The 59,306-nt window shown below is 37.7% G+C and overlaps 6 protein-coding genes, 4 long non-coding RNA genes and 3 pseudogenes across 23 annotated transcripts; 10 read left to right on the top strand and 3 right to left on the bottom strand.

Moving 5' to 3' along the window:
* Positions 1–333: 333 nt before the first annotated feature.
* On the top strand, positions 334–2,160 carry LOC123476853. The gene is made up of 2 exons (XR_006651827.1): positions 334–554; positions 645–2,160. It is a non-coding gene; the product is annotated as an uncharacterized LOC123476853 (long non-coding RNA).
* A 6,405-nt stretch (positions 2,161–8,565) lies between these two features.
* LOC116935302 lies at positions 8,566–10,333 on the top strand. Its single transcript, XM_032942634.2, has one exon. The coding sequence runs from the start codon at positions 8,591–8,593 to the stop codon at positions 10,259–10,261; it is 1,671 nt and encodes a 556-aa protein (XP_032798525.2). The 5' UTR covers positions 8,566–8,590; the 3' UTR covers positions 10,262–10,333.
* A 636-nt stretch (positions 10,334–10,969) lies between these two features.
* LOC116931782 lies at positions 10,970–12,521 on the top strand. Of its 2 annotated transcripts, none has more exons than XM_045179804.1 (5): positions 10,970–11,394; positions 11,451–11,621; positions 11,686–11,818; positions 11,880–11,986; positions 12,067–12,521. In XM_045179804.1, exons 1-5 carry the CDS (start codon positions 11,092–11,094, stop codon positions 12,160–12,162), a joined length of 810 nt encoding a protein of 269 aa, XP_045035739.1. In that variant the 5' UTR covers positions 10,970–11,091; the 3' UTR covers positions 12,163–12,521. The 2 variants fall into 2 exon arrangements, with proteins under 2 accessions (XP_045035739.1, XP_045035738.1); XM_045179803.1 differs by having other exon boundaries at positions 12,048–12,521.
* A 1,579-nt stretch (positions 12,522–14,100) lies between these two features.
* On the bottom strand, positions 14,101–18,972 carry LOC116922309 (splicing factor 3B subunit 1-like). Of its 8 annotated transcripts, XM_045179817.1 has the most exons (11): positions 18,704–18,971; positions 18,370–18,645; positions 18,164–18,201; positions 18,017–18,067; positions 17,716–17,948; positions 17,548–17,648; positions 17,356–17,484; positions 16,690–17,289; positions 16,025–16,514; positions 14,351–15,960; positions 14,101–14,291 (listed from the first exon to the last, which is right to left on the bottom strand). In XM_045179817.1, the coding sequence occupies exon 10, from the start codon at positions 15,501–15,503 to the stop codon at positions 14,352–14,354; it is 1,152 nt and encodes a 383-aa protein (XP_045035752.1). In that variant the 5' UTR covers positions 15,504–15,960; positions 16,025–16,514; positions 16,690–17,289; positions 17,356–17,484; positions 17,548–17,648; positions 17,716–17,948; positions 18,017–18,067; positions 18,164–18,201; positions 18,370–18,645; positions 18,704–18,971; the 3' UTR covers positions 14,101–14,291; position 14,351. The 8 variants fall into 8 exon arrangements, with proteins under 8 accessions (XP_045035752.1, XP_045035753.1, XP_045035755.1 ...); XM_045179818.1 differs by having other exon boundaries at positions 17,716–17,780; positions 17,893–17,948; positions 18,017–18,645; positions 18,704–18,972; XM_045179820.1 differs by lacking the exons at positions 18,017–18,067; positions 18,164–18,201 and having other exon boundaries at positions 17,716–17,780; positions 17,893–17,948; positions 18,704–18,972.
* Positions 18,973–19,370: 398 nt separating this feature from the next.
* On the top strand, positions 19,371–20,417 carry LOC123476877. The gene is made up of 2 exons (XR_006651901.1): positions 19,371–20,268; positions 20,347–20,417. It is a non-coding gene; the product is annotated as an uncharacterized LOC123476877 (long non-coding RNA).
* A 10,348-nt stretch (positions 20,418–30,765) lies between these two features.
* LOC116935834 lies at positions 30,766–32,913 on the top strand. 2 transcript variants are annotated; one of them, XR_004401457.2, is made up of 4 exons: positions 30,766–32,207; positions 32,275–32,375; positions 32,429–32,502; positions 32,563–32,913. It is a non-coding gene; the product is annotated as an uncharacterized LOC116935834 (long non-coding RNA). The 2 variants fall into 2 exon arrangements; XR_004401456.2 differs by having other exon boundaries at positions 30,768–32,375.
* Positions 32,914–37,649: 4,736 nt separating this feature from the next.
* On the top strand, positions 37,650–40,318 carry LOC116935821 (annotated as a pseudogene).
* A 45-nt stretch (positions 40,319–40,363) lies between these two features.
* LOC116935830 lies at positions 40,364–42,628 on the top strand. The gene has a single exon (XM_032943060.2). It carries the CDS (start codon positions 40,364–40,366, stop codon positions 42,626–42,628), a length of 2,265 nt encoding a protein of 754 aa, XP_032798951.2.
* A 41-nt stretch (positions 42,629–42,669) lies between these two features.
* Positions 42,670–43,577, top strand: LOC123476850 (annotated as a pseudogene).
* LOC116935820 lies at positions 43,557–44,553 on the top strand. The gene has a single exon (XM_045179735.1). It carries the CDS (start codon positions 43,685–43,687, stop codon positions 44,462–44,464), a length of 780 nt encoding a protein of 259 aa, XP_045035670.1. The 5' UTR covers positions 43,557–43,684; the 3' UTR covers positions 44,465–44,553.
* Positions 44,554–45,292: 739 nt separating this feature from the next.
* Positions 45,293–46,245, bottom strand: LOC116935829 (annotated as a pseudogene).
* A 7,182-nt stretch (positions 46,246–53,427) lies between these two features.
* LOC116935833 lies at positions 53,428–57,525 on the top strand. 4 transcript variants are annotated; one of them, XR_006651830.1, is made up of 7 exons: positions 53,428–53,942; positions 54,003–54,117; positions 54,814–56,324; positions 56,383–56,501; positions 56,564–56,785; positions 56,999–57,183; positions 57,247–57,525. It is a non-coding gene; the product is annotated as an uncharacterized LOC116935833 (long non-coding RNA). The 4 variants fall into 4 exon arrangements; XR_006651828.1 differs by lacking the exon at positions 57,247–57,525 and having other exon boundaries at positions 56,999–57,217; XR_006651831.1 differs by lacking the exon at positions 57,247–57,525 and having other exon boundaries at positions 56,564–56,795; positions 56,999–57,217.
* LOC116935271 lies at positions 55,585–58,228 on the bottom strand. Of its 2 annotated transcripts, XM_045179797.1 has the most exons (5): positions 57,857–58,225; positions 57,566–57,772; positions 57,243–57,496; positions 56,865–57,188; positions 55,585–56,791 (listed from the first exon to the last, which is right to left on the bottom strand). In XM_045179797.1, the coding sequence occupies exons 1-5, from the start codon at positions 58,170–58,172 to the stop codon at positions 56,543–56,545; spliced, it is 1,350 nt and encodes a 449-aa protein (XP_045035732.1). In that variant the 5' UTR covers positions 58,173–58,225; the 3' UTR covers positions 55,585–56,542. The 2 variants fall into 2 exon arrangements, with proteins under 2 accessions (XP_045035732.1, XP_045035731.1); XM_045179796.1 differs by having other exon boundaries at positions 56,865–57,496; positions 57,857–58,228.
* Between the last annotated feature and the right edge of the window lie 1,078 nt (positions 58,229–59,306).

Here is a 59,306-nt window from a genome sequence, read left to right as displayed (position 1 = left end):
TGAAAACGACCGAAGCTATTTTATGTCATGCTGTCCAGCGGATCTTATCTTTCAGAAAAGATAAGATAAGATAACATACTTTTGGTACCTTACCTGTATTTTATGTCTTGTGTCAAAATCATGAAAAAAAACTATTTCTATCTTTAGGGTAAGCTCGTTTTAGCTTAGAGTTACCAAAAAGATACAAGATACTTTTGAGGCCATCTAGCGGCAGTATGCCCATTTACTTGGAATGAATTTTCAGATTTCAGTCCTACCTCTTTTCACCTGCTACTGCTATTCTGCTTGACTGCTCGTCTGCTTGACCACTACTCGTATTTGCAGCACATGTGACTGAAGTTATGAATTTTTAATTGTTCATTGATGTAAACATTTCTTTCTCTAACAGACTGTTGCAAATTGCGACTGTTACTAGTTCTTTTTCAATTTGTTTGTTGCAGCACTAGTGATTTTTTGCTGTCGTACGTTCTATTTGCCGAGTACATCAATTAATTAAAGTAAATGTCCATGAGAAAAGTCAAATGTGCCATGAGAATTTGTTGTGGGATAATCCTGTAAGTCTTGCAAAAATGACTGTGCTTTACAATTTTATCACTCAATGATGCTTTGCTAAAAGTTTATTCACTTTCTTTTTTTTTTAACAGGTTTTTGCGTTCGTCTTAAGTCCCTTGATAAAATAAATTAAAAGTGAGGCTGCCGATGCAATGCAACGTAAAAATCTAATGAAACTTCTATTTGGATTTGCAATTTTGTTTGCGTAAAAGTATTTTCTATCTTATCTTATCTTTAACATGTAATAAAAATTCAAAAATATCTTATCATTAACGGGTCTATTTAGATACTACCTTGTATCGAAGCAATTTTTTTTTGGTTTTGTTGAATTACCGTAACTTACCTTTACTTTTGAAAAAAATAGTTAACATTATCTGTATCTTAAGGGTAAAAAAAATCACTGATGTTGTCAATGGGATTTGATGACTACTGCAAGTAGAAAAGTGTTTGTAAGCGTGATGATAAATCGCATTAATTATAATCATAATGTTTCTTTTTCTTTTTAACAACTCAATTACTATAATACTGTCAAAATATAATAACTTTTCATTTCAAAAGATTTAATTCCTTGTATCTTTATATCTTTATTATCGTGTTTATGTACCTATAACAAGTATTGTATTTATTTTGGAATGGGTGGGGCAATCAACGAAAAAACAGTGCGTGCGCCATATGTCACAGTCTTAAAAACATTTTTCTCTGATTAGCTCTGACTGGGTAACGCTTTGACGCCATAGGAGGTATTGAAGATTACGGGCCTTAACCATTAAGTAGGCTTTGGGACTCTATCGCCTCTGTACTAATCAGATTTACCCCAAATATTCCGTATATTGAAGAAAGTTGTCGTAGTGTCCACCAACCAAATGAAAACAAAACTAATCTGTTCGTTACCTCCACGACCGACGTCTCGGATCCTAATAGAACTTACAGAAACCCACGAATACACAAAACATTACACAATGACTGCGGATATCGCCATTCTTCAACGGAACACAAACGATCACTAAGCCCAAAAACGCGATAAGTTCCTCTATTAACTCTCCATTCTCAACCTAAAATCTCACTCGTAATCCACCTAAATAACTCAGATGGCTACGGGTGTATAGCCATTCTTATCAAAAGCCACCTTAAATTTTAACCTTATTTCACATATCCAACTAGACTACAATGTAGGGTAAAAGAGCGAATTGGGACAGCGTTTGGGCAAACAGTCTTCCTTATGGAGAATGCGTGTAAAGCCGATCTGCTAATTTGGGACAAAAACCCTAATTCGTGGGACACTTTTTCTAATTTGGGACAATCATATTTTTGAAAACTAATTCATTCATTCGATTCAGTTTTTAATTCTGAATCGATTTGCTTAAGACACCAAACGGGGTGCAATAGGAAAATATTGCGAAATTTATGATTTAAAAAACCAAAACAAAGAGCTGTCAAAACGAGACTTCATCTGTACAGGCCTGTGTACTTGCAATCGAAACTCATGTCAACCACAAAATATTTATTTTTTATAAATTTATATCATACTGTTCTCTTTAAGTAGCCAATAGGCCATCATATCATGGTAAAAAACAAAAAAAATAAACGTGCCTGGAATTTTCGAGAAAATAGCATAGAAATTGCCGCAAGTATGCCGTAATGTCCCAAGTTATGAACCGAAAAAAATCACCTAAAATTTACTATGTCCTAGTCAGTATCAAAGTAACCATGTTCCTAAAGTGTATCTTTACAAGGCGGTAAAGTGTGTTACTACTGCAGTTCAAAAATATTAATCTAATTGGTGATTGATCTCGATCTCTTTTTTCCATAAGCACCCATGACGCTAAATCTGGACAGCAGACTACGTAAATATGGATAAGTTGTACATAAATTAAAGACGTATGGCAGTGGCACAGTGGTAGAGCATTGGTCTATGAATTCTGCAGTCGTTGGTTCAAATCTGAATAGTGATAGAATATAATAATATTAAATAACTTTTTATTAACCATAAGGATTTCTAATTTTTTTTTGCCACACATTGTTACTTCACCAAAATCATTTAAAACTAAAATTGTTCCAAGTAATATTGACATCGCCGGGTGCGCTTAAAAACCCTTTATCAATCGGAAGAATTCATAACCAAAGCCAGCTAACAATATTCATCTAATCTGCAATTGCAGTTCTTATAATTTTTTTACATAAACTTCCATGACGCTAATTTGGGACAGCAAACTGTACACTAAATGGCTCGTTATTATTTTAGGTTACGTTTGCTAAGCATCAGTATCTGTGGCGTAGTCGTAAGGCGTTCGCTTGCAAACTCGTTGGATTGAGGTTCAAAACTGCTTAAGGGCTATCGCTTAGGTCTTTTTCTTGTTTCTAGATTTTTTTCCCCCCATATTAAGAGATATTTTTTAATCATCAAATACTCCCTAAACTAACACAATAACAGCAAGTGTTTGTGATAAATAGATTCGTTTTAGTTTCCTATACAATATAATTGATTTTTTTACTAAAATCCTGCGAGAAAAATTATTTAACTTGTGTTTGCAATAGCAATGTTTTTTACATAAGCTCCCATGACGCTAATTTGGGACAGCAAACTGTACACTAAATGGCTCGATATTATTTTAAGTTACGTATTATTTATCAGCCACTGTGGCGTAGTCGTAAAGCATTGGCCTGCAAACTCGGTGGTTGAAGGTTCAAAACTTCTTACCGATTATCTCTTAGGTGTTTTTCTTGACTCTAGATTTGTTCCCCCACATATTTAGAGATATTTTTTAATCATCAAAGACTCCTTAAACTGACACAATAACAGCAAGTGTTTGTGATGAATAGATTCGTTTCAGTTTCCTCTACAATATTATTGATTTTTAAAATGAAATCATGCGAGAAAAATTACTTAACTTCTGTTTGCAATTGTAATGTTTTTTACATAAGCCCCCATGACACTAATTTGGGACAGCAAACTGTATACTAAATGGCTCGTTATTATTTTAAGTTACGTTTTCTAAACATCAGTAACTGTGGCGCAGTCGTAAGGCGTTTGCTTGTAAACTCGGGGGTTGAAGGTTCAAAACTGTTTCTGGACCATCTCTTAGGTTTTTTTTTGTTCTAGATTTTTTTTTACTTTTTTAGAGATTATTTTTAATCCTCAAATACTCCCTAAACTGACACAATAACAGCAAGTTTTTGTGGTAAATAGATTCGCTTAAGTTTCCTCTACAATATAATAGATTTTTTTACTAAAATCATGTGAGAAAAATTATTTAACTTGTGTTTGCAATTCTAATGTTTTTTTCATAAGCTCCCATGACGCTAATTTGGGACAGCAAACTGGAAACTAAATGGCTCGTTATTATTTTAAGTTGCGTTTGTATATTATCAGCATCTGTGGCGTAGTCGTAAGGCGTTCGCTTGTCAACTCGAAGGGTGGATGTTCGAAACTGCTTACGGGCTATCGATCATGTCTTTTACTAGATTCTAGATTTTTTTTCACATATTAAGAGATATTTTTAATCATCAAATACTCCCTAAACTGACACAATAACAGCAATTGTTTGTAATAAATAGATTCGTTTCGGTTTCCTCTACAATATTATAGATTTTTTTACTAAAATCATGCGAGAAAAATGATTTAACTTGTGTTTGCAATTGTAATGTTTTTTACATAAGCTCCCATGACGCTAATTTGGGACAGCAAACTGTACACAAAATGGTTCGCTATTGTTTTAAGTTAAGTATTGCATTTATCAGCCTCTGTGGCGTAGTCGTAAGGTGTTGGCTTGCAAACTCTGTGGTTAAAGGTTCAAAACTTCTTACGGACTTTCTCTTAGATATTTTTCTTGATTCTAGATTTTTTTTCCAAATATTAAGAGATATTTTTTAAGCATCAAATACTCCCTTAACTGACACAATAACAGCAAGTGTTTGTGATAAATAGATTCGTTTCAGTTTCCTCTACAATATAATTGATTTTTTAACTAAAACTATACGAGAGAAATTATTTAATTTGTGTTTGCAATTGCAATGTTTTTTACATAAGCTCCCATGACGCTAATTTGGGACAGCAAACTGTACACTAAATGGCTCGTTATTATTTTAAGTTACGTTTACTTCATGTCAGCAACTGTGGCTCAGTCGTAAGGCGTTGGCCTGCAAACTCGGGGGTTGAAGGTTCAAAACGGTTTCTAGAACATCTTTTTGTTTTTGTTTTTTTTTCTAGAATTTTTTTCACATGTTTAGAGATTATTTTTAATCATCAAATACTCCCTAAACTGACACAATAACTGCAAGTGTTTGTGATAAATAGATTCGCTTAAGTTTCTTCTACAACATTATTGATTTTTTTACTAAAATCATGTGAGAAAAATTATTTTACTTGTGTTTGTAATTCTAATGTTTTTTACATAAGCTCCCATGACGCTAATTTGGGACAGCAAACTGTACACTAAATGACTCTTTATTGTTTTAAGACACATTTTTAAAATACATAAGTTGTGGCGCAGTCGTAAGGCGTTGGATTGCAAACTCGTTGGTTGATGGTTCAAAACTGTATAGGGATAATCTCTGGGTGCTTTTTTTTATTCTAGATTTTTATCACATTTTTAGAGAAATTTTTTAATCATTAAGACTCCTTAATCTGACACAATAACAGCAAGTGTTTGGGATAAATAGATTCGTTTCAGTTTCCTTTACAATATTACTGATTTTTTAACTAAAATCATGTGAACAAAATTATTTAACTTGTGGTTGTAATTCTAATGTTTTTTACATAAGCTCCCATGACGCTAATTTGGGACAGTAGACCACATACTAAATGACATGTATACATGTTATAGTTTATAATTAAAGTTCGTCAACCGTGGCATAGTCATAAGACGTTTGACTGCCAACATGATGGTCGATGGTTCTATACTATTTACATGCCAGTTACGAATTATATTTTCTATATTTTTTTAAAATCACTTTTGTGAGGTATTTTTGAATCGTCAAATAACACTTAAACCAACACGATTTTTTAAAATTTTTTTTTGATTTATAGATTCGTTTCAGAATCTTTAACAGAACTGATAAATGTTTCACTTAAATTATGGGACAATACCCGTCTAACCTGCGAATGGAATTCTCATGTTTTTTACATTTGCGCTCGTGACGCTAATTTGGGACAGCAGACTACATATTACATGACACGTTACATTTTTGCAACACGTTTTGTGAATGGTGGCTCAGTCGCAAGACGACGGAGTTGCAATCCAAAGTACGATGGTTCAAAACATATTGGGGCTTTCTTATTTTTCATTTTTTACTAAAATATGGCTTACATCACATTTTTTGAGATAATATTCAATCGTCTAACACACCTAAAACTAACGCAATATAAAAAAATATTGGGAGTAATATATTCCTCATAGTTGCCTCTACAAGTTTGAGGAATTTGTCGAAAAAATTTATTTATGATGTTGGCTTCCAGGTTCGAACCACGATCCTTACGAACAAGAGGCCAGTGCTTTACCTCTGAGCTACCCGTCTCTTGCTAAAAAGATGTGTATATTTAGACCATTTTTCAATTAAAACCCCAAAATGCAGTCAAAAATTTTGTTGTACGGGATATTATCGGACTTTAGAAGACGGACTGTTGCACAACAAAGAAAACAATTAAAGAAACATTTATGTTATTAAACCAATTCGAAGGCTTGAACCAGAACCCTTTCGTCTCAAGAGCCAAGCACTTATCCACAGTGCTAACCTAGTAGCACTACAAAAAAAAATTTTGCCATCCAATGCACTCCGAAAAGTGTGTCCTAAATTAGCGCGTTTGCTTAACACGCAATCATATGGGGCAAAGACGGGATAAAAAAAGCATGTTTAATAAATATTTTTACTTAAACATTAAGACTTATATGTAAATTCCTATTACGCCGAGTTAAGGCGACATGGAAAATGTGAAAAAGGACGGAGATTTCAGAAAAATCTACAAATAAATATGTGTCCCAATAAGGGACAACATGTTCAAAAATAAATGTCGTTTACGTAGCTCATAAGATGAAAAAAATTACTAAATTGTCTTTAAAAATATGTCAAGTTTATTAGCTTTGAAGTTACGAAAAAAAATTGTAAAAGGAGATAGCTTTAAATTTTTTAAAGTTTCGAGGATGAAGCCAGATTTGAATCTAAGTCCCAAAAATATTTTTTCATTATTTTGGTCAAAAGGATGCAAAAAAACATGAAAACATTAGATATCAATCGATTTCTTTTTTAATTCTGCGTCGATTGATATAAATATATCGCAAAAAATTTTTTTTTGCGTTTTTTGAAAAAATCGGTGTCCCAAATTAGCGTCCGCTGTCCCAAATTAGCAGGAATAGGGGTTTTTTCTTTTTCCACATATTGAAATAAAAATAGTATTTTATGGGACAGACTTACACTTATTTGGTAGAACTTTTAATTCTCTTTCTTTTGATATTATTAGTAAAAAGGTTTGCTTAATATTACCTTAGATATATCTGTTGCCCTCTAAGTATCTGCTAACAGATAGTACACTCCCAGGTTTTTCGCCCGTAAGCAAAACTTACAGATTTCAATTACCGTTTTCTCGGGTTATATTATGATTTATAATTTGTCCTTTGGACGAATTGCATAACCCTCATTTTAGTTTATAATTCGCCTATTAGATATTTCAGTAGACCCTCCATCGGAATTTTATTCGTGAAATGAAAAAAATTGTATCCTTTGTCCCAAATTAGCAGGAACCGGGCCGGTGTCCCAATTCGCTCTTTTACCCTAGCTAGTAGAATACTTAAATCCGTTTTTCCAGATCCACAGCAACCAATCAGTGGGCAACATGGTTCTTCCTGTGTTGGTTTTCCCGGTTTTTTTCTTTTCTGAGAAATAGGCAACTGGATTCATCAGCTGGGTACTCGACCTAGACTAGAGTGGATCTTAAGCCGACCAGTTGAATTTTTTAATTAGTTTGTGTATTTAATGTCACACTATGAATTCTAAGCTAAAGTTTATGCAAGTGGCGAAAATTTTAAGTCAAACCAAAGCCAAAAATTTAGCTTGGACAAAAATTCTATGAAATATTTCGTCATATTAAAATTTAGTAGTTTGTTTTCAAGTTTCTTATCAAGTTTTACTCTAACTGAAAACCAAATTTATCACAGTTTAGTTAATGCTGGTTATTTACGCTGAAAACAACCTGCTCAAATGTCATTTTAAAAAAACACTTCAATCTTTGAATGATTTACAGAAAATATTATGGCAACTGGATGATGCTATTATGCAACTAGATGCTTCATCATGTTACATTTGGCAACATTCCCATTCAGGATGTGGTAATAATTGACAAGTTAGGCAGTCACAAATTTCTGGCCATTCTGTTTGATCTTTTTGCTCTGCTGGACTTGTTTCAGCATGTCATCGGTGGATGAAGGCATTACTCATATGTCATCAGCACAGCTCAAGGTTCAGCTCTCATCGTTAGGATTTGACAACCTCATCAAATCAACACTTTACGGTATCAAACTATATTTCATTCTTATTCAATGTTATAGTTAAGTAGTCTCTAGTCTCTAAGTTAAGTTCTAAGTAATATCAGTTAAGCTTAAGTTCTCTCTATTAGTCTTGTTGACATAACGGTGTAACAAAATGAGTAGACAACACAGAGGTATCACTGACCGTAAAAATTTTACATACTTTAAATGCAAGACTGTAGTCAAAGGTACTATTAGCTGTTTGTTTACACATTTTAGACACACACACAACATGAAAACTTGTAGGTCTGCACAAGGTAACATCAATCTTATTTGTGGGCAAAACAATTGTTATTTCTTTGCAAAATTTTAACGATTATCGGAATTATCTGTTAAGGTGTACATCTTTCAAAAGTTCCACAGAACAATTGTTGCCCGAGTCATCCTCATTGATTGGGGAAGACCATTCTGTAAATATTCCGGTATCAGTTTCGGATTTCAGTGAAGAACTCGGGAGGGTGGGGGGGTCTGACAAATCTGATGAGCTAAAAACAGATTTCTTTGGCAAGCTTACATTAGATATGAGAACCAAGTATAATGTTAGTAATTCTGCTTTGGATTTTTTGACTCAAGAATTGCAAGAATGGCTGAAGGGCAGGGAAGAGTCTTTAGAAGGTGGTGAAGATGGACCGCCTGCTAAAAGACAGAAATTGGAATTTGACAGTTCCGACTTTGTAAACAGTTTGTTACAATTAAATACTCAAAAAAAGAGAACTCATTATTACAAGTCCAATTTTAATTTAATAGAACCTGAGGAACTGTTTATAAATTCCAATTTGAAAACTAGAATGACTAATGGAAGCATAGGAATTCAGACCAAAAACAACACTTTTCAGTATATGTCCATCAAAAAGCGATTGACTGCCTTGTTTTCTAACGATGGCTTTAGGCGCCTTTATTTCTCAGAAAGTCGAAGTCAGGATGATTTTGTGCGTGGAACGAAAGACAGTAAATATGTACAAGTTCATCCTCTTTTTTCGAAAACCCCTACTGCCATTCGAATTCAGTTATTTTACGACGAAGTCGAAGTGACTAATCCACTCCGTTCTAAAACAAAAAAACATGAGCTAGCTATGTTCTGTTTTCGAATTTTAAATTTACCTAATTCTGAGAATTCTAAACTTGCAAATATTTTCCCTCTTGCCATTGTCAACAGTATTCACGTAAAAAATAATTCTTTTGATTTTGTTTTCTCTGAATTTCTTAATGAATTAAAAGAACTTGAATCAGAAGATGGAATGCTGCTTGGCATTCCTGATTTCACAAACTTTAGAATTAGAGGGACAATCGCTGGTGTATGTGCAGACACAAAGGGCGCTCATGAGATTGGGGGATTTCTCGGACCTTCTGCAAATAGGTTCTGTAGGCTTTGCTTAATCACTAGGGAAGAAATAAAACAAAAAAGTTGCTTTGATCAGTTAGAAATGAGGACTAGAGAAAATTATGACGAAGCGGTTGAAGCTTCTTCTAGCAATCCTGAAAAAGCGAGTGACACTGGAATCCGTTCGTGTTGTGTTCTGAATTGCTCAAAATATTTCCATTTCGGCGAAAACTTAATTTTAGATGCCATGCACGATTTCTTGGAAGGCGTAGTTCCGTTTATGATAAAACTTTTTTTAAGGCAACTCTATTCGTGTGGAACAACAAAAATTTCTGCAGCAGAATTAAACCGTAGAATAGTACTCTTTCATTTTTCATTTTACGACCTTTCTAACAAACCTTCACCAAAATTTACTGATGCCGGAATCCGGAAAGAGGGTGATTATCTAACCAAACAACGTGCATCTCAAAATTGGTGCTTGATTAGAATGTTTCCTTTATTAGTGGGTGATTTGATTAAGGAAGACAACGAGTATTATATTCATTTTTTACAACTCTTGGATATTTTAGATATTCTCTTTTCCCCCAAAATAGCACTGGAACAAATAGTTGTGTTGGAAGATCTCATTAGGCAATTTGTAGAAAGATTCCGCGAATTGTATCCAAGTGTGCAACCAATTAATAAATTTCATCACATGGTACACTACCCAGAAGTAATTAGAATGCATGGCCCTCCAACTAATTACTGGTGTATGAGGTTTGAAGCTTTCCATAATATTGTTAAGAAACTAGCAATGACTAATTGTAATTTCATTAACTTCGCAAAATCTGCAGCTTTTCATGTACAGAGTATATTTTGTGCTAATCTGTAAAATCCGGATTGTTTTGAAAGCGACAAATTAGTTGTTGGCCCAGCAGAATCGGGAACTTTGAAAGGTTTTGTAAATGACTGCAGGGGCAGCTCGCCTATCCCCGATGACGGATTGGTTAGCTTAACAATCATGATTACAGACAATTTCAATTCTCACTTTCATTCGTTTGAAGTTTGGAGCCCAGAGACTGAAGTAAAAGTAATAAAGGGTTTTAATGAATTGGCAGAGTGCGAGCCGTTGTGGCTTTTAGAGAACTTTTCTAAAGATTCGCCTTCGTTTGTGTGCCCTAGACATTTCGTTTAATCTCCCATGCCTCTTACATGTTCCTTGAGTTTTTTTTCCCATTAACTATAGATGAAGGAGTGGATGGAGAAACATTATCGAGTCTGTCGATTCAAGATTTAATTGGAATTGGACTCAAGTTGGGGCCAAGATTAAAACTTTTCAAATTCATCGAATTACTTAATAAAGCAAGATTATGTGTTCCTACAACTCCAACAGCAGAAGCCGAGGTTTTGGCCGTCGATGAAATTTTGTCCATTAAAACAGAGAAACATGAAGAAACAGTTTTAATTATTGACACTGAAAATCAAGGTGGTGCTGATGAGAACCCATGTGTTTCCAAAGAAACGGTTGGTAACCGTATGCATAATTATTTTAATATTCTGTAATACTATTTCCGTCTTTTTATTCAGGTAATGTCATCGACTATCAGTATCCCTGAAATTTTGGCGGATGGAGGAGGCTTAGATGTGTTGGAACGATATCAAAATTCCCAACCATCGCCGAGTCTCTCTGACATAGACCGACTAGAAATTGTTAGAATACTGATGGCCGACTTGACTAAAAAATGTGGAAACATGTATCCCTCATCGGATATTAAAGATGCCACAGCTAAGGCTCTCGTAGAATTTTTCCCTTGCCTTGCACTGATCAGGCCTGGAGTGTCTTCTCACTGCCACTTTTATAACAACAAAACTGGAGGTTTCTTTGACAATCGACTAAAAACAATGCGAAAGAGTATGTCGCCGTCAAAAAGAAAACGAAAACCAAGCAAGAGCCAGAAAAATACGAGAGCCGTGAACAGCAACCAGCAGCGAAATTTACTCGTGGAGGAAGATACTCTTATCAAGGTTTTTCGTTTTATATTTTTATTCAAACCATTTCACTAAAGATTTTTATTTTATAGATTCGCTGGCTCCAAACGCATCCCGCAATCCCGCAAAACAGAGGAACGATAACACAGTATATGTCGGACACGTTTGCTGCACGTCAGGCTATGATCGAAAGCGAATTGACAACTTTTACTCTTATTGTGGAGAAATTCCCCCGTTTTGTTGACTTCAACAACGGAGCTCTGGTAAAGTTTTTTATCTTCTTAATCATTTGATGTATTCTTATATGTTTTTTTTTGTTACCATCAGATATTCACCGATTTTGCAACCACTTATCCAATGGTACAAAGCTTCGAAGAAAACTTCGTCGTGAAACTAGGAAACAAAATTGAACGTTTAGCAAGACGTGACAAAGTTGAGCTCCCAGTTGAAACTTCAGATCGTAAGTTTTGAATTTTCATATACAGAAAATGTCATCCGTATTTATGCAAGTTCTTTTTTAGGTTGCCTCAATTTGCTGATGATGGCCTTCCTTCTTTTCCCCGCAATAAAAAAAATAAAGCGAGAATCCCTTACAAAGCTGATGGGCAGATTTCTTTATTTTGAAAAGGTAAATTACTTAATCATTATTTCTGTGAATACTGAAGCTAATTATTTGTTTTGCCTTTTAGAACAATTTTGACGTGGAAGAATTTGCTAAGTTCCGTGAGGAACGCTTATCGCAGCCATTTTTGCTATGTCTGTTGTCCAGGTCCGATGACGTTCCGTTGTCATTTTTTTAAATGATTGATTTCACTTACATCCCTTGCGGACACGATTGTGCGTCTGCATTTAAAGCATTGTTTGCTTCATATTTCGTGTTCAAATCCAAATATCCTCAATTCCTTGGTCCCTTTTTCAAGTTTTTTGAAGAGGCTGTTTTTTCCATTCACCCGTCCATTACCCTAACTGTAGCCTCTTTTATTGCTTCCCTTGACTCTGCCCCGAATGAATTTGTTTTTGAAACTAGCTGTTAAATGTCTTTTTTTTGTTATGCAGCATGTTTTCATTGAAGTTTTTCCCCTTACTAACAAACCCTTTCTTTACCTCTCTCCTGATTTCTGTGTGACAATGGAAGCATGCTGCAGATATTTTTTTTTCATTGTATTACTATTGAGTTTATTGGGCAAACTTAGAAATAAAATGCATTGGTCTTCTTAATTCTCATTTGTTTTTTACTGCTGTTTATATAGTGTAATTTGGGGTATATATTTGGGCGTTCCCGTTTCCTTCGAGTACCCTACTCTATCTCCATTTTACTCGAACGGTTCGAGTATGGGTAATTGAACCACAACCACTCGAGCTTCGAGCTATTGTCACTCGAATTCGAGTGGTGACGCATTTCGCATCGATTTTCGGTGCACTTCGAGTACCTTTAAAGCATGAGAGTGTACGTACAATGCCAAATCTCTAATTTTCTAAACCACTGTTCATTACAATGCAGTTAATTCAAATTTCCTGCCCACATATCAAACACGTGCCATTGAAAATCTTAGACGAAACGAGTGGATTTCAAACCAAAATAAGATATTTTTGGTCAAATTTGGCATTCCTCACACATTTGGCTGATGTCACCTACTCGCCGGTTTTCCCTTTGCTAATGGCTAGCGTTGTTCACTTATTGTCGATCCTTCAACTGCTGCTTATTCGAAGAACGGGAATCTCTGCAAAACCCATTAGTCGTTTGGACGACATTCTATTTCAACAGCTTCCGCTTGTTCAGTTGTTCTTCTGGATTCCACCGTGGAGATATCCCAGTTTTTCATCATACCCCTTTCTGAGGGAGCATTTCGCTTCAAAGCTGAGATGTTTTTTTTAGCTGTTTTCCTTTTCCCATAGTGCTTCGCGTATTGACTACGGTTGAAGATGTGTTTGATTTGATACAATCAGTGCTTTTGGTATTACCAGTGAGTTGGCACCTCCGCTGTGTACTGTTGGTTAACGAGCACGCTCACCATACGAGAGATCCCGAGTTCGAATCTCGGTGAAAGTGAGTATGAAGTCAGGAACAATGCACGTTGGTCGCTATATACGGAAGGTGGTCCTCGATGTAAAAGTCGTGACCTCCCACCCGCTTCTTTTATATAGTCCGCGTACTCTTCCCAAAAATAAAACCGAAGCCGTGTAACTCTAGTTGGTGGACAAAAGTGTATGGTGTATAGTGTATAGTGTATTACTTGAGATCTTAATATTGCTTAAAATGTCTTTCAAATAGTATCGGACAACTTCTGATCTAATTAAATAAATGCAAAATGAAAATTTGACGTTTTTATGTCTTAAGTCATGACTTTTGACGTAGGGAAATTGTTTGGTGTTCTCCGATCTCGTACTACTTTATTCTCGTACCATATATCTCGTACCGGTACGAGATCATCGGTACGAGATTGGAGCTTCTAAGCAGTCGGTACGAGATCATCGGCTCTTGACAGAAGATATTTTAAAAAATTTCTTCGTCGTAGAAGAGCCACTACTCTAACCAACCGCCCGGCATTGCTCCAAGCCGCTTAATGAAATCTGAGAGAAACTGGGCCGCCTTAAATACGGTCGCAGAGGGTGAGCGCTGCGCCACCAAGCGGGGTTCGTCCCCTTTGGGTACGAGATTTTCGGTACGAGATTGCCGGTACGAGAGACTTAAGTAAGAACGATTTAGTTTTATTAGAAACAATAGTTCTGAAAAAAACTTGCTTTATTGTAGTTATATCTGTATTTTGGCAAGAAGCAGCTGAATTTAAAAATCAAAATACACTATTGGAACATTTATACGACTTGACTGACGATTGTATAGATTCTCAATTCGTTTTCAAGAAAAGCAGTTGAACTCATCTATCAAGTAAAGACGAGATGCTTCCAGTGCTGCAGATAACGAAGAAAGCTTTCTAATAAAATAAATGATTATTTAAATGGATGTTTAGACTTTATCGAATTTGTAAATTACCTTAATCAGTTTGGTCATATTTACAGGGCATGCGATAAGTCTTGGAGCAGTACTTCAGAAGCTCATCTACGGTATATTCCTTGGTGTGTTGATATTTCTCCCAAATATCTTTAATCCTCTCGTTGGTCCTCATATACACTTTGTTCTGACTCCTGACGTCTTGACCCTGTAACAACAATCTTTTATTAATCAAATTCATCTGAGTTTCTTTATAGAGAAGTTCAATGAGATGATATAGGTTCAAATCGCCCTTCTTAGGAGCATGCATGTTTATCCGGTAATGCCACCCTTCGGCATCATTATTCGTCCGCACTTCTTGAAAAAAGACGCTCCAAGTATCTGGAGACCAAACACGACTCGTAATCCACTGTTTCTCGACATAGTCAAAGAACGTTCTCAGATCTGTAATAGGTAATGGTGGAAGATTATCGTCGGTTCTTTCTTCGTTTAATGCAATCAAATCATCAACTAATTGGACTGATCGATCCTTCAGTTTTTTTAAACAACCTTGAATTTCTTGATATGGAACGAATGGCAAAGCTAATGTTTCCCGCACTAACTCTTTGATTTTTGAATCTGTCCTGTAAGCTACTGAAAATCCAAGTCTTTTAAAATTACGATACACACTTTGCGTCCAATGAAAATTGCAACCAAAAATCTTCGTATCAGGGAAAACATCTTCAAATGCTCTTTTGGTCGCTGTTTCGAAATCCAAGACCACTTCTTCTAAGCAAGGTTCGTACTCGGGATCAAAAAGGGATTTTAATTTTTCAAGGACCGCGACATAATCGCTTAGCTCGCGACCGGACATCAACACATAGAGCAATGGAATCTGTTTTGACTTTCCATTCTTCGTGACAAACCCATGGATGGTGAACAACTGGCTAAATGGAAGTTTAGCCACATGAAAAGTCCCGTCAACATACCATCTACGCATATTTTGCAGATCCCTTAGCTGCTCTTTACTGGCGAACAAAATGTGCCGTCTATCCCCTACAGTGATGTCACCAACAAAAAAATCCTTCGGCAGAGCATGGTGTTGCAATTCAAATTGGAGGGTGGTTGGATGTAGAGGCCAGTCCTTTTGTCCGATGTAATTGCCAGCCTTAGCTAAATTATCTGGGTGCGGTAGATCTAAATCTGGATGCTGCATAGCAGCTGGGACAAGTGCTTCTTCAGCAATAGCTTTAGCAGATTAAAATTTTTTGGAGAGTGCATTTTCTTTAACTTTTTTTACTAAGGGAACTTTCAAAATCAGAGAGGGATCGGGAAGATGACTATGACCCTTTTCACCTTCCTTAAATTCTTCTCCCTTTTGCTTTACAAACACTGCACAGGATTGCTTACCTTTTAAACCACGCCTCGTACATAGCCAAGTGACTACTCCACTTTTAGTGGGTTTCTCGCTTTTTCTCCCATATCGATTACCTATTCCATCCAACAACTGATCCTTTCCCCTTATCGAAGCCCCAAATTCAATATAAAAGTGTTTCACCCGGATTGCTGGTGTGATTGGCTCCTCGTAAATCAGGCTTTTCTCTCTGATGGGGACCGGAGTAACGTGACGAGGCGAATGAACAGTATCTCCATTCTCTGATTCAAAGGATGATCTAAGTGATAAGACAAAATATTATTAGTTACTTCGTTTGCAATAAACATTTTTTAATTGTATACCTGCTAGCTGTGGAATTATCTTCTGGTCTAACTGGGCTTGGTGGGTGAAGTGAAGTGTCTAATCTAGAAAAAGAAAAATCAAAAGGATTAATTGCAGAGTCATTCAGAGACATATTGGCAACTGCCATGTCAAGTAATTCCTGTGGAATATCTGAAAAGTCCATATTTATTGACGGCATTGGAGGGACAACTTCTTCAAGGACGACTGAGTGGTTAGAGGAGCTATGAATAGTAAATGTTTCATTGACAATTATGTTTGTAGTTGAAGAAGTTGAAGCGGTAACTGAATCCGAGAAAGGAATAACTGCTGCATTTCGCCTTTTCGGAGAACTTTGGTCGTAACGAGGGTTCGGTTTTCTGTTCCGTTTTGATTGCTGGAGCGGAATAGAATTAGCTTCAACGGCGGCTGAGGGAATACTCTCCAGTTCACAAGCAAAACATGTAAACAAATTGTCCCGCTTTGCGATCTTGTAGCAATCCTTGTCAATAGCTGAAGTAAATTTAAAAAAATCAGTAAATATCATAGGAAGACATCAATTTAACAAACAAGTTTTCAGCAAACAAGAAATAATGACATAGAAAATAGTCTCTTGCAATCTCATACTTTTCAAATCTTTCAGTAATAAGTAGAATACAAAACAGTTAAGAGCAAAGACTGAACTTACATGCAAAACAGCGTCAGTGAACCGATTTCTCGCACTGATTGCACTTAATTTTCTGATCTCCCTTTTTAAACGCTATCTTACACACGAGACACTCCATTCTTGGCAAAAGATGAAACACAACTGTCGTAGTTCTCAATTTTGTCTTCTTATATAAGACGTCAAAGCAAAGCAATCCAAGGTCATTCCAGACGCAACCCTTGTAACAATCCCATGGCGCTTGTTTACTCGGAGAGAATTCTGAGAGGCTTCAACTATCATCTACCGACATGTCATGTACAGCCACCGGAAAGTCAACAGGAACTTTCTTAGAAAAAAGGTCTACTCTTTTTAACAAAAAAACTTAACATGAAAAACATTATATTTAAAAACAAACTTCAAGTAAATGGAAATATAGTAGTGGATACGATAGCTTAAGTTACTAAGTTCATCAGTTACCAAGCCAACAGTCAATGAACGGTATTTGCCCACACAACAAAGAGCGCTGATTACTTTAACACTGGCCAACATGATTCCGTGCCGTGAATCATATCTACTTTTGCTATCGGCAGATAACCTTCAAACGGAGTAGATTTGTCTAGTAATGGCTCCGAATTCTCTAGCCTATTGAAAAACATAAACGCAGTTTGAAGATACAATTAATTTAAAAACATATTTATATCAGTTTACCTTATCCGTGATTTGTCTCAATGCAGATTTACGCATAGGTGGGGTACCGTTCTTGATTTTAAGTAAAAGAGTCATGATTTTTCGTTCCTTTAACTCTTCTGGGCTCAATGAATCTTTATCAACATCAATCTGTAATATAATAGAGTAAAAACCTTTTGATTTTACTTAAAAGAAATAGTTAAATGTAATTACCAATAGCTTGTCGAAATATTGGGGGTCTTCTGGATTCACCGTTTGATGGTACTGATACAGCTTTTAATGTACCATCCTTTGTCGGTAAGCTTACGGCGGACCTAAAAATAAATACAAATGATTACACGTACAATCTCAACTACACCACAAATTATCCATTATCGTTACCTCTTGCTCTTCGGCGCGCAACTGTTTTTCACGAATAATGTGAGCGTAAGTGAGAGATCCAACGTCTGGGGTTTTACCGCCGGCACAGAATAGCAATATAAAAAAGAAAAATGGGTTTTAATTCAAAGTAAGGAAGATCTTGTAATCAAAATTTATAGAAAAATTGGCAGTCAAGACCCAAAACTCCCTGTGAGCGACGGAAAGTAGAAACAACTCTTCAACGGTTTCTTCGCCTACAAGAAGTTACAAATACATACGTGGTTATTATTATTTTTTTACTTATGTTATTTATTATGATTACGGGAGGGGAATTTGAGCAGATCAGCTCCTGGCCCACAAGTGAATAATCCACCTATAATTAAGTAGCTTGTTCTAGGTTAATATTGGCTTCTAGTATGCTTAATAGTTTCTTGTAACAATTCCCCTTTGAGAGCCTTAGATTACTCACCTCCAAGAGCTTTTAACTTAACTGGTTGCTATGGCACTCTTTTAATTTGCCATTTGGTCACGATTGAGAATATAGATAAACAAAAAGATTTTACTTCACAATCACAGATGTTCTTAATTTTAAAATAAGATTAAATTGAATAATGTGTTCCACTATTGCATTACAACACACAATTATACAAAATGAATAACAAATATTAAATTTACCTTCAGCAAATGAATCAACACGTTCTGGGGAAATAATCAACTTCCAACGCATTGCTCTGTATTCATCTTCTCTATCAGCAATAGTTGATCTCCGATGTTCAGCAAATGGGTCAAAGTCTTCTCCTGCCACATTATTGAGAATCGCAGCTGGTGCTGTGAAAGTTTGCCTGCCTCCAATGGCAACTGCTCCATCATAATCTTCTCCTTCAACTTCATCAGTTGTGGCAATTGAAGTTACATATCCATCAAATCGACTTTGAACTTCACCGTAGATTTCTGAATAAAAAAAGCCTGATTCGTCAAATCCGATGTGATCTTTTTCATATATATCTACCTTGCTCCTTGACTGGATTTCCTGAACTTGAGCTGCAATTTCTGTAAAGCATGCTGGAAACTTGGAAAGACATATCAATATCCGCAGTCGTCTGCTTTGTTTTTATTTTACCAAGTTGAAATTATGGCTGCCGTTTATTTCTTTTTTCAATTTTTAAATAATTTAATAATTCCGAAAAATGGAATGCTATGGAATGAAAACGTTAACAGAACATTTTTATCCGTAATTAGTAATCTATAAGATTCTTTCCAGAATTAGTTCTAACGTAAGTTTATTTATTCAAAGTCTAAATCCATCTATTGGCGAATTTCGTCTCCAAAGCCATCTATTGAGCTTAACAGGCGAATTTCATTCGTTTCCTCCGACCCAAAATGGAAAATGCCTCGCCCTAAATCACTCCGGGAAATTAAATTTTAACAAGAAAGTAAACAATAAGCAATATGAAATTTTACAAGAGGGGACGTAGAGCTAAACCTGATAAATTTATTTATTAAATCGTTCTTACTTAAGTCTCTGGTACCGACAATCTCGTACAAGCAATCTCGTACCGACAATCTCGTACCCAAAGGGGACGAACCCCGCTTGGTGGCGCAGCGCTCACCCCCTGCGACCGTATATAAGGCGGCCCAGTTTCCCTCAGATTTCATTAAGCGGCTTGGAGCAATGCCGGGCGGTTGGTTAGAGTAGTGGCTCTTCTACGACGAAGAAATTTTTTAAAATATCTTCTGTCAAGAGCCGATGATCTCGTACTGACTGCTTAGAAGCTCCAATCTCGTACCGATGATCTCGTACCGGTACGAGATAGATGGTACGAGATCAAAATGGTACGAGATAGGGGTAGACCTTTTTTAAACGTAAATTTTTTTGGTTGACGTACCATTCACTGGGTATTACCAGCACCAGCAACCGCTGGCGGTAAAGAAACAGTTTCCTGCAAAAAGTGTCAACAAGTGTTTAGCAGTTCAAATTTCCATTCGTTTGCATTGTTTATAGTACCTCATCATCACTATTTACCTTAAATCCATTTGTTTTAGTTTCATTCCTGATATTCCCACCATCACTGCTGCTAGTGTCTATTATGTCTACGTTGACAATTTTTTCTTCTGATGGTCCAGTCGGCTTCAGTGCTGAGTGATAGTCCTAGGTAAAAGAATTGTTATTATGTTTTATTTAACTCAAATGCTTTATTTTTAGCCTACTTACTGTAACATGTCTTGAGAAATTAGAAATTTTCCAATATCCTTTATCGTCGAACACAATCCTGATTGTGGTGGCTTTGACATGATCCTTGTGTTCGCAAACTATTTTTCTGGTTTCTTCACATACAGTAAAATCTTCTAAGGTATAGTTGAGATTATTTGTTTGTTTGAAGCGTTGGACCCAGTTACTTGCTGCTTCTAGTAGGCTACGTCCTTTGGATGTAGGAAGCTGGTTCATCCCTGCTGCGTTACTTCTTGTGAGAAACTGCTGAGCGTTGCCCTTGGTGGTGTCAATAGCCAGCTGATGTCTAGTTGCTGCTAGGGAAGATGCTACTGAAGAATGTTTTCTAAACATGGAATTCACTTGTAAGACTGGGATTTTGTTCTCCTTTAGTATGCTTGCACAAAGCTCTACTGCGGATATAATAGATGATCTTTCTTCAGGTAAGAACGTGAACTGCTTTGGGTTTTCGTAGAACAATTCTCCAAATAAATTGATTTTTTATGCTGATGAATTTTCGTGCTTTTCTAATTTATTAATCATAGATGCGCTGGCTACGTGCATCCTAATATTGTCTTCTATCTCTTGAAGTTTATCATTATCGATAGGGTGTTCTTGAGCAAAAGATCTAAGGCTACTATAGCCTAGCTTTTGAAGAAGATTTTTTATGTGAATGGGCAAATTTAATCCGCATTTTTCAAAAGTGTCATAAACATTCTCTGCTTGACTGATTTTGTCTTATTTCTATTGAGCGTCTTTATTCAAATTATTTCAGACGACAATTTTTTACGTTTCAGATCATCGATCATTCGAAATCGATATACAGGCATCACAGAGTCGGTGGGCCTAAGCAAATATGATTAGAACTTATCTCTATGAATGGAAACTACATTATTTTAATTAAGAACGCAAGTAATTTCTAATATTTTATTTTAAAGACTTAAATTTTGTTTAACATTCACAAAAGTTTAATTAAGATTCGCACTTGTTTTTGGCTTAAGATTTATAATTTGGCTTAGATTCAAAAATTTTGGCTTAGATTCAAACAGGTTGGCTTAGATTCAAACATTTTGGCTTAGATTCAAACATTTTGGCTTAGATTCAAAATTTTTGGCTTAGATTCAAAGATTTTGGCATAGATTCAAACATTTTGGCTTAGATTCAAAATTTTGGCTTAAGATTTAAACTGATTATCGACAGGGTGTACGAGATTCAAATCAGTTGCCAACCCCTCGATTCCAAATTGCTTTTAATTTTGCGTCGAGGTTCTTCTTTACTTTTAGAAAATACAATTGTAGATCTTGTTAACGTCAGTATTAGCTATGAGATTTAGAAGGCGACATGGACATCTCATGTGCCTTGGGAGTTTAATTCTGTGTTTTTCTGGATCAGCAACGGCTATGTTGTCATGGTTTGAATCTTCAGTAGTGTTACGAAATCATGGCTTTAGCGACAAGGCCAAACAACTGTATTGTCTAGTAGGTATGGACGCTACATACTGGCGTCTCCCCATCGCGCAAGCCCACCATAAAATACCATTGATACGTCCGACTGTCATCTTGCCGTTTTCTGATGAGCACTTAATGTCTTTTAATTTATCTTTTGTATCAAATAAGTAGTTTAGGGAAAGCCTTCAGACAGGGCTACGTAGCCATCTGTTTCTCGTAAATCATTTTGTTGACCCATAAATTACAGAACGTTAACCCCGGCTTTACTACAATTAAACCTATTTTAAATCCTAATTGAATAAGTAACAGTTTGACACAGTTTATATCAAATGAGTTGAAATGTGGCTTTTGTACAGAACAGCATTGTGCCGTGTTAACTATGGAAGTAGGTCAGAGCCTAGGCCGTTCCGTATATAAGACCATGACTCTCAGTTCATTTCAGTTCAGTCTCCCTTCGGGATCCTCACCTCATTTGAAGCCTCGTCCCTTCCGCATCGCTTGCTGCCAGCGCAACGATTGATATGTCCCATTTTCTTGTTTTATAACCTTAATACTTCGTAAAGAAAGATGACGAAACGGAACATTACTCTATAGTAGTTATAATTTCTTTTTAGCACATTTCTTCGATTGACTGTCAAATATTTCTCTAGTGTCTAAATTTTAAAAATGGTCATCACCGTGTTAACCTTCCTGGAAACCACCATTTTCTAGTTCTAACGCATTTGCCACTGCATTGGATCCACAAATTTAGAAAGCTTTAAAAAAATTCCTGTCACTATCGTCAGTTATTGTGCAGTTTACTTTAAACGAAATGGGAAATTACCTATGAACATTGTCAATAGCTTTTGCAATGACATCGTAGGTATGAGATCTAATCACACGACATACAGCTAAACATGCAATATACGTAATTAAATTGGAACCCGAACAGAGCACCGTAATACCGATACAACTGCTGGTTTGTGACGACCACATATCGGCCGTTGTTGAAACATATATTGCCTTTTTAAGTGCAATTTATAAGCTTGTCTTGGTGTTTGAATATTCTGTTTGTAGACGATCATTAAAAAATGCTATCTTTTTCACAACTAATTCGCCTACAATGCTACTCATCAATGCAATACCACTACTCTCAACTTTTAGTATCGGTGATACCGATGCCGTTTCTATTTTTTTCTGGTATTGACGATAGCGATATCGATTCTTTGGCCGATAGAAAAAAAATTATGAAGTATTTTATAGGTGTTTACACTAAGTTAGTATTCGGTCAAAACATTGTACGCATGGATGTCAACACAATACCACCAAGAGAAAAGAGACGCTCTTGTTTCTCTAGTAAAGCGTCTAAAGCAGTAGCAATAGGGTTCATTAGAAAAAGGAATTCCTCCTAGGAATCCGTACTAGAGTTACTGTGATATAGAATATAACCATGTCAAGGGTACTCACACAGTAAATAAGGATTGATCGGATCAGGCGATCCGATCAATCTGTAAAGATCGGATCACCGATCAAATGTTTGCTAATCGTTCTACCTGATCATTTCTGGGCGACACCTATTGCTCAAAATTCACCCTGTTTGATGAATTTTTTATTTGATATGAAGAATTCCATATGATGATATTCGTGTACTCATTTTTCCTAACTTTTTAGCACAATCGAATTCCTTAATTAATACGAATAAATTTCTTGACATCATATGTTTTCGGTTAAAAGTAAAATGAGCTAATTGACGGCAATAGCATGAAAATTTAATTATTTTTACGTACTTACTTACTTTTACGTCGTACTTAAATTTTAAGTACAACCAAGAACCAAGCACTTTTTTAAAATTCTCATTCTAGTTTTTCCAGCAATATGGTTGAAATTTTCAAAATAGCCGCAGTCTGACATTGTAAGAATGCATTACATTATTACGCAGAGCCAAATTACTATACATAACAAAATATGCTGGTACAGCGTACTACACCGTACGGTTTATTATTCTTAAGAATAAATAAAACTATAATATCAATCTACCACTAGATGGCGAAAAGTTTGATCGCTAAAAATGATTGGATCGGAAAATTTTCTCGAATGATCGGATCATCGATTAATTTTTCAATCTTGATCAAAATCGCGATTAGATTTTGATCGCGATCACGGCAAGTCTGACAATAAGTGACTTCAAAAACAGACAAATCTCGAAATAAATGATCACGATTATCAATGAAACATGGCAATAAAATTTTGCGAAAAACTTAAGATAACCTTTGGAATGGATATGTATTATATTCTGCGTGCTATACTTGTTAGTGAAAACAGGACTTACAACAAGATTTTGAGTAAACTATCGAATATTCAGGGATATTTTTACTAGGATGAGATGCACGTTCTACAGCCGTTTTTTGTGCATCCATTCAACTGTCTGTATTTGAAGCAGGCGAAAATCCATTGAAGCATAAGAAAGAAACGGGCTCTCTAACAAACTTTAGACATTAAATATGAGGTTCGACGGAAGGTATGGGCTATGTCGGGCTTAAGTGTAGTTTTCGATCCTCTAAAAAAAATTACCAAAATAATTACTTAACTGGGCTATACTGATGTTCTTCCCTAAATAATAAACTCACTATAATATACGGAGTGTAAATCAGTTTTATTTTAAATAGTAAATTTACTAATTTTACATTAGTCATAGGAATTCGAAAGGAAAACATCATCCGCAAGGCAAAGGAAGGTTGAGAATGTATTACTTAGTTTCCATAAGATTTTTCATAGTAATACTATTGGTAAAGTAAAGTAGACCATGGTATTACCATGTATGATGCAAGTAAACAATGTAATACTATATGAAAATTTTCTTTTCCATGGGTGTACTATGTTACACAATGGGATTCTCATAAGTTTCAATGGAAACTAACTAGTAATTTATTTTGCTGGGAAAGTGTCTTTTATAATGAAGTTCTCGCATCATCGACAGAATTAAATTTTTTCCCCATAAATATGACACACAAATTGTTCCAGTTTGGAGTTGAGTTGGAGAAGGTTGTAAATCGTCATTTGCAAACTCCAAAGTAACAAATTTCACTAAAGGCTTTTAGGAAATCAACATTACTTTCGAGAACTTTTAGATGGCAGATTTTCGTTTTTGATCCAAACGCCGGGTTTTAATTGCACCCCGTATAGTCGTGAAATCCAGGAATAGCCTTGCTCAGTGGTCACCAAGTTTTTTGGTCAATGCAATTACATCGACGAAACGTAAGGTATTTTTCGTGTGCTGTCTGACTTCCAGAGAAACGTGAACACCTATTGGAATTGTATGCAATACTACCAATAGTGAAAAACATTGGTGTTTGAAGTTCTAATGACGAAATTAGATGGGGGCGAAACAGACGAATTATGAGCAATCATTTTAGAACCAACTTCTTTGTGTGAACAGGAAAGACGTGGCCAAAGTGGTTTTCTGACAATCCCATCAACAACAGAAAACATAAAGCAGGAAGAGTTAATGGTAATCCGTATCTCTGTTTTGCCCCAAAATTATAGCAAAGGAGTCATCTACGAAGTCTATTGTATGCCAGCCTGATTTTTTTAGGATCTCGACATTTGATTCTGCAGCTAGAAATCACAAAAAGGGTTTTAATTTTAAAGCCACAATGCCACTGTATTAACTGACTTAGCATGAAAGGTCGTTTTTACGATATGAAGGGGGGAGTCGCTCCCCTCCCAAAATGGCCGACGTTCATGGGGGGAGAATGCTCAGGGCTAAAAAACGTCTTGAAATGCAAAAAGACCCCTTTAAAGATTGAATTAATTATCAACTATAAAGAAAAAAGGTCACGTGTTTTTTTTATATAATGATAAATGATAGTTCTTCTTTCATGTGGTAAAAATTAAAATTTCGCAATCGACAAGCATTCTGTGATACAGAATTTTGAAGTTGGCAGAAATTTTTTTTATTCTTTTAACTATATATTTAATTTTCTATTAAAAACGAAATTAATTTATGACCTATATAAAGGAAGTAATAAGGAATCGATTGAAATTTTTAAAATCGCAATCGAGTGAAAAATAGAGGCAAGAATAAGAGAAAAGAAAAATAAAAATTTTTTCTGCCTTAACGGCAAAATGAAAAAATGCGATTTTCACATCGCAATAACTCTTAAACTAATTAAATGAAAAATCCAAAAATTGGACAATAAATTGTTGGTGTATTTTCCAATACACACTCCAATTTTTATCAAAATCTAAATTTTGACGCGCCATCGATCGGTTTTTTTGGCGTGGAATGTCCCCAAACTACTTTTTTTATCTTTGAGGATTACAGCAATAAATTTTTCAATAGTGAAACTGCAGAGTTTTTTGGTTTGTCCAGTGCATTCCAATTTCGACATCAACTTTTTATCTACCAAACTAAACTGATTGATATGTAAGTTTAATGTAATTGTAAGATATGTAAGGTCTAATTATTAACAATTGCTCTTAAGTGAGATTCATGCCTGGCCACAATTCAGATTTCGAGTTTCCCACTACGAGCTATGTCTGATTCTTAACACAACTTTGCCTTTATTCTTCCGATGCAGAGTAATGTTTCATTCATAAATTGATATATTTAATTCATGGAGCTAATTAAATATAATTCGTGTATTCCAGATGCCTCGTAACTAGGTAAGAAAAACTTTGAAAAATGTAAACCACGAAGAAAAATTAAGATTCGCTACTGGTGACATGTTGTCAGGGAGAGATGCTCAATTAGAAAAGCAGCTGAAAAAAGTGGTTTGCCAAAATCAACCATAGGCTTTTACTCAAAAAGACACCAAATATATGGTCTAATGGCTCCAACAAAAATTAGACGTTTAAAACACTCAACCCAAATCCTACCTGCAATACTGGAGATCGACCTAGCTGATTACTTGAGGGAGTGTTCCTTAATCAACCATGGGTTAGCACCAACGAAACTAGGGGGATTGCTTTCTCATTTGCACTTTCCAACAACATCAAAGCTCCAAAAAAGAGATAGCATCTGAAGATTGGTGCTCTGGTTTCATTCAACGCAATAAAACCATTTCAATTAAAAAACCAGAGGCAACCAGCCAAGCAAGAGCCGCAGGTTGTAATAAACCTGTTGTAATGCATTTTTTTTTATAACTTGGGTTCGTTAATGGCAAAACACAAATTCCAGCCTCACAAAATATGGAATTGTGACAAGACGAATGACCTCACTGTCAACCAACCCCAAAAAGTAATTGCAACTAAAGGATGTAATCAGGTAATACTAACAGATGATAATACTAACAGCTTACAATTACTAAAGTAAAATTTTTAATCAAAAGGTTCAACAGACCGTTTCAGCTGAGCGAGGTGTTAACGTCACATTGCTTGATTTTATCAACGCTGCTGGTGGTTTCCTTTCTCCAGTATTTGTTTTTCCTAGAAAAAAAAGTCACGTCTATTATGTCAGAAAAAGAGCCATTAGGCTTCCTCGGTTTACCACATGAATCCGGTTGGATGACTGGGCCAAAATTTTTAAATTCTTTTCAACATTTTCATGGTTTTGTAAATTGTCCCATAGTCAAACCCATTTTGATGACTATGGACCAACATATTAGCCACATGGATTTTCAGGCCATCACATTTGCCAAAGAAAAAGGAAAATAGTACTCTTAACTCTGCCGCCCATTCCTCTCATGCACTGCAGCCGCTAGATATTTCTGTGTTCGGCCCATTCAAAAAAGGTATTCGTGATACCCAAAATGATTGGCTTAATCGAAACCCTGGCGGAAGAGTTTATATTAAAGAAATTGCACAGATATCCCGATCTCCGTTTGAAACTGCTTTTACGCCAAATAAAATGACAACCAAATAAAAAAGACAGGCCAGGTAACCAATTTTTTTATGAATAATAATTAAGATGTTAATCATATTTTATTTTAATTTTATTAGCTCAAGACAATGGTGGGGAAGCTCTACTAAACAATTGAAATGCATTTCACTGGTTCTCATTCTTGTGAACAGGTTACTCCATTAGCTCAGCCCAATAATGAGCTTAACACACCTCTATCTCAGTCCGAGACCATCACTCCAATATAACCAGGTTCAACTCCAGTGATCTCTCCAGTGCCTTACGTGCATGTTAAAGAATTAAGACTTCGGCCACAAGTTATTCATGCAGCTCCAATGGGTGCACGACCGAAATCAAGAAACCAGCTTGGAAGAACACGCATTCTGACTGACAGCCCACAAAAATGTTATTGAGAAAGATCATAAAAAAAGATGAAAAAGAAATGAAACGGATTATGAAAGAAAGATATGGGGAACAAAGAAGAAAGAAGAAAACAACGAAAAGTGAGTTTCTAGCGAAAGAAAATATAACTAATTAAAAAAGAAAGTCTAATGAGGAGAAAATAGAGTCTGATACGGAAATTGAGGCATCCTGTTTCTCTCATATTACAAAAATTACAAGATATGGGCACGTTGTCAAACAACACACAAAAAAAGTAACTTCTAGATCTATTCTTAGCGTCATTTTCAAGCCCAGTTAATTTAAACCTGTTAAATGCCTTCTCGTACCTTCTACAACAACCCTGAAAGAAATGTTTGCCCAAAATTGAATCACTAGCCTTGTGAAATTGCATTTCTCGTCATGTCCTTCAATATGCCACTTGAAAAATTTCCAAGAAATAAACCCGTTATAGTTTTCCAAAAACGACTATTATGCTTATATATTTTACAATAACTTATTCTTACCTTAGTTTTCCAACAAAACTAGTTCGTGAATTTGAAAAGAACGTGTCAGTTATTAAAGGTATACCAACTTTCCGGCTTTCCAAAGGCTGTATATTACGTTTGAATTTTGTGCTACTATTTGGCTCCGCCTAAGCCCCTACTCATTACGTCCCTTCCCTGTCCAATGTTACCCATCGGATTTGTCCAAAGTGACCTTCTTCCACTATCCTCCGCTAAACTTATTATTACGTTTCAACAGTATGAGACAAAATAAAAGTTTTTCTTCCATAATATAGGCCATTGAATTGCCTATCAAACGATATACCTATAAACATGTTAACTGATAACTGATAACTGATATTTTTTACACCGGGTAATTGAAGGTGAAGGAAATTTCAAATTTTTCACGTTTTTTATTATTTCTTCAATGACTGTGAAATTTACAGCCAGAAATTAATTAAACTCCGCACAATATAGCATTACGCTTTACACGACAATATATTACAAACGTAAATTTTTCAAACTATTTTCACTATTTTTACCTACACTGTCCAACATGGAACGGTGTCCAAAATGGGTCCGGTCTCCCCTACCCACTTGCATTGCAACAGAAACAGAAAGTTTGATGACATTTTACTTCGAATTTGGCCTACATTTATACACTAACTGCATTTCTTTGCACATTTCCAATGTTTGTTCTGCGAAAACATTGATTTTCGATTTAAGATTATTCTCGTTCAAATATGTACTACACCTTTTACGGTCTATTAAATTCAAAGCCATTTCTACGTAATATTTATCACAACGTTATGTGTAAATAGGGTTATGACAAAAACAATGCCATGTTGCAAATTCTAATTATGTGTTTATTATGAACATAATAAAAACATGAAAAATAAAAAAAAACTTGTGGCAACATTTTATAATTCAAATTCAAAATCATCCAAAAAAACCATAAAAACATTCCCATAGTAGGTAAGGATCGCCAATTTCACGGGGTTAAGACTTAGAATGGGGTTTAGCCATTTGAACAAAGTACTGACAGGTGTGGGAAAAACGTGACACACCTGCGTCTGTTCCCTATTTCGCCACAGATTTAACTGTCTGTCAGACACCATCTAATTAAGTTTTCATGCTCCTTTTTAACATTATTCACCGTAAAAAAATTTGATTTTTCACTAAAACCTCGGCCCCTTTGGGAGGCTAAACTCCCGAACAACCACTCTAACAGCATACAGACGGCAATTTCTTATCTTTTCTCATTGAGATGAAGCGAACTAACTATCAAAACCTTTTTAAAACTAAAGTATTAATCGTTTGGCTCACCGGCTTTTGGACTATAAGATTTGAATTACATTAATTAAAACTATATACTTAATATGATTTGTAACTTTATATTATTATTTTATGTTATGTATCACAATATTTGTGGCAAGTGTTTTATAATATATTAAAACTCTATTATTCTACATGCAAATCGGTAAATTTTAAATTGTAAAAAAACCAATTCAAGTTTCTTTTCGCAAATAGCGAACGAAGTTGTATTCGACGTTCTATAGATGTAAAAACGCTGTCCATATAAAAAACCTAAAATTTTGGACATCCGTGGAATATCCAAAAAGTATCTGGCTACCCAAGTCAGATTTGCGTCCCCACGGAAAACCCCCTGAATGTTCGCTTTGCTTACATCAACGATATTCTAAATTTTATGTCCATGGAACATCCAAACCGTCTCGAAAAACTGCGGAAATAGCTCAGAGGCTCAAACGTACTTAGGATTTTCCTAGGACGAGCTGTGCTATTAGGTTTTTTCCCTCCTTATATTCGTTGTCACCCCAAAAGAAAAGTTGGGTACCGTTTGGATCAGTTTTGGGAACCTTGGTCCCTCCTAACTAGCGACAGGTGGGTTTTGGATTCGAAATGAGTCGTTCGAAAACGTGCTTTTTCAGTCAAGGCCAGGAGAAAACATGGAAATGTTTCCAGTGTTTGCTGTTGCTGTTGTTTTTCATTCGTTAAACCTAAACTAGAAAAGAAACAAGAATTTCATGGGATTCAACCACGAGATTCACGCGCAATAGACAGTTTCTTCTACTTAACCAATTTTTACAAACTGAAAAAATCTATTTCAGATTATTATTTAACCTAATCTATTTAAGAAATGCTTACAAAGTTCAGCCCAATGCTACACTGTTTATTATGCAAAACTAGAATTTAAAAAAGGGTCAAAATAAACCTTCTCATGTGAGACATGATTTATTGTCAAAACGAATATTTCTTAAGTGCGTTTTATACCATATGATTTAGAACAAGTAACTTTATTTGGCTGTTATGTGGGTTAGAAGACCCCCTCTTCCCTAAGTAACAAAGTGTAACAAAATTATGAACCCCCCCTGAAAATAGTAACAATTTCTATCACGAACCCACCCCCTTTAGTTAAAAAAATGCTTTTTTTACTAAGGAAAAATATAACTAGCCCATTCAAATCTTGATCTGTACTTAAAAACCCTTTTTTGCATAGTGATATCAATTACAGTACTGATATATCTTAGTAAATGACAAAAAAAGCGACCATTCATCGTTAATCTCCCAAGTGCTTGAAAAATGTTGTTCTAATGGAACAATAGTAACAGGGGTTTCTCTAAGAGAAAAGTTCCTATTGAATCCTCCCAGCAGATCGACGTCTTCTTCTTTTGCCCACTCAGCTTCTTTGATGCTTAATTCCTCTTGCGCAAGAAATACCATGAGCTCCCGTGGTCTTCTTGCAGCAATACGGATTAATTGCACTCTTGTGTTGATAGTGGCAAGCGATCATTCGAATGTTGAGCGGTCACGTGAGTTTTCAATATTACCTTGGAAGAAAATAGACTGAGTATTTTTTGCAAATCCTATCTAACAGTTGAGACTGAATACTGGGGTTGTACAGGTCATAAGGCAGTATTTTGAACGATCGGGTTGAACGAGGAAGAAGTGAATTGATTGAAGGTTGCAGATTCCAGAAAGCAAACAGTGATGGAAACTTGTGATTTTGGAAATCAGAACGCTCTGGTGCTTTCAAGCTATCCGGCTAATGGAATAATGAAATTGGCGGTGGAAGAAATCGCACAGGAATGATGGAAAAGTATGAGCTTCGGGGAGGAGAACAGCAATCGGCATCTAAGCATTTCGCAATCTGAGTATAATTTTGACTCGTGCGTATATGGTTGGCAAACCAAATTTGGCTTGGCATTTTCATCAATTGATCCGATGTTAAAGAGGGGTCATCAGGATTTATATACTGAGCAATTGCAGGCTGGTTATCTACTAAAACATTAGACCAGATTTCAGCCAGTAGATTTCCTGAATGGACAAAGTTTATCTTTTTTAGATCGGCATCTGTAGTTTTTCCGGACGAATCTAGATGGGAGCCAAAGTGGGTATGATCCAAAACTAATCCAGCGTGCTCAAGGCTAAGTGGAGCCATTTTTCTTTCAACTCGATTGAACGCACTACGTCCAGGGGCCGTATTCCGAACTTGGCTTGATATTCGAGGGAGATTGGATCCCAAGCTTGGATTGAGTAATCCTAATCCTGACCAAGCCAAGCAAAGTTTGAAGAGAGAATTCTAAACACGAATTTATTGTTGATTGAGTTGGATTGACATTTTTGCTTGACTTGGACAAGCTTGGAAGGAGGGTCTTATTTCGACCAATCACGGAACGCGTTTCACGAGTTATTAGCAGACGAAACTACAACACCAAAAAAAGTCAACACAACAATTTTGGTCAGTTTGAAAAGTAGTGAGAAATGGCTAGCAATAACAAAGGAAAAGCTCTTAAGAAATCAGTTAATAAACTGATAAGTGTTTGTGAAAGTTCAGTTTCATTGAAAAACAGAATTGAATGGACTACCCAAGAAGAAAACTTAAACTTAACTTTATTTTATTGTCTATTCTGCATTTTATCAGCTGCCTTTTATTTTTTAGCACATTCTCCAAGGTGCCCACGATCATGCTGTAAGAACAGAAGAAAAAACTAAGGCATGGAATGAGATTCATGAGGCAATCAGTTTAGAGTTCCCCGATGGTGATCCAAAAAACTGTTCTCAAGTAAAGAAAAAATGGGACAATCTCAATAGAGAAGCAAGAACTGAGATTGCCAAGTATACCTCATCGATAAGTGGGGCAGGAAGTTTATTATTCTATCAGCATATTACAATTTTACTTAACTTGAAACGTTAACCTAGGTGGAGGCCCTGAATATCAATATAAGGAACCGCTTCACAAAAAGATTTTTGAAGATGTCGTAGGAGTAAACAATCCAGCAATAGTTAATGGAGGAATCGAAGTAAAACATTAAGCAGCTTTTCCATTTTCATCTATTAAAGATTTTTATTATAGGGAGGTGTAGAGAGTGAAACAGCTAGCAGTAGCTAGCATAGCGTCATAACAAGCGATGGGATTGTAGATATTACGTAAGTAACACAAAGTAAATGTTGTTTTTACTGACTGAAAGCTAATGTTGTTTTAAACAGGGATGATGGGACCGTTGTTTCAATCACTCCGACTCCATCAATGCCTGACAAAATATTAATAACTGAAGGTGTTAGTTGCAACGGCCGCTCTACACCCAAAACTACACGATCAACAATGAGTGCGACGAAGAAGAAAATTTTTCAGTTAAGTGACGAAATTGGAAACAAACGACTGAAAAGGGAAAGATTTATGTATTTAAACGTGTTGAGGGAAAGTAGAGCTCGTTTAGGGGTTCCTGTAACTATGGAAGAAGTACAGTATCCTGCACAAAAATCCGAACACCGATTTAATTTTTTAAAGCCACCTATTTGCGGAAAAAAGGGTTTTTATTTGTTTTTCTTTAATAGGGAGGGTAGACGATGGACACATAGGGCAGGGTTGGGTAAGTCTAGAAATTTTGTTTTTATGCCTTAAGGTATTACGCTTTAAGGCAAGTAACAGGTCGGGACATTTTTGCAACCCCCCAGGGTGATGTGTTTTTAAAAAACGACAGTTGGAAATGTTGGATTTTGGCTGTGTAATATTCCTTACACAAAATAAGTTAGAGAGCTGCCTGTGCACAATTATATCGATACCGATGGCATATGCGTAGAGCATCTGATTGCGACGCCGTAGATCAGTGTTTGATCCCCGATAAGGAATTGCGAAACATTTCTTATCAATATAATATTTTCATTCGAATATGCTGGGAATATTAATATTTTTAGAACGAAGTGAATTATTATTTTTTAAGTTATTTAATAAACAAAAAAAAACACATATTACTCGATGAAAACTTGTTTTATATATGAATGAGAATTTCTCGTAAGCAAACCACAATAATTCATCACCTTATCTGGAATCGAACATCGATTTCCAGCATCACATTCAGAAACGCTATACCTACGCCATAGACAACGACGTAAATATTCAAAGGCGGCTGGAACATAAGCTAAATTGTTTCGGTAAGCAACATTACCAAGCCCAAGCCCTAAATTTCCAACTGTCGTAAAAAAACACACACCACCCTGGGGGTTGCAAAAATGTCCTGACCCGTAACTTGCCTTAAAGCGTAATACCTTAAGGCATTTTTTTAGGTCTAGACTTACCCAACCCTGCCCTGTCTTGTCCATCACCCCGTCTACCCTCCCCCTTTACAAAAAAACAAAAAACCTGCTACCCCGCCAATAGGTGGCTTTAAAAAATTAAATCGGTGTTCGGATTTTTGTGCAGGATACTGTACCTGAAGACCTTTACGAAATAATGATGAATCTAAAAGAACATGTTTGATTGTTTGACTACTTCATGTACTTGACTTCTTGAATACATTTACATATGTCGTCAGTGTCTTCCAAACATTTTTAGCAATTCTTCTTCTCTTTTCAAAGCCAAGCCTTCGAGCTCTAGCATGTTGTTGAGTGGAAGGTTCAGGCGCGTTGTTCCTAGGCATCATGCATTCAAACAATTCGCCTTCTTCGATGTCAACATGTCAAAATCCGGTTGTTTTCTTGCTAAGGGAATATTGTTTAAAACAAAACGGGCCAATATAATTCAGAAAAAGAGATGTTCTAGATTATTTCTCATCAAGCCAAAACGTTTATAAATTTTTCGTATAAAACTTGCATGTACGTTGAGGTTGGACTCTTATCTCGCCATGTAAACAATGAAATCTGCATTTCACGGCTCCAAAAGCTCTTTCAATTTCACATCGAGTTCTTTTGTGAGACCGATTAAATTTTACCTGTGAAAAGAAATCAGACAATTCATCATTAGATATCATAAGTAAACAGTGCACTCAAATACACAATCTCTGTGAGCCATTATACTTCTTCATCGTTGGAAGGAATGTTGAACGGCGTGATAAGGTATGGGGTGCAACCATAACCGCTGTCGCCCAAAAGAAATCCTTCACCAAATTCCCCCTGAACACATTGTAGCCCCAGCGCACTCGTTTTAAACATGATTGAGTCATGTACACTGCCCGGTTTAGTGGCGTTTACACTAAGAAAGCGGCCATTAGCGTCACACACACTCTATTAAATAAAATCCGTAAGCTCTATATAATACATAAATAAACATCCTATTGATGCATACTTGTACGTTTATGGAGTGGTATCCTTTTTTATTTACAAATGCATATTCATGTTGATGAGGTCGTTGAATTCTTATGTGTGTGCCATCAATACATCCAATAATACCAGGAATTCTTGCGATTTCGGCGAATTCTCTTTTCAACTGAACAATACGAAATGATGCGAAATATGTTTTTAATCAATAAAAGACTACATCACTTACTTGCAATAAATTTGGAGGAAAATGAATATGGTCATGAGCAATCATACACAATGCTTTTGATACGTCATGAATTGAACGGCAAACTGTAGCCTAACTATATTTCAAAACATTTCCAACCACAGCTTGGAATTTTCTGGTCCCATAAAACTGAAGGGCAATTAACACTTGATCAAAAGGAATAATTCTCCGTTAAGCTTTAGTAATTCTCACTTTACGAAAAGGTGTCAATAAATCTAGTTTCATCAACAGTAAAAAGTATATGAATTTTACGTAGAAACCAATCCATCAAATGAATTACCTGTGATGTACATGATGGATGGCTTATCAAACCGAAAGGTTTTCTAGTTTTCTCATCATCAAAAAGGTCAAAAATTTTTCTCCGTTGAGAATAAAATGTTCTAAGATTCCCAAGACGAATTTGTCGATCATTCTCATCTTCACTATGCGAGGTATTATCATCCGATTCCAAAAGCCAAAGATCTTCTTCAAACTCGTCAATTAAATTGAAGTCATTTATAGTAAAAATTATGAATCGCACTTTCACTTTGCACTACAGTAAACAACACGCCAAACAAAAAGTTCGTCTGCTTATATGTGCCAAACAGGCTTTTGAAGGAAGATTAGGTTTGAAAAATGAGCAAAATGTTTCCTTGAAAATATTGGATTGGAAGGACCAAGATTAGACCAATCATACTTTGGATTGAACCTAGATCTGTTCAGAATAGAGATTAAAGTATGCTTAGGATTGAACTACCAATCCTAAGCTGGATTGGGTTTCAAGCCAAGTTCGGAATACGGCCCCAGGAGCGTTGGTGACTTTTAGAAAATTATGAGCCACCACATCGATAACTTTTTGATATCTTAGGTTCACATCTGGTCCACCGTCCATTGAAGTTTTTATTTAAAATATACTTTAAAGGCATTTCAACGCGGTTTAAATACACTTTATATTTATCAGCAAATATTTCTACTGATTTTACAGCATTGTCTTGGCAATTTTCATCACGGACTGAAACTCAGACAAATCCAGTAGAGTATCAAAATCAAAGCCATGCTGAACAAGTGACGTAAATGAGGTATGCTTTGCTGAACGGATTGCGATTTACGTTGGATCAGAGTACCCAATTGCACTCGGATTGCCAGGCTCGTCTTTCTTAATGACAATCGCTATAAATAAAGGAATCAATAATGTATATTAATAATTAAGAATTTCTAAAAAAAACAAGGCTAGTTGAAATTATTTAACACCTCAATAAACAGAGGGGGTTAGTTTATGACTTGGTCCGACCACAAAGTCGTGGTCCGGAGGCCGAATTCTATATTCCATGTGCATGAGTAACGGAGCTTGTTTGTTAGCTGCCGATTTTCCTATGGGTACTCGAGGCTTATCGTCCTGTGATATGAAGAAAACTTTCTCGGGACCAAGAGCAGAGGCCACTTTTACTAATCGCCTAATTTTGGAGGCGCAGAAAATCCCATCTGGATGCTTGGTGTGTTGGTCGTTTTGAGCTCGGATTTGCCTCACGGGAAATTAGGTAATATGGCGTTTTCCCTCCCTATTGTTGCTCCTTTTAGGTTGAAGGCGAATATTAACAGCCGATATTTTTACATGAAATTCATCCTTGTTCAGTTGAGAAGTGGGATCATTCAGTGTCATAATACTACGATATAGTCCTTTCTGTCGTTTTTCATGAGCTGCAAACCATACATAGCAAGTTTGATAATTTCCTTCAAAAATTGTTCAGGAATAAATTTGTAATTAATACTACAATGTTTTATCTGAACTTCAAATGAAAAATTATTCTTACTGGTTGACCGGCTTCGATTGATGGTCGCCCTTTGATAGCTCGTTCAACTTCAATTGATTTTTTAATTCGGGATTTTTCTTGCATGCTTCTTCAAGTTTAATTTTTCTTTCTTATCTGAACTGTTTTGTCTCTTCTGGCGATTTTTCTTTTCAATTAGCTTTTTTTCTAATTCTTTGAGTTTCCTTTTTTTGTCTTTAAACTCTTTTTCTTCGCCTTGGGTTAACAAGCCTGTTGTTTTTCTTTTTAAGAGAGCAACAAGATCGACATTTAACACATCAATTTGGATTTGAATGTCGTTTTCAGCACGAGACGGAAAACTTCTTTCATCTGAAACAAGAAATAATGTACTAGGTCCAGCAACCGAGATTTTGGATAAATTCAATATCGTTGTTTTTGTGATTCTTCAAAATTGGAGACTTGTTGATCTGAGTAGGCAGTTGTTAAAAATATAGAAGCATTTTCCCCTTTTTTCTCCTTTGATAAATTTGTCAACTCTTTCAAACTTTCGTTAACTCTCGAGTTGAATGAAGATTTGGCTCCCTCTTTCCACTTCTTCCAATTGTTATTGGCTTCAATTTGACATAGCTTACCATCTTTTTCAGGATGAGCCGAGCAATATGCTTTGTAAAATTCATGATATAGTTTTTGATTGTCCATTTATAATTGAGACATTAAAAATGAAGTTTTGTGAATGCTGTTTGACTCATTAAAATATAGAAACAGATGACCATAAAAGAAGTCAACAGAGTCCTCTTTTTCAGAAAATTACTACTTTGCATGTAATTTTTTTTAACCACTAGATGGCGTTTGCAGTAGCTGAAATTGTACGTAACGCAGCGCAAAACTCCTCCCCCCCCCAACAGTAACGAATCGTAACATTTTATCCGACTACCTTCCTTCCCCAAACCTGTTACGTAATTTATGGACGTCCCCTTAGCTAATAGTCATCTCTTGCTCTTTCCCCATAACTTCCTTTACTGTCAAAGGCGTCATGTTTGGCGATAGATCAATAAATCGACAGTTCTTGTTAAGAGCTATCTATTTCTATAAAATTTTTAAAGTTTTGAGCTACAAATTACTTGCAATGATTTTCTTTTTCTTAACCTAAATTTGGCCTAAAACAACGAAAACGAAAACTCATTTGGGCATTTATCCTAACTTTTTCAGCTACAAACTCTGATTTTTAGAATCAGTGTGTTTTACAGCATCTAATCATGATTAAAAAGCAAATCTAGGCTTTATTCCGTATTGACGTATGAGTACAGCGGTTCACGATTCATAATAAATTGGAGAGAAAATTTGAGAAAAGGGTGTCTTGAACATTAATTTATTTAGTAACTGTTACGAATCAAAAAGATCCGTAAGAACGAGGGGGCAACGCCGGTTGCCAAGGGAACGCGAGCAGACGTTTTTTTGGGGCTTTTTTTTGGCTCTCGTGGCTGAGTTGGTGGACCTCGTGGGTGTGGCAGGTAGAAAGGCTCCCCTTTACCGACTTTCAAAGAGGCTAGAAATAAAACGGCTCGATCAACTAATCTAACGTGTTCCTTCTCTTATTTTCCTAAAAGCTCACTCTCCAGTAAGGTAATGATAATTAAGAATATCTGAAGACAAATTTATTAGCTATGAACCTTAACATTTGGTGCCGAAACCCGGGAACCAGGGACCTTTAGATTGAACTCGTTGCTAACCAGATATTTCTACAGGTACACGGATAGAGGCTCAAGCTACATATCTAGTAAAATTGTCGAAGAGTCAAGATCGTACAGACTCAAGTCAATACGTGTTCATCAGGTAATGAAATATTTAAAGCACGTTATTCGAGTCGCAAGTTAACGAGGTCTGTTGAAGGAAAGACCCGAATCGTCCAGGCTTCGCCGCCTTGAATTAAGTCGCACTGCCGGAAGGCTCGCTCGCTGTCAAATAATATCGTATCGGTAATTGTTAAACAGAATCGTTCGGCCATAAGGCAAGTAAAATAAACGTTCTCACGTAGGATTTCAGCATAATGTCGGACGCCGATGACTCGGAACTAGACGAAAACGAGTCGGAGGGACCCGAAGTGATTAAGAGGCTTCGGACGACGGCAAAAGCGAAGTTCACGAGATTACTAGCAACCATCTCGGCCCACATGGAAGGTGATGGCGAACAATCTGTCCTCAGAGTTCACCGCGACAACTTAAAGGAGTTGTATAGCGATTGCATCCGTCTACACACTGCTTACACGGAGAAAATACGCCCAGCAGATGAGGATTTGGCGAAGTCGAATAAGTGGTGTGAAGACTTGGACAAAATTTACAGAGACTTGTCGGCCAAGATTGAAGAATTTTCAAAGAGTAAGGAGGACAACGGTCCACTCAATCGGAGTGTTAGACAGATTGAAGCCGATATCCAAGCTAGGAAAAGGAAAGTCGAGGCGGAGCTTGAAGATTCCCAGATTGCGGAAGAACGAAGAGTTGCTGATATCCGTCGCAAGGCAGCGAGAGAAGAACGCGAGATGGAGCTGGAATTGGCCGCCGCCCAGGAATTCGAAAAAGAGCAAAGGCTGCATTCGACGCCCTTAAAGAAGACGGGTAGACTGACGTTCACCGGAGACTTCCAGTCAGATGACCAGAGCACGATCCAAAAACGGAACAACGATGTATCCAGCAGCCCTGTCGATACCAACGTCAGCAAAAACCTCGTTTTGGACGACTGGATCTACAAACCCTTCACCTTACCGATGCCTGGGGCGGAAGGCCAACAACTTGTCACAATGGCCATGCTTCCAAACCTTCCGCAATTCGGTGGTGACTCAAGGGAATGGCCAATGTTCATTCAGTCGTTCAAAAGCATGGTTCATGACGTTTTCAACTCGGACGCGCAGCGATTGGCCATGTTGCATTCGCGACTAGCACCACGGTTACGTGAAGGAATGAGCCAGGTTCTCACAGCCCCAATGGCTTATCGTGAGGCCTTACAGGAATTACATCGAAAGTACGGCCATCCCCACCTGGTCGTCCGGAGTTATATCCAGGGTTTAATGGAACTCCCTTCAATCCGGGAGGGAGAAGATGTTGACAACTTCTCCGCCAAACTGCATGGAGCAGTAGCAACCCTCGAAGCGTCCGGCTACGGCCATGAGTTAAATTCCAGTGTTGCATTGAACGGAATAGTAGCCAAGCTTCCGCCTTCGATGGTAGCGCGATGGGGACGCCGCGTAAACCGACTTTTACCTCGGACTCCCACGTTGCGTGATCTAGACGTCTGGGTCGAAGAGGAGATGATGAGCGTTAAAAATGTTCGTGAAGTAAAAGTGAACTACTCAACACCACGGCGGATATCGAATGTCGCCCCGCGTCGAGCACCGCCGCCATTTCAGCCGACGATAAACTTTGTTGGAGAAAAGGAGAAGGAGACGCAGAACGAAAAGGGAGAAACGATAAGTGAAAATAAGTGCACTGTCTGCAAAACAACACCAGGACATCGCTTTGCGGCGTTGTGTCCGAAATTCATCGCGATGGAACCAACATCAAGAGCGCAGACAGTTTTTGATTTAGGCAATTGTTTCCGCTGCCTTGGCCGCAATCACAGCAGCCACGAATGTCGTAAGGCTGACGCGATCTGCGGGATACAAAGATGCAATCAACGCCACCACACCCTACTCCACGGAGCGGATCGAGTGGCGAGAAAATGACTAGACGTAGAAGTGAATGCGGTTGGCCTCGGAACCGCCCAAAGAATGATCACGCTCCCCTTGTACGCGTGGGTCGCCGTGTGGAACAACAACAAGATGCTGACTGTTTTGGCCCTACTAGACTCTGGGTGCACGACGACCTTAATCACGCAAGAAGTGGCTGAATCTTTAGGACTGAACTGCAAGATGGTACAATGCCGTCTAACCACCTTCCATGGAAATGACCCGAAAATACCAGTGAGTTCCTCTAGGTGCCGCGTTACACCGTGTGGAAAAGAGACACCATCGTTCAATATCTCGCGCGTTTTGGTGGTGCCAAAGTTGAAAGTAGCTGACGTTTACGTGGATTGGCCGAGACTGAAGAGGAGATGGCCTCATCTTCGCAAATTAGACATCCCTGCGATTGATACAAATCGAGTAGGCTGCTTCATCGGAACCAACGTACCAAAGGCACTTCTGCAGCTGGAAAACCGAACGTTAAGCGAGGAGGAACCCATCGGAATATTGACACAATTCGGTTGGTCTGTGATCGGCGAGATACCAATCACATGTATGGGCGAACGGCTAGAGAATTGTCAGGCCTTATCGCTTCGAGAGGACAAGGCCGACGAGGCTATCCAAGAACTGTGGACGCCAGAATTCTTCACGTCGAGAGCTGAGCGTCAAGCGTACTCAAACGAGCAAGAAAAACGCGCCTTGAAAATACTGGAGACAACCGTTCGATATCTTGGTGATCGATACGAAATTGGCCTACCATGGAAGTCGGACGACGTCTACCTCCCAAATAATCGTGCCAGCGCCCTCAGGAGATTGTATGCAACAGAGAGCCGATTTCAACTAGATGCCGAGCACGGTCGTCGCTACACGAAAGCCATCGAGGCCAATATGAAGAATGGATTTGCCAGACGTTTGACGAAAACTGAACTCGAAGGTCCCATTGGTAGGACGTGGTACGTGCCGCATTTCCTGGTAACCCCTCAAAACAAGCCAGACAAGCCACGACTAGTGTTTGATGCAGCCAGCCGACACAACGGCGTAAGCCTTAACGACGCCTTGATAAATGGACCGTCGTTGTTAACCGACCTTCATGACCTACTAGTGATCTTCCGCGAACGACCCTGTGCTGTCTCAATGGATATAGAAAAAATGTTCCTTCAGGTGCGTGTTAAGGAGGAGGATCAATCCGCATTCCGCTTTCTGTGGTGCAGCCCAGGTAGTGGCGGCCCGCCAATGGAGTTCCAGATGATGGTTGAGATATTTGGTGCTTCCTCGTCCCCTACGTCGTGTGCGTTTGTTTTACGACAAACAGGAAAAGACAATCCCGCTTACGGTGACGTTTCAGAAAAGATCATTACCAATTTTTACGTCGACAATTATCTTGACTCGTTTGACAACGTCGCAACCGCAGAAAGAACTTGTCATCGCTTGACGGAGCTGCTAAAAAAAGGAGGCTTCAGACTGACACATGTCATGACCTCATCGATGGAGCTTTGGTCATCTTTTCCCCCCGAAGAGCGAGCTGGCCCAGAGTTGAATGCCGACCTGGACGGACTACCGATGGAGAGGACGCTAGGGCTTTTGTGGCGAGGCGAATCTGACACCTTTTCGTTTACACTAAACGTCGGGCAGGAAGCAACCAGTAAACAACAAATCGCCAGCGCCGTCGCGAGTATCTTCGATCCACTGGGGATTTTGGCTTGTGTGACCATCGTATCAAAAATAATCTTGCAAGACGTTTGGCGGCTGGGGAAAGACGGGCGGCCTGGTAAAGAAGCGGATTGGGACGATGACCTACCGGAATGCATTAGAGAAAGATGGCGCGCATTTACGAGAACTTTAAAAAATTTAGAAGAACTGCGGGTGGTGCGCTGTTTGCGACCAGCCGACTTCCGACCGGAAGAAACTAGATTCGAGTTGCACGCCTTCACAGACGCGTCGGAGCGTGCATACGCAGCGGTGGTTTATCTCAGGTCAGTTTGTGGAAAGCGAATTCACGTGAGCCACGTAACGGCGAGATCAAAGGTTGCTCCACTAAAGCAGCAGTCAATTCCTCGCCTCGAACTTCTCGGCGCCGTTCTTGGTTATAGGCTGGCCCAACACGTCAAGAAGACTTTAAGGATTGAAATAGCGGCTACGACGTGGTGGACCGACTCCACCACAGTTCTTCACTGGCTAAGAAGCGAAGCCACTTTTTACCACGCCTTCGTAGCGAGCAGAAAAGAAGCTATCTTAGACGACAATGGCGCCATGTACCCGGACGGAAAAATCCAGCAGACGATGGGACCAGGGGGGTCCAAGGCGACCGCCTAACTGTATCTCATCGATGGATTGCTGGACCAGAATTCTTAAGAATGGACGAGGAAGGCTGGCCGAAAGACTGCAATATGCCACCAGAGACCGGGGACTTGAAGAAATTCACGCGATGGTAAACGTCATTGACGTCGATTCGGAAAATCAGTGTCTTTCGGAAGCTAAGTCGCTATCAAGCTTGGTGTGGGCCGTCGTAGACAGGCGCTGGCGAAAACCAGACACCTACGACGAAAGCGAATACAAGGCTGCATGGATCGCATGCGTTCGCAGCGCTCAGAGAGAGTATTTCCGACTAGAGATCGCTGCCTTGGAGGCAGGAAAACCACTACCGAGATCGTCGCCGCTCCTGAAATTGGCACCATCGATCGATCGTGAAGGAATTCTTAGAGTCGGTGGACGACTGAACAATGCAGCTTTGAGCTACGATGCTACACATCCACTGATCCTTTCCAACAAAGGACCTTTTACCCAGTTGATCATCGCAGACGCCCACGAGCGGGTTCATCACGCTAAAACCGAGCGTACACTTTCCGAGGTTTTGTCGAAATTTTGGATAACGAAAGGGAGAAGAGCAGTACGAGCCTTCGTCGAACGCTGTTTAACCTGTCGAAGAGAGAGAAGCCGACCTGTCCAGCCTTTCATGTCCGCCCTTCCGGCCGATCGTCTTCGACCATTCCTGCCGCCATTTACGCATGTCGGCGTGGATTATTTCGGTCCTCTTTTTGTCGTAGTAGGCCGACACGTAGAGAAACGTTATGGATGCTTGTTTACGTGCATGATCACCCGAGGCGTCCACATTGAATTATCCACAAAGATGGATACCGATTCGTTCTTGATGGCTTACCGACGCTTTGTGGCAAGACGAGGAACACCAAAAAAATATATAGCGACAACGGCACTAATTTCGTCGCTGGCAAAAAAGAGTTGGAACAAGGAGCGGCCCGGATAGCCGACCAACAAGAATTTTCACGTCGTGGGCATTCCATCTCAATCCACAGCGCCACCGGGGATGATTTGGTGGCGGAGGAGATCGAACTGCGAGAGGCCCTTGACCGGATGGCTAAAACTGCCGAAATAAACAAGAAGATGGCCGAAGAAGGGGTTAGCTGGACATTTTCACCACCGCTGGCACCACATTTTGGAGGGGTGTGGGAGCGTCTTGTTCGATCCGCAAAAACAGCCCTACGTGTCGTATTGCGTTCTCAAACCGTTTCCGAAGAGGTTTTAATCACGTTACTGGTCGAAGTGGAGGCCATGATGAACGCCCGTCCCCTCACTCATCTGAGTGTCGACCCTCGAGACAACAGCCCGATAACGCCCAATCATTTTTTGCTTCTTAGGGCGCACCCTCACGTACCACCTGACGTTTTTGAATATTCCGGGAGTTTGTCGCGACGAAGGTATCTAGCTGCACAAGAGTTAGCTGAGTCCTTCTGGCGGCGATGGCTGCTGGAATATGTTCCAGCTTTAACGGAGAGGAAGAAAGGATGGACCGAAAAGCGCAGAAACGTACAAGTTGGCGACGTGGTACTTCTGATAGAAAAAGACACCCCTCGAGGAGAGTGGCCCATCGGCGAGGTGACGGAAGTTATTCCATCTGGAACCGAGGGAGATGACACTGTACGGGCCGTACGAGTTCGCACGAAGAAAGGGGAATACCGAAGACCGGTTGTGAAGTTGTGTTTACTAAAAAACGGTAGAAGAGAAAGGCCTCGAACAAGCGGTGGACGGTGTTACGAATCAAAAAGATCCGTAAGAACGAGGGGGCAACGCCGGTTGCCAAGGGAACGCGAGCAGACGTTTTTTTGGGGCTTTTTTTTTGGCTCTCGTGGCTGAGTTGGTGGCCCTCGTGGGTGTGGCAGGTAGAAAGGCTCCCCTTTACCGACTTTCAAAGAGGCTAGAAATAAAACGGCTCGATCAACTAATCTAACGTGTTCCTTCTTATATTTTCCTAAAAGCTCACTCTCCAGTAAGGTAATGATAATTAAGAATATCCGAAGACAAATTTATTAGCTATGAACCTTAACAGTAACCTATAAATTGTAAAACAATTTTAAAATAATTAAAGGGATATAACCAAGGGCTACACTAGTCTGTCTCACTTTTAGGTTCTTTTTTTTACGGCCTTCGAAATTGGGTTGCGTTTCTTAATATGAAATCTAAATCCAAAAAATAAAATTTAAAAACATTTTTGCACATACTCCACCACTTGATAAACATGTTTTTTTACCTAAAAATAAAAAAACAATAAAAAAGAAAACTTTGCTTATCAGGAGTTGGCTTTTTAACATTAGCTGTAGTATAGTGTTCTTGTTAATTACTCTAAATTTAAATTAAATGAAACAAAAACTTGAAACCCCACTCGCGGTTTAAAGTGTCCCTTTATGAAATTTACCAGCAATTACAGCGTGAAAAGGATAAGAAGCTTAGTTTTTCGCGTTAGAATTTGATACTTCATTCCTGTACTGCTCCAGTACTTGAAATAGCACCTGCTGTTCGTTTTTGTCGATACTGACATCTTTAAAATCACTCATCAACTTTACAGAGCGTTCAGCGCTATCGTTAACAACCTCAAAACCAACCACGGACAATTAACTCTAGTTTTCGGTACCCCACCATGCTCTTCCTGTACTTCACTGGTACTTGCATCCAGTCCAACTTTTCTTAACTTAAATTAAGAAGATGAAATAACAACCAGCTTCGGGAACCGATAAAATCGACGAGTTTATAGGGATAATTAATTGTCATAGGATCAATATCAGAAAATACAGGTTTTTGTGGTTTGAAAATTTTAGGGCGTTGATAGTTCAGTAGCTTTCGAACCATTTGTTGCCTTAACGAATCTTGAAGATCGGTATCGAAGATAGCAAAGACAACCTATTCTTCAGTAAGATACCATAGGTGGAGTAGAATGGACTTGACGCAAATATCAGAGGCCGATGGATCTTGAGTTCTGTAGAGCTTCATTAAGGACAAAAAGTGCATATCGCCTTCTGGTGAGCAAGTCGATAGCCGGGATCTTAGGAATGCGTGTGTGTAGTAAAGGGCTATGAAATCCGCCATTCTTTTCACGCCACTAAGCCCGGTCGACGACATTGCAAATCTTTTTGAGAATAGCTGGATTTTCAAATAATATATGGCGTAAGCCATAAAACGGGCGTGGTGATGAGCGCCTTTAACGAAAAAAGAAGAAAGATTGTTTTTAAATTAAACCCTGTTTAACTTTGAACTTTTCTTAATCAACCTGGTTTGTGGAAACTAAATGGATAGACAACACCGCCCAAGTAGACCAAAGTGAGTTCTAGCAGCTCTTTATAGTCGCTTTGAGGAAATACGTCTTCTTCCAGTATCCTAGTACCCCACTCGATTACAGAACTGGCCAAATTTTCCAAGTCGTTGCTTAGTCCACTATGATCTAGCATTTCCAAGTCCTCGAAAACGAAAATTATGTTTAAAAGTCATGTATATTATTAATTTACCTAAATTTGCTACCTCTGTCGATTTATCAAGATTGTTGAATTCTTTTTGAAAGCGTACACATAGTGCATCCGATGGACTGTTCCTGGCACCATTTATGTGATCTGCTACATGCTTCACATGTATTTCATAGACATGGTGTCTTCACGCTAACCTCATTATAGAACGACCCAGTGCCGATTCTATACTGACGCAACAGCCGGCATGTTTTCCCGTATTGGACGACGTTGTATCAAACACCATTCCTATTAAAAGCGTTAAACACTTCCAGCTATTTGACGTATCAATTACAACTGAACACTGCTGTGAGCCTGTTGAACGTTGGATCACTGGAGTCCCTAATAATTTTGGCTTTTCGATACTGGGTTTTCCGCTTAAAAGAACAATAAGTCTATCGCTTTGCCGGCCAGTCAAATATCTAAAAAGAAAACTTATTAATAAGATGAAAATTGTAGCTTCGGATGTTGATATTACCTTATTAACTTGGAGTCGAAATGTACTATACCAAACGGAGGTAAGTTTGAAACGAAAGATTCCTTTATCTCAGCCGCTGTAAGAGTACGGTTAATACGACGCTGACGATGAACCGTACTATTAGAAATTGACATTAGCAGATTCGAGTAAAGCTTTCTGTATTGCCGATTGATCTCGAACACTCAGGTGTCTTCGGTCTGATGTTGTTGATAAACATCTTGAGAGTGATCTTGGAACTTCTAGAGTAACGGAATGAGGCCTCGGTGTACTATTTGTACTTCTATTGAGAGTGGTTTCATCAACCTCGTCGCCTGATGAAATATCTTCTAGTTCGTCGTCACTGACTTCACTATCGCTTTGTTGTCCACTTGAAACGATTGATAGATCACTCTTACTTTTGACACCGGCTTTTCGGGCCATTTTTTTTCTCTCGCGGTTATAAGTAACAACATCCACTACTCCCATCGAACCCTCTTGAGGGTAAAGGCGTTGCATTTCCAGAAACTTATAATCTTCTTCCCAAACATCACTTTGCGTACTTTGCATTAGGTAATGTACATTGATTGGAGACAAATCAAAGAGACAATTTTGTATACCTTGGAACTCAATTATTTTCTTATCCCTTCTGGATTTTGGCACCTGCTTCAACTTAAGAAAACTTTCCCACAATTCGACGGTCATGTCAATACACTTCTTATCTGCTTTAATTGGAATTCCGGCTCTGGACCAAATAGGCTTTAGTTCATCAAGGAATACAGTAGAACACATATCTCGAGTCGGTAACAAATCGTTATTTGGTCGAATGTGAGTCTTTTTCACACTGCACCTTTCAATGGAAGTTTCGTTCCAAGAGAAAGACTGTAAGCACTACTATATCCAAGTATAGTATCTCTTAGTGAATTTCTAGTTTTCTTACCCCCCATTTTAGCGGCTCGTGTTCGGCTCGCGCGCGCTTGACTGACTTAACGTCCTTTCTTTTTCCCCATCCCTCGCTTTTTATGGAGGTTGCCAAGTTAAAATTACATGTGGGGTATCAAGTGTTTGTTTTATTTAATTTCAATTTGGAGTATTTAACAAGAACACTATACTACACCTAATGTTAAAAAGCCAACTCCTAATAAGCAAAAGTTTTTTTTTATTAAAAAAAAATTAGGTAAAAAAAACATGTTTATCAAGTGGTGGGGTATGTGCAAAATTTTTTTTTATTTCATTTTTTGGATTAAGATTTCTTATTAAGAAACGCAACCCAATTTCAAAGGTCATAAAAAAATTAAGAAAAGCCTAAAAGTGGGACAGACTAGGCTACACATGATTAAGAAATATAAATTTCAAAAATGGATGCAATACTTTGCTCACAAACCACGGGTGTGTAAAGCATCTGATCTGAGTAGGGAAATAAGAAAATTCATAAAAAAACTTGCCTAAAACACACAACGTGAACCTGGCGACAGCTACTAGCATCGCCCTTTGGCCAGTATAGGCGATCGCGGTCTTTACATTCTTGGTCTGTGTATTGAATAGTTGGCTATCGCCTATGCAGCTGCCGTTAAAGCACTTTCTGGTAGTGGTAGAGCGGCTGCAATTGTGGGGGAAAAAAATGTCTTTATTTTAGAATTTGGGCAAAAATCTGATTAGGTTGTTAAATTAAATTCACTGCCTTTTTGGTCGACATCTTCACACTGAGGACATGTCGTGGGTGTAAACAAAGGAACTGATGGAACCCCTGAAACCAATAATAAAAAAAAGACAGCTAAAATTGTGATAAACTGCACCAACAATTTTGTTTAATAAACAAAACCTTTCGTTTGCACGGCTCCATGAATACCGAGGAATTCAATGGGTAACTATTTTCTTGGGCGATTCCATTTTTCAGTCTACATGTAGTAAACAGTCCGATGACAGAAAGGACTTGAAGAATGCAATTTAAAATAACAATCGCCATAGAAGATTTTCCTACAATCTTTGCACTTAATACAAAATGGAAAAACCACTGCAGAAGAGCAGAGTTGGCAAAAAAGTTATAAAAGCCATAGTTTTTCCCCAATGACGCGAATGTTTTTTCAGCGCTATCCATCCATAGCCGATCCTCGTCATCTTGGTCCTTTTGGTTCTCTTAATCCTTTTTTTTACTCTTATCTCTACTTTTTTACAGCTCCATCTTTTTGATCATTGTAGAAATTTTCAGCAGTGCATCTTCTTTTACCTGGGTGAACCATTTCAAGAGCCCCTCCTTTTGTTCTAAGGATTAAAAATTTGTTATAACACCCACTAGAAAAATTTCTTACGCGTATAAAGATAATATTTTGTTTTTTTTGTAAAAGTGCGATATGATGCCGCAGGAAGGTAATGTGTACGTATGGTCTTCAAACACAATTTTTGCTTACGCATCTCAAATACGTAACAAATTAAATATTATCGCGTGTGAAAAGGGAGATTGTTTATTTCTTCGCAGAGATGAGTCATCCGCTCCTTGGACAACGTTGCGATCGTGGTGAAGAAATTATCGGGAGAAGTCCGCTTTAAGAAAGATACGCAGATACGCAGTCCGGAAGGGGAGTAATTCACGCGACGGTATAAAAAGCTGCCCCGAATCTGCGTAAGATGATTCTCCATCGGGTGAGCTCCCTGGGCTGGGCTCCGTTAGAGGAGTTCACTGGTTTCCCTAGAGGTCTTCAGACGCTTCTCCAACTTTTGGTAATGGTTATCCCGTTCGAGTAAAACCATTGTTTATATTTAAGTCATCACTTGTTGTATTCGTTTGTGCTTGTTCAAATACAACTCGTGTGACAATATGGTATTGACCAATCCAAAAATATAGGTAAATATGAAACCTCTTAGTTGTTGAGGATCTGCAAGACATACTGGGAAAGGATTCATAAAAGAACTTCTACGTCGAGCTATTGAATTAATATTTTAACTGCTGTTCCTTCTTCAGCAAATAGTTTTCTTTGATGACTGGTCTTTATGATTATCTTCAGAAGCTTTCTTCTTACATTTAATAAGGCGTCGAGGATTTCTTGGGAGCTGAGCGAGGGGAAAAGGTCACCCGGGCAGAGCAAGCTCGATACAACCCGTGTTGCGTTCGACAGCTTCAGCCAAGTTACCTTGTATATAGCAAATGAAAGAAGGTTTTGATATATTTAAATAAAAAGAAATTGTCTTTTTACTCCAGTCTTTATTGAGATTTTCAAATTTAAGTGCTTTGTTCTTTCGAAATTCAGTAGTAAACTTTTCAGATTTATGAGCTTTCTTCCTAGATTTTTTAGGAGCAAATTCATCCCACACAATAGTTTGTTTCCTGTTTTTTTTTTCTTTCCATTTCGATTTTTTTTCCCGAAATTTGAATGAGAAAAAAGCAGTCAAACATAAAGATGTCCAATCAGAAGACGAAACTGCAACTGAAACGCCATGCGTACAAATAAAAGAAAGTGTTGTTCCGTGATACCATGTAAAATCAGGCGTCGAAAAAGGGTTGTCCTATACGGTGGTTCGAAATTTTTTTTTCTGAATTTCAAAATTTCAATCAGCGGAATATCTTTCTGTGGTTATTAAAATAGGAAACCCAAAGTTTTATCGAAATTGCGCAATTAGACTTTCCCCGCCGTTGATTTTTGTCGAAAAAAGCACTTTTTTAGAAACCTTAGTGGTTATTTTGTTAATAACTTTTTTGTATTTTAAGCAAAGGCAATTAAAATAAATGGCTTAACTAAAGAACAAATTTGCTTTTTTGCAGTTTTTTTTTCATTGTCTGTGATATGTGGTTCTTGAGATAAAATTGAAATTGTATGTGATTCCCAGTCTTTTTTACCGTAAATGCAAATTGACACGCGTGGCGCTGCTAGTCACTAAGGAAATCGATTTTTCACCATTATAGAAAATTTTATTACATAAAGCTATACAGAATCTGTTTCGTCCTTTAATTTACTACGTCACACTGTTTTTTAATTTTCAAAGATTTCAAAAGGGTGTCTTGCAGCTTAAAAATAAGTTCCCTACGTTTTGGCCGCTAAAATTTTGCGTGAAATCAAAATTGCGGAAGATAACTCAAATGGTGGCGACCTTTTCGTACTGGACCTATGGAAGAAACAAACAGCGCGACACAATACTCGGTGAGAAAATACGTGTATTGCTAAGGACGGACGTCCTGTTATATAAATGAAAAACTGCACCATAGTTTTGATAAAATAATTCCTCCTGCGGAATTATTGTTCATGTATAGGGGGCACCTGCGTTGACCGTTGTCGAAGCGGCAAATATCAATAATTGAACTTCGATTGTCCTACGGAAATTTTCTTACTGTCTGGCGGGCTGAACTTATCCTCCTTCCGTTTAGTTTCAGCTCCAATTCCTCTTCGTTTCTGTTCGTCTCAACAGCTGTCTCCATACATATGTAAAAGCTGTCCGCTAGTTCCAATATCACTCTAACCGACTCCGGCCTTCTTTTTTTCGGTTAGTTATTTGATTCCTCCGTCCAACAGACTTCTATTTTCTTCTTATCGGCCTAATCGTTTTTCCCTGGGCAGTAGGATTCTCGTTTCCCTTCTACTGCTGTTCAATTGATCTTCACTGTTCCTCTTCGTCTTGTTCTCGGTTGTCCTTTTCCATTCGGTGAGCCTCACTTGTTGGAATTCCCGAAATGGAAAAGGAACAGGAAAATTGAAATGGGAACTATCAGAACCAAATAAAAAACTAAAGTAGGCCTACGTCCAAGAATTAACAAATCAATAAGAAAAGGTAAAACATATTTACAATATCATAGAAATGTTTTATTTTTTTATAATTATTTTGTTAACCAAAACTAACATTTGCACTAGCCAAAACTGTGCTAGAAGCAGCTGATTTTGACATAATAAAATCCTTTGATAAACTATCAATCCTCACAAATTTATCGATATATAACTTTTTATTTATTTAAATAATTCAATTGAATGCAAATCATTTAGAAATTAATTGAAAAAACATACATTTCATCAACCAGCTATGTATTAACAGATCAAACACATCATCACAAGATTTTTTAACTCAAACAGACAAGATAATAAATATATTGTCACGTACACGAATGTATGTGATCTGTGGATGTCTGATGTATGGCCTGAGTGCGTGTGTGTATGCTGGTATGCGTGTTAGTTTGTGTGTGTGTGTGTGTGTGAGAGAGAGAGAGAGAGAGAGTATATGTGTACGTCTGTGTGGGTGCGTGTGGGTGTGTGTCTGGCGTTAGAGTGGCGTTTGGAAACGTTACACAAGGTAACCTTCGACGAATGCATTACGTATTAGTAGGGGATAACCTTGTAACCTATTTAAAATGCCTCAACGCGGGTGATTTGGGGCAGAGATTAAATGTACGTGTAGTAAGTTGGTGTCACCCTAGTGTAGTGTTAGTGTAGTGGGACAGTGAAGGTTTTTCACCGAGTCCGTGTTTCAGTTCAGTGACAGACGAACCGGCTCAGCGAAACACTCTGACTGTCTAACCTCTTTCTCAACCAAAACCCCTTGACAAGATGTAGTTAACAAAACCAATAAACTTAACATGTCAATATTTAATTTAGGAAGCAGAATTTACTTTTTACTCAGAAACACCAAAACTATTCAAATAAACATGTGTTATTTATAAAACTGTAATTCCAAATCCTTTTTTTCTAAAATGATGTCAGTGGTAATTTAATGTATTAAGCAGATGAGTTAATTAAAGTAATATAATTACACGTGTTTTTTGTACATTTCCATTTTGAATTTTCTTTAATTGATTCCCCAGAATATAGTTTGGCAGCATACTTCATAACTAAAAACGCCCATTCCCTTTCATTCACTTAGCATAAAACTAGCTAAATAACCAGCAAACATTTTCCTGATGTTCTTACGACACCACAAAATTCCCAAACTCTGTCGACTCTTTTTCCACGATTGTATTTTCTTATAAACAATAAAATAAAAGCAACTGAACTTAAATAAAATTACTAACTTAACAATACTTTTGTCAAATTTAGATTTATCAATTTCAACAGTAATACCAATACCCCAATCTTTTCTGAATTACTAATTACAATATCTTCAGCAACTTCACGACAAAAACTATACCAACACTTCTTGCCCCTCAAGTATCATAAACACTGGCTTATTCTACTAAAAGGAATGCGTGTGCTACTGAAAAGAAAATCTTTTGGGAAGAAATTGAAGTAGCTCGTAAACTGTTCTTTAAATGTGTTTTATAAGTTCAGTTGTTTTACGGTGAAGATCAAAGTTAGTTATAACGTCCCCCTGTTACAACACGATGTAGATTATGTAACTTATTGGGGGGTGGCCATGGGCTTATTCGGTATTTATGTAAGAAAATATAGAAAGGGCACTTAATTATGCTTGTAATGGGTCCACACAGATAGGAAGCCAAACATTTTCCTCCGTTTTGAAGAAGGAAGATGCTCGCGACTACGCTAAAATTCATATTCTTTTTGCGGAAGACTTGGTTAAAGAAATATATCATAGATTTATGCTCCCTTGTCAGGAAAACCGTACAGTACAAGGGCTGGGTAAAACTCTACAAATGTTTCTAGAGCCGGAAGACGTTACTTCAATTCAAAACAGATTAGGAAAATAAATGTTTTGCACGGCATGTTTAAGTTATAAAGGCTTGCTTCCAATAGTAAAAATTTTTCTTGTATGTCCTATTCCTCGTGTTTCAAACAACATGGTGTCCGCGAGTCAACTCGACCGTTCAGGTTGTTAGCGGACCAACCAATCAGCCATTCTCATTGGCTCTCGCAGGGAGCTTCTGGGCGCCACCACCATAGACGCAAATCCCAATGCTATATTGCTAACGCTGTCAAACTGTCGTCTGCATTTGATTTGAAACGGGAAAACATAATTCCACCTTGTTAAAACAGGAAAAAAAAACTTACATAGCAAAACAAGTGTGTTGTTGTTCATAGTAGAAATGTTGGAGTCATCAACGTAGGAAATTTGTCGACTAGTGAAACAAGAAGTTTGGCCTAATTGTAACACACAAGAAGTTTGGCCTAATTGTAAGTTGCTCCATTCAATTTTCTTCTAGCAGTTAAACTCTTTTTTATTGCCAAAGGGTTCCGAAAAAACAAATGTTGCTGTTTCTGTGGAAGGTAAACGGAAACCAAAATCCCATCAGACTAAGAACCGTCCAAAAGGATATTTTTCGTCGTTGTGAAACCTTGAAAGAAAACTATAATGCTGAAATTATAGTCTTAATTCCTTTTCCAAATGGTATAGAAACAGCAACTTACTGCAATGCCTATGGTGATGCTGCGATAAAACATTTTTTGATGTTGGATGATTATGCTGAAAAGTTTTATGAGAACCAGGCATGAAAGAGAAGAAGACAATGGCTTATTATGTAAAGTAAGATGAAATGTTTGATATTTGCTTATCCTTTACTTCTTTTAATATGTTTCAGGATACAACTGGTTTTCCTGATCGATGCACTAACATCACTGATGCTGCCTCAATTGAATCTCCCCAGAAATCATCACTGCCGGCTTTATCAAAAGTTGTTACTGGTCATTTCCCAGGTTATTATTTTATTTAATTTTAAAGGTGGCATCAAACCTACTCCTACTCCAAGTCCTACTCCTTCTTTTCCTCCGACTCCTTGTCCTTATCCACCTTTTCTTTCTACTCCAAATCCTTCTCCTATTCATGCTGTTCAACCAGTGCTTTTACCTCTTCAAGTACATTAAAAATGGGACCATTTCCGTGCGATGTTTGTCGCAACAAATATTTGGCAAAACAAGTCCGTCGCATGCAACATCATAGATGACTTGGTGGAAGGAATCTCTCGTGTAAGCTTTTTCAGAGAGAAAATGATTTTCAACAATTTTCTTAACTTTGGCAAATGTAAAAAAACATGCCAAGAGAGGCAAAATGCAGGAAGCCTTTGCCTGTCTTGGCATGTTTTTTAAGTTGAGAAAATTGTTCAAAATCATTTTTGAACGGCTTTGTTTTGTCAAAAATTTGTTGCGACGAACATTGCATGGAAATGGTCCCTTTTTTAATGTTTGAATATATAGAAATCTGATATCATATGGAACCGAAACGTTTAAAAAATGAGGTTAGCCAGAAATTAAAAGAAGGGCAGCATATGCTGCGCAAACTGTCCAAGATGGTCAATTAATGTGTATTAATGTATATTAAGGTTTATAATACAAAGAGGAATTGATTCAGGTTTCCTTTATTTGTATAGTGAATTTTTTAAATTTTTAATACAGAAGAAAAAACAGCGCGAAAAACAGTCACAAGCGACTACTTCCCCCATTGTTGACAACGTTGTGGAGGGAATGTTATGACTGATCCGGGTAGTCAGCGCCCCTAGCGAGTGCCCGAAATTTTGTCCGCGGAAAAAGCAGACGAACAGCCCAAAACAGGCCTAGCAGACGACAGTTCTGGGACCTTGCTATGAAGAATGTTAGACCATGCTAGAAGCTAGGCATCAGTCTGGTGACGACTAAGCTACGCCGAGGTCGTCGTATGCTCTATGAGAAATACAAAGATTCCACGTTCGACCTTTCTATTCTTCCACTCGATCGTAACATGGCGCAGTTGTAAGCAAATACGTACGTACTCCCTCTGGGTTTTTTTCTCCTGTTTTCGAACTCATTGGTAGCCCTGACTCATGCGTATCGTTCGCTAAGGTTCGTCGCCCCTACACAGCAGCGGCTCCCTACTTATTGTTTCCTACTTAAGAGGTGCCAGGCTCTCTTACATGTCTGTGGATACTAAAATTCCGCCCATACTTAAACGCAATTTCCTACTTTAAAAAACCTGTTTCATGTAAGATTGGTGTAAGTAGTTAAGTAGGCTCAATTAATGGTCTAGCTTACTTAAAATTAATTTACATACTTATTTTCTATTGGGAACAACCTCCTTAAATAGTATCCATACTTATCAGTTCTACATACTTTCACAAAAGCCCTACTTGCCTAATGCACCCACTTACATTTCTACAGAAAACCATCCTACTTCAAATTAAGGAAAATTAATCAACATGAAAGTCCTTCGTTTATTAACAATAACAAACCAACACACAATATAAACGGCGGAATAAATCATGTTGATGCTGCTGGTGCTCTGAATTCCTGCTGACGCTAAAAATTAGCTCACGACTCTTCTTCTAACTGTTGTGACCTGGTTACTATGGGTTACTATAGTGTAGTATACCTGGTTACTATGGGTTATAACCTGGTTACTATGGGTTATAACCCATAGGCCCATATGGGTTATAACCTGGTTACTATGGGTTATAACCCATAGGTCCATATGGGTTGCAACCCATGGGGTTATAACCCGGGTTATAACCCATAGTAACCAGGTCACAACAGTTAGATGAAGAGTCATGAGCTAATTTTTAGCGGCAGCAGGAATTCAAAGCACAAGCAGCATCACCATCTGGATCAAGCACTTAGTTACGAAAATGGCAGATGTAACAGGCTAACCTATTTCTTTAAAAGATTAGCACAGATTAAGAAACAAATCAAAGTAAGAATTTCCAAATCTACGACGATTCTTCTTCCAAAGGCAGTTCTTGTGCTTGCTGGTTTTCGTCGTCATGCAAGACAAATTTGTCATACTTTTTCAGAAAAGTAACCATACTCAAAGAGTCTTTCTGCACTGGTTTCTGTCTCGGAAAACCTTCTTGATGAAGGCACAAACGATCAATTAGTGAAAGGACACCATACATGGCTGGATAATTACAGTCAGTCACGTAGTACACACTTAACAGGTTCAAAACCACCTGACACACACTTGAAACATTGATGTTCTTGTAGTTTACATTGCAGGACGATCCAACAATGATTAGCATGGAGTGGAGAGAATTTCCATTAAAGAACACAATGGCACTTGAGTTTACACCAGAGTAATCGGGTTCAACGTTTTTTCCAACCTGATTCACGAAAAGGTACCGATTAAGTAGAGTTAACAGGTGAAAAAAAATTTGATTTACTGTACTTCACGAATAAGAAAAACTGGCTTTGCACCTTTCACACCGCGGCTTGTTGAACACAAAGCGTTAACTGCAAGCAGTACTTCAAGATCCATTTTTGCACCATCAGCCCACTTTTGCCCGCCCTTATCACTGTTTCTTTCCAGAAAGCGTCGAAAAGTAAGCAATGTGCTCTCAAATGCCTTCTGAAACTTTTCCTCGGTTATGCAAGACATGGGATACATCATTAGAAAATCATCGTAAGCCTGTGTAACAACAAAAAAGAATTCTTACTTATTAGTAACGTCACGCGCTAACAGTTAAACGAATGTTTAATACCTTTTCAAAATCATGATAATGCGGTGTCTTTTCTAATAACTTTGCAAGAGAAAGTTTGTTGTTAATTTTGAAAAACTCACGCGTTGCTTCAAAATCATGCTTTCTTCTTAACTGTTCTTCACTTTCATGATCAGGAAAATCATCATCGACAGCAGTAGATAAATTGCCGGAAATAGAGTTGGCAGCATCATACTGGTTTAGGCCACCCGAATTCCGCTTTGCACTCGCCTTCTGTTGATTTCTTTTTAAGTTGTGAATTCGTCCATGTTTCTTGGAATCTATTTGATTACCAACAGCTCGAACCACTTTATGTTTCACAGTAAGCTGCAAAATAATAACAGTTAAACTAGTAATTAAAAGAAAAAAGATCAGTCTTACATAGTTATCTTCACAGTTATTATCTGCAAGGCAGGGGTGTTGTTTCACAATCATTTGAGCGTAACGTTTATAAATGCTCTTCCGCTGGTTCAACCGTTTATCCAACGTCACAGTTTTCAAAAGGTGTTTTGCACACACCAAAATAAATGCATTTATGTGTTGTGACAGTTTTCCAGCCCTCATGGCTGCAACGATGTGCTGGTTGATTTCCCATTCTTCTTCTCCCTCATTTAGGAGGGTAAGGATAAACAGATCTGCAATAAAAATAATAATTGAATTAGAACTGAGGAGACACGAAATTAAGATTCATAGATGTTGGTTACCTGTTTCACATACTTCACTTGGCAACTTTTTTGAAGTCACAGAAGCACTCGATAGCTCAGTCTCTCTTGATAGCAAGTGTGATTGTTCCACTCTCAGGCGTTTACTTTTTTGGGTGCTGTGAAACCTTGGCTGGAACATGCTGCTGTCCTCTTCACTGTCCACAAAGTCTGTAGTTGTATCTGTGTCATTTCCTAATGTATGACTTTCTAAAATGTAGCCGATGAAAAAATGAAAACAACAGAGATTATATGAAAGTGATAAGAGATGCACATTCAATACTAATTACTTACCGTTGATGTTCATGGTTAGAGTTTCATAAGTTGCTGGGGGGGAATTTTCATCATTTGGACTAAATTCAGATGAAGACATCGATGGCAAGTCAAGAATCTGACTGCACTCTTCCGGAACAACAAGATATTCTTGTACAAGATGAAGTTTTACAACAATGTCTTTTTCGCCGTTCAAAAAAACTGTAGTTGATGTTACATCAACAACAAGGTCAAATTCTTTGTCATATTGCCCAAGCATGACATCTTCTACGCGTGTAGCCAGAGATCCACCCAAGTCTGTTACAGACATGTCAAACATCATTTCTTTAAATAACATGCTGCGTAGCAATAGCAAGTCACATTGCTTATCATTAGGTTCTGGCAATATTAAGAGTTTCACTCTAACGGGCGATTTGAAATCCCCGAACTTAACACAGATTTTTCTAGCCATACTTCTTTTGAACTTCAAACTTTAACCTACTAATCCAGTGATCCTTTAGCGTTGCTTCTCAGAAATGGGGTATTCTAGCAATTTCTAGCATAGTTGCCAAATTGAATTCATTTACGGATGGAAAATTTTTCTGACTACAACTATAATTACTGCGTTTCATTTCCTAAATGAGTTTATTCCAGATGCAGATGTGTATAAAATGAGATTTAAAAAATTACAGCATATGATAGTAATTGGGGATTACATGCAAATCATGGCAATAAAAAAAGAATGAAGAGGCACATTGAAACTTAAATTATCAGGGGAAACGATGACAAATGATTTTTTTGGTTGAACGATAAAAGCCAAACGGTCATGACAAAAAGAACAGGTTGTTAATTGTTCCATTATTAAAAACGTGCCTCTTTCACAACTTATTGCATCTGAAATTCTGAAAAATAAAGCGTGGTTTTCATCACTTGGTAATTTTCGCAAAAACACTGTTCCCGATTGACAAATTCTCCCTGAAATTTTAATTTTTGCTATTTGTCTGTATTTCAAATTACCGGACAATCCAGTAGCTTTGCAAAATATTGGACCACCAACCATTTTTTATTTCAATCATTCCAGAATTGTGATTCTGAATAACAAAGTCATTCAACTTTCCAAAAAAATTACTTTCGCCATCACTTTTGATATCCAAACCGACAAGTCTTTGGTGGTGTGAGGCCATGGTCCACGGTACATTGTGGAAATTGCTGTTGCGCCTCATAATTTTTTTGAATGGAGCATTTTTGGTTTCATATCTAAAACACCAAGAGTAACGTGGAGCGCCAAAGTGTCTAATTTGAGCAGGAAAGTGTAAGAGAGAATGTAGTTTGGGAGTTATTGATTTACCGGCAACATTAATTCCAGGAGTACTCTTTGGATAGAGCAACACAAAGTTGGAATTGTGAATCTCAATCATTTTTTCAAGAATTATCAATTGCTCCTCTGAGAACGAGTAGCATTGAAGAGATATGAAAATTTCAAAAAGAAGAA

This window comes from Daphnia magna, linkage group LG10, assembly GCF_020631705.1.
Source record: "Daphnia magna isolate NIES linkage group LG10, ASM2063170v1.1, whole genome shotgun sequence".
Lineage (NCBI taxonomy): Eukaryota > Metazoa > Arthropoda > Branchiopoda > Diplostraca > Daphniidae > Daphnia > Daphnia magna.
This window is presented reverse-complemented; position numbering and strand designations above follow the sequence as displayed.

Coding starts and splice junctions, on each gene's coding strand:
- LOC116935830 (XM_032943060.2), top strand. CDS start 40,364: ATGATCACGCTCCCCTTGTACGCGTGGGTCGCCGTGTGGAACAACAAC.
- LOC116922309 (XM_045179818.1), bottom strand. CDS start 15,503: ATGCAGCATCCAGATTTAGATCTACCGCACCCAGATAATTTAGCTAAG.
- LOC116935302 (XM_032942634.2), top strand. CDS start 8,591: ATGAGAACCAAGTATAATGTTAGTAATTCTGCTTTGGATTTTTTGACT.
- LOC116935820 (XM_045179735.1), top strand. CDS start 43,685: ATGGCTAAAACTGCCGAAATAAACAAGAAGATGGCCGAAGAAGGGGTT.
- LOC116931782 (XM_045179803.1), top strand. CDS start 11,092: ATGGCCGACTTGACTAAAAAATGTGGAAACATGTATCCCTCATCGGAT. Junction 11,622..11,685: donor ACTTCAACAACGGAGCTCTG/GTAAAGTTTTTT, acceptor TGTTACCATCAG/ATATTCACCGATTTTGCAAC. Junction 11,987..12,047: donor GATTTCTTTATTTTGAAAAG/GTAAATTACTTA, acceptor TTTGCCTTTTAG/AACAATTTTGACGTGGAAGA.
- LOC116935271 (XM_045179796.1), bottom strand. CDS start 58,172: ATGTTATTTAAAGAAATGATGTTTGACATGTCTGTAACAGACTTGGGT. Junction 57,773..57,856: donor TCTAACCATGAACATCAACG/GTAAGTAATTAG, acceptor GCTACATTTTAG/AAAGTCATACATTAGGAAAT. Junction 56,792..56,864: donor ATTATCATGATTTTGAAAAG/GTATTAAACATT, acceptor GTTGTTACACAG/GCTTACGATGATTTTCTAAT.